General features: G+C 46.4%; 1 protein-coding gene across 1 annotated transcript; it reads right to left on the bottom strand.

Annotated features, from left to right (window-relative positions):
* Nucleotides 1-21,143: 21,143 nt before the first annotated feature.
* LOC141078117 (uncharacterized) lies at nt 21,144-24,190 on the bottom strand. Its single transcript, XM_073564959.1, has 2 exons — nt 21,960-24,190; nt 21,144-21,772 (listed from the first exon to the last, which is right to left on the bottom strand). The coding sequence occupies exons 1-2, from the start codon at nt 22,050-22,052 to the stop codon at nt 21,248-21,250; spliced, it is 618 nt and encodes a 205-aa protein (XP_073421060.1). The 5' UTR covers nt 22,053-24,190; the 3' UTR covers nt 21,144-21,247.
* Between the last annotated feature and the right edge of the window lie 47,899 nt (nt 24,191-72,089).

Below are 72,089 nucleotides of genomic sequence, written 5' to 3'. Positions count from 1 at the left end.
GCTATAATAGCTTTTTTTAGCCTTTCCATCTATGTTTTATATAAAATCATAACTCAATTTTTTAAATAATTATATGCTTTCACATAGTCAGCCATTATACTTTACCTGCCGCACCCACGCACCCCTTAAATCCTAACTGTATTCGACCTTTTGTTATGCACTTGTATGAAAATTGCGGGCTGTTTGGCTGTGAACCTAGGGTTTTTCATGGGTAGTCATTTTAGTTCTCCGACCGCGTCCGGCACCGCCATTGTTGGATTTTAGTTGTTAACATTACCACTCATTATAAATTGAGCTATCTGTTATATGTAATGTTATCTTTTAAACATGTCCAGTTTAAATAATTTTTGTTGTTGCTTTATCCACATTTATGACCATTACCGTTTATTTTGCAGTTTGCACAGCATGAATATGAACACCGCGGAGCGTGTTGTTGTTGTTGCAGCATTACTGATGGAGGGAGATCGGCAACAAGAGGCACGGATGCGATAGAGGCGATCCAAACGAAAGTGTCGCATGTGGACCCGAGAATGGCTGCAGCAGAGGGATAAATTCTCACATATGCAATTAGTACGAGAGTTGCAGGAGAAGAATCTGCATGACTTCCGGAACTATCTTCGTATGTCAGAGGAATCCTTCCAACTCTTACTGGAGAGTGTAAAGCTGTTTATTGAACGTCAGGTTACAGTGATGCGTGCAGCTGTCCCGACGAAAGAATGGCAGTGACGCTGCGATACCTTGCCACTGGACGTTCTCTGCAAGACTTGCAATTTTCGGCTGCAGTTTCGAGGTCTTTGCTCAGCAGTTTAATCCCAGAGACATGCAAGGCAATAGTACAAAGTCTATGGAGCTACATGCCGTTTCCGAAAACGGAGGCTGAATGGCAAAAAATATCTTCGGACTTTGAGCTCATTTGGCAGTTCCCGAATTGTGGTGGGGCTTTGGACGGGAAACATGTACGGATCACGCGACCACCTAACAGCGGATCGTATTATTACAACTACAAGGGCTATTTTAGCATAATCCTGATGGCCCTTGTAAATGCCAATTATGAGTTTATGAACGTTGATGTTGGCATGAACGGGAGAGTTTCGGAAGGTGGAGTTCTTGAGTACACAATTTTTGGTGACCACTTGACTAACGGTGACCTGCACTTGCCTCCCAATAGTGACACTGGAGGCAACCTAAATTTTGTTTTTGTGGGCGATGAAGCATTCCCCCTGCATACGAATCTTGTCAGACCATACCCACAAAAAAGTCTGACGCCGGAAAGAAGAATTTTTAACTACAGATTGTCACGGGCCCGACGTGTTGTAGAAAATGCCTTTGGCATCATGGCCAACTGCTTCAGAGTGTTCCACACACCCATAAACCTGAAGCTAGAATCCATAGACTCTGTGGTGTTGGCATGTTGCATTCTTCATAATTTCCTTAGACGGCGCGATGCAATTGCGTACAGTCCGCCAGGATTTGTGGACTCAGCAGACCAAACCAACGGTGAAGTGGGGCTCGGCGACTGACGGAAAAAGGATCCCGCAATTGCTGGACTACAACCTATAATCTACGGCAGATCAAGGGATGATGCCAAGGCCTGCAGAGACAAATACTGTGCATATTTTAATGGACCTGGTGCTGTACCTTGGCAGCATCAGATCTAGTGGCCTACACATCACTGTTATAGATGTTTTTAAGCTCATTTTATGTTATTCTGTAATTTTTTGTCATTTGTTGTGATTGTATTACATAAAATAAAAGCTATGCTTCACTTTTACAAAGCTTTATGGTTCTTTGACACATAAGGGCGTGATGGGAGTGATGCGGAAAAGGGGAGTGATGTCTATTGTTTAATATGCCAGGTGGTGTTTAACCCCTTCACTACCAAGGGTGGTTTGCACGTTAACTCCCAGGCCAATTTTTACAATTCTGACCACTGTCCCTTTATGAGGTAATAACTCTGAAACGCTTCATTGGATCCCGGTGATTCTGACATTGTTTTCTTTTGACATATTGTACTTCATGTTAGTGGTAAAATTTCATTCATATAACTTGTGTTTATTTGTGAAAAAAATGGAAATTTGGTGAAAATGTTGACAATTTCGCAATTTTCCAAATTTGAATTTTTATGCCCTTAAATCACAGAGATACGGCACCCAAAAAACTTAATAAGTAACATTTCCCACATGTTTACTTTACATCAGCACAATTTTGGAACCAAAATTTTTTTTTGTTAGGAAGTTATAAGGGTTAAAAGTTGACCAGTGATTTCTCATTTTTACAACACCATTTTATTTTTATGACCACATCACATTTGAAGCCACTTTGAGGGGTCTATATGATAGAAAATACTAAAAAGTGACACCATTCTAAAAACTGTACCCCTCAAGGTGCTCAAAACCACATTCAAGAAGTTTATTAACCCTTCAGGTGCTTCACAGGAATTTTTTGAATATGTAAAAAAAAATGAACATTTAACTTTTTTTCACAAAAAAAAATATTTCAGGTTCAATTTTTTCTATTTTACCCAGGGTAAAAGGAGAAATTGGACTGGAAAAGTTATTGTGCAATTTGTCCTGAGTACGCTGATTCCTGCTATGTGGGGGGGGAACCACTGTTTCGGCGCATGGCAGAGCTCAGAAGGGAAGGAGCGCCGTTTGACTTTTTCAATGCAAAATTGGCTGGAATTCTGATCGGACGCCATGTCACGTTTGGAGAGCCCCTGATGTACCTAAACAGTGGAAACCCCCCACAAGTGACCCAATTTTGGAAACTAGACACCCCAAGGAACTTATCTAGATATGTGGTGAGAACTTTGAACCCACAAGGGCTTCACAGAAGTTTATAACGTACAGCGGTACAATTAAAAAATCATATTATTTCCACAAAAATGATCTTTTCACCCCCAATTTTTATTTTCCCAAGGGTAACAGGGCCCTAAAAGATATTGCGCAATTTGTCCTGAGTATGCTGATACCCCATATGTGGGTGTAAACGACTATTTGGGAGCATGGCAGACCACAGAAGGGAAGCAGCTCCATTTGACTTTTTGGCTGGAATTGAGATCGGACACCATGTCGCGTTTGGAAAGCCCCTGATGTACCAAAACAGTGGAAACCCCCCATAAATGACACCATTTTGGAAACTAGACCCCCCAAGGAACTTATCTAGATGTTTGGTGAGAACTTTGAACCCCCAAGGGCTTCACAGAAGTTTATAACGTACAGCCGTACAATTATAAAATATTTTTTCCACAAAAATGATCTTTTCACCCTCAATTCTTACTTTTCCAAGGGTAACAGGACCCTAAAAGTTATTGTGTAATTTGTCCTGAGTACGCTGATACCCCACATGTGGGGGTAAACCACTATTTGTGCGCATGGCAGAGCTCGGAAGGGAAGCAGCGCTATTTGACTTTTTTGGCTGGAATTGAGATCGGACACCATGTCGCGTTTAGAAAGCCCCTGATGTACCTAAACAGTGGAATCCCCCCACAAGTGACCCCATTTTGGAAACTAGACCCCCTAAGGAACTTATCTAGATGTGTGGTGAGCACTTTGAACTTCCCCAGTGCTTCACAGAAGTTTATAACGCCCGGGCGTGAAAATAAAAAAATCGTTTTTTTTCCACAAACATGATCATTTAGTCCCCTTTTTTTTATTTTCCCAAGGGTACCAGGAGAAAATGGACCCCAAAAGTTGTTGTCCAATTTGTCCTGAGTACTCTGATACCCCATATGTGGGATAAAAGTACTGTATGGGCACACGTCGGGACTCGGAAGGGAAATAGTGACGTTTTGGAATGCAGAATTTGATGGAATGGTCTGCGGGTGTCATGTTGCTTTTGGAGAGCCCCTGATGTACCTAAACAGTGGAATCCCCCCACAAATGACACCATTTTGGAAACTAGACTCCCTAAGGAACTTATCTAGATGTGTGGTGAGCACTTTGAACCCCCAAGGGCTTCACAGAAGTTTATAATGCCTGGGCGTAAAAATAAAAAAAATCATATTTTTTCCACAAACATGATCATTTAGTCCCCTTTTTTTATTTTCTCAAGGGTACCAGGAGAAAATGGACTGCAAAAGTTGTTGTCCAATTTGTCCTGAATACCCCGATACCTCATATGTGGGAGAAAACTACTGTATGGGCCCACGTCGGGGCTCGGAAGGGAAGCAGTGACGTTTTGGAATGCAGACTTTGATGGAATGGTCTGCGGGTTTCATGTTGCCTTCGGAGAGCCCCTAATGTACCTAAACAATAGAAACCCTCCACAAATGACCCCATTTTGGAAACTAGACCCCCTAAGGAACTTATCTAGGTGTGTGGTGAGCACTTTGAACCCCCAAGGGCTTCACAGAAGCTTATAATGCCCGGGCGTAAAAATAAAAAAATCGTATTTTTTCCACAAACATGATCATTTAGTCCCCTTTTTTTTATTTTCTCAAGGGTACCAGGAGAAAATGGACCGCAAAAGTATTAAGTTACGTACCGGTAACGGTATTTTTCGGAAGCCCATGACAGCACCACGAGAGAGGGGATCCGCCCTTTAGGAACAGGAAACCTACAGATACAAAAAGGGCGGCACCTCTCCCACGCATCAGTTGGTTTACAGAGCTTGAGAGGCTACCATGGTTAGTACACAGCATATAATATATACAACCTATCTACCCTATATAGCAGAAATATATATATATTTTTTTTTTTTTTACACCATCTCCCACATACCGTAAATTGTGGACAATCTTCTAAAGGAGTGCACCCTTATATGTGAACAAGGGAGGGAACTAAGGGTGCTGTCATGGGCTTCCGAAAAATACCGTTACCGGTACGTAACTTAATACTTTATTCGGACTCCCATGACAGCACCACGAGAGAATTACAGAGATGTAAACTAATTTAGGGCGGGACTACAGCCTGCAGCACCCTTAGCCCGAAGGTGAGATCTGAAGAGGCACCCATATCTAATCGATAGTGGTTAAAAAAGGTGGAAGGAGATGACCAGGTGGCCGCCTTACATATCTGATCAATTGACACTCCAGATCTTTCTGCCCAAGATGATGCCATGGCACGAGTGGAATGCGCCCTCAGGTTCTGCGGAGCCGGACCTCCACCTGCTGTGTAGGCAAGAGAGATAGCCTCCCTAATCCACCTCGCTAATGTGCGTTTTGATACCCTACAACCTTTCCTGGGACCTTGGAAGGATAGGAATAATGCATTCTCCTTCTTCCAAGGATCCGTGGCTGCTAAATATTTAAGTAAGCATCTCCTAATATCTAATGCCTGAAGTTTTTGCTCCTTAGGGTTGGTCGGATTAGGGAGGAAGGAAGGCAGAACTATCTCTTGTGTCCTGTGAAATTGTGATGCTACCTTGGGAAGGTATGCTGGATCTGGCCTTAGGATTACTCTATCCTGTAAGAACTCTGTGTAAGGGGGCAATCTGGAAAGTGCCTGTATGTCGCTCACTCTACGTGCGGATGTTATCGCCACTAGAAAAGCTGCCTTAAGAGATATAATCTTTAATGAGGCCAAATCCAGAGGTTCAAATGGTCTTTCTGTCAAGGCCGTAAGGACTAAATTTAAGTCCCAAGGTACACATCTGTCTTTGTGTATGGGTCTCGATATAGCCGCTGCTTTGATGAACCTTGCTACCCAATAGTTATTGGCAATATCACATGCAAACAAGGCCCCTAAGGCTGAAACTTGTACTTTTAATGTACTTGTGGAGAGACCCAATTCGAGACCCTTCTGGAGAAATTCCAGAATATGTTTCGTGGGAATTCCGTCTCTGGCGTCAAACTGAAAGGTGGACAGGAATCGCTTCCAGGTCCTAGCATAAATGTTAGTGGTAGTCAATTTCCTGCTTTTTAGGAGGGTATCAATTAACTTCTTGGAGAACCCTCTATCCTCTAACAGTGACCTTTCAAAGACCACGCCGTCAAATGGAGTCTCGCTACTTGTGGGTGGCTGACTGGCCCCTGGTAGAGGAGATCCGGAAGGTTCGGCAGCACCCAGGGATCGCATACAGACATGGTCCTCAACCATGCAAACCAGGTCCTCCTGGGCCAAAAGGGGGCAATTAATATGACTCTTGCCCGATCTTCCCTGATCTTCCTTACTACCAGAGGTAGAAGATTTAATGGCGGGAAGGCGTATGCCAGAGAAAAGTTCCATCTTATCAGGAGGGCGTCCACTGCTAGTGGATTTTCCCTGGGATTCAGAGAGCAGAACGATTTTTCTTTTCTGTTTTCTCTGGTGGCAAAGAGGTCTACCTCTGGCCGACCCCATCTGCGGACAATCTGGTGGTAAATATCCCTGTTCAAAGCCCATTCTCCTTGCTTTAGAGCCTTGCGGCTTAGAAAGTCTGCCTTTACGTTGTCCTTTCCTCTGATGTGGAGCGCCGTCAAAGATAGAAAACTTCCCTCTGCTATTTGAAGGAGACGTTCTGTTGTCCGCATCAGGGCGTCGGAGCGGGTTCCACCTTGGTGGTTGATATATGCTACCGCTACCTGGTTGTCCGAGAGTATCCTCACGTGATGGCCCTGTAGGTACATAATGAGTTTTTTGACTGCCTGCTCTATCGCCAATAGCTCTCTTTGGTTGGATGAGATCTCCGTATCCGAATCCCACTGTCCCTGTACCACTATGTCCCCCATATGGGCCCCCCAACCGAAGGGACTAGCGTCTGTGGTTATAACACGGGTTATCTGCGTTATCCAGGGCACCCCTGAGGCTAGGTTCTCATCATCGAGCCACCATCTAAGCGATGTGACAGTCGAGGGGCTTAGCAACAGTTGACCTTGTAAGGAGTGTCTTAAGGCCCTGCTATTAAATAGGACATCCTTCTGAAGGGCTCTAGTATGGAATTGTGCCCACCTAACTGCTGGGATGCATGAGGTTAGAGATCCCAACAGGGACATGGCCTGTCTGAGGGTCATAGAAGGATTATCAACCGCCTGAAGAACCTGCTGCTGTATCTTTTGCATTTTATCCAATGGCAACAGACACTGCTGAGTTTCTGAATTTAATAGTAAGCCTAGAAACTTTTGTATTTTTGAGGGCTGGAGTCGGGATTTCTCGTAGTTTAATAGCCATCCGAGGTTTTCTAACCTGGACTTATCTCTTTCTATCTGGGATGTACAATGGCCCCCTGATTTTCCCACAATTAAAAAATCATCCAAATATGGAACAATCAGGATGTCCACCTCCCGTAAATGCGCCATCACTTCGGCCACTATCTTTGTAAATACCCGGGGCGCTGCAGAGAGACCAAAGGGAAGGGCTCTATATTGATAATGACGGACTGTGCCGTCTATTGAAACCGCCACCCTCAGGAACTGCTGGAAGTCTGCATGGATAGGTACATGATAGTACGCATCTTTCAAATCTATGACTGCCATAAAACACCCTTTAAACAATATTTTTATTGTCGTATTGATGGACTCCATCTTAAAAGTACGGTTCACCAAAAACTTATTAAGGAAACGTAAGTTAATGATCGTTCTAAATGTCTTATCAGGTTTTTGGATCAGGAATAAGGGAGAGTAGAACCCTCTTCCTCTCTCAGCTTCCGGAACCTCTATCAGGACGTTTTTCTGGCATAGGCTCAAGACCTCCGCTTCTAAAGCTGCTTGTTCAAGGGGTGAAGATCTTAAAGGAGTGGATTTAAAGGTATCCCGCGGGACCTGGGTAAACTCCAATCTAAGCCCGGTGGATATTACATTGCGCACCCAGTCACTATTTGTAATCTGTGACCATGCCGGAAGGAAGGATGATAGTCCACCTCCCACGGGAACTGCTAGTCATTGATTCTGTCTCTTCTGATCTCTAGACGAGCGTCTAAACATGTAGCCCGTACCTCTTCTCCTTCTATCTTCCCATCTGGGACGGTCTCTAGTAGGCGAAGAATTGGGCCTTCTCCCCAGACGGAATCTCCTTCTACCAAATGGGCGTCGGTAGGATGTAGGCCAGAGATTTGGGAATTTTTTCTTGTCGTCCCCAGCCTTCTCAAGCAGTTCGTCCAGGACTGCGCCGAACAAATATTCCCCCTCACACGGAATAGTACAAAGCTTTGCCCTGGTCTGAATGTCTCCCTGCCAGCACTTTAGCCACAGGGCTCTACGAGCCGCATTAGAGAGACCTGCTGCTCTGGCTGCCATTCTTACTGCATCCGCCGAGGCATCTGCTAGGAAGGCTGCTCCCTCTTGGATTGTTGGTAGGGCCCCAAGAATTGTTTGTCTTGACGTACCCTGTTTTAATTGTGACTCCAACTGGTCCAACCAGACCATCATGGACCTGGCTGTGCATGTTGACGCCACTGCTGGTCTTAAGGAACCGGCTGCCATCTCCCAAGTATTCTTAAGGAAGGTGTCTGCCTTCCTGTCTAGGGGATCTTTAAGGGATCCCATGTCCTCAAAGGGCAGCGAGGATCTTTTCGATGCCTTTGCAATGGCCGCATCTAATTTGGGGGCCTTGTCCCAAGTATTTACTGCCGGATCGTCGAAGGGATATCTGCGTTTGAGGGCTGGTGGTAGCGACCCTCTTTTATCCGTTTTTTTCCACTCTCTGTGGATTAGATCCTGGATCTTCTGATTTAACGGGAAGACTCTATGCTTCCTCTGCTCCAGCCCCCTGAACATGACATCCTGCATGGATAATTGGGGCTTAGGCTCCTCTACTTCCATTGTCCCTCTGACTGCTTTGACCAGCTTGTCTACCCGGTCAAGAGGCAGACAAAACCGCCCAGAGTCCTCTTCTCCTGAGGAGGACGAGGGAGATGAAGCCTGGGAGTCTCTACTTCTCCTCCATTCTGCCGAGGAATCGGACTCCACCGGGACCCCGCCCTTTATAGTTTCCGGCTGGGACAGTGACTTTAGGGTTTCCTTCATTTCTGCCCTAACAATGTCTCTCAAACTCGCTGCTACCACGGGCGACTCTTCCGCCACTGTCTGCTGAATACAGGGGGGGCACAATCTTTTGGGGCATGAGTCCGGTAATGGGCATGCACAGAGTGCGCATTCCCTGTGTTTAGTTTTACTTGAAGCCTTCTTCCCCTAGAATAAAGCACAGAAGGGGGGCCCTGTCACTGAGTGAACTTTCACGAAGATCACTTACCAGTGCCACTCTCAAGTACCGGAGGATGAGGGGGATTCTTCTCAGACGATGCTCCTGTCTGCTTAGAGGAGCTTTTATGGCTGGACTGGTCATTTCGTCCTGCACGTTCACTGTCACGTGACTCTTTCTTTTTCTGCTTGACCTGCCGAAGGTCATCCAGGGGCGGCAGAGATGTTTGTCGCTGCTGCCGTCGTTGCTGCTGCTGCTGCCGCCGCTGCCGCTGCTGCTGCTGCTCCTGCTCGCTCTCCATTACTGCTCGCAATAATGTGGCCAAGGCAAGGCACCCTGCCCGGGTCCTGCCTATATACCCCTCCTCCGGACAGCAGTATGCGTGCCGCGCCCCTCCCCCCCAATAGGGCTCCCTTCCCCAGCTGGCGCCGCACCTGGCCGGAGAGCCGACGCTCATCGGCGTTTGCGATGGGCACCGCCATCTTGTTTTTCTCGCGCATGCGCAGTGGCGCCGCCGACCCGGAAGCACCTCCTCCGGCCGCCCCCTGACGTCACCGCGACACCGCCCGACCGGAAGTCACGCGGGACGCCCGGGAGCTTCGGGATACCGCGCTCCCCGGTCGCAGCGTCCCCCGCAGCGCGCCGGCCACCGCACCAGCGCCGCCGGATCCGGGGGCCCCCGGGGGGAAACATACTCACCGGCGGCGGCCTTTATTCTGGAGTCGGACATCCTCCGGACGCCGCTCCCTGCTGACTACGCCACCGCCGTGCTACCCATCCTGGGCCACCGTGGTGTCTTCCAGGGATCCGCACCAGGCCGAGGTAGGAGACCCCCCCGCTACCTGTATCGGCCGGCCTGGGATCCTGGTCTTCTGTAGGATCCCGTCCCTTCAGGAACAGGAAACCAACTGATGCGTGGGAGAGGTGCCGCCCTTTTTGTATCTGTAGGTTTCCTGTTCCTAAAGGGCGGATCCCCTCTCTCGTGGTGCTGTCATGGGAGTCCGAATAAAGTTGTTGTCCAATTTGTCCTGAATACCCTGATACCTCATATGTGGGAGAAAACTACTGTATGGGCCCACGTCGGGGCTCGGAAGGGAAGCAGTGACGTTTTGGAATGCAGACTTTGATGGAATGGTCTGCGGGTGTCATGTTGCCTTCGGAGAGCCCCTAATGTACCTAAACAGTGGAAACCCCCCACAAATGACCCCATTTTGGAAACTAGACCCCCTAAAGAACTTATCTAGGTGTGTGGTGGGCACTTTGAACTCCCCCAGTGCTTCACAGAAGTTTATAACGCCCGTTTGTGAAAATAAAGAAATTGTATTTTTTCCACAAACATGATCATTTAGTCCCCATTTTTTTTTATTTTCTCAAGGGTACCAGGAGAAAATGGACCCCAAAAGTTGTTGACCAATTTGTCCTGAGTACACTGATACCCCATATGTGGCAGAAAAGTACTGTATGGGCACACGTCGGGACTCGGAAGGGAAGTAGTGACGTTTTGGAATGCAGACTTTGATGGAATGGTCTGCGTGTGTCATGTTGCCTTTGGAGAGCCCCTGATGTACCTAAACAGTGGAATCCCCCCACAAATGACACCATTTTGGAAACTAGACCCCCTAAGGAACTTATCTAGATGTGTGGTGAGCACTTTGAACCCCCAAAGGCTTCACAGACGTTTATAACGCCCGGGCGTGAAAATAGAAAAATCATATTTTTTTCCCACAAAAATGATATTTTTGCCCCCAGTTTTTTATTTTCCTAAGGGCAACAGGAGAAATTGGACCCCAAAAGTTGTTTTGCAATTTGTCCTGAGTAGGCTGATACCCTACATGTGGGGGTAAAACACTGTTTGGGCGCATGGCAGAGCTTGGAAGGGAAGGAGCGCCGTTTGACTTTTTCAACGCAGAATTGGCTGGAATTGAGATCAGACGCCATGTTGCGTTTGGAGAGCACCTGATGTGCCCAAACAGTGGAAACCCCCCAATTCTAACTCCAACCCTAACCCCAACACACCCCTAACCCTAATCTCAGCCCTAACCCTAGCCCTAACCCTAATGGGAAAATGGAAATAAATACATTTTTTTAATTTTATTATTTTTCCCTAACTAAGGGGGTGATAACGGGGGGTTTGATTTACTATTTATGGCGGTTTTTATGTTTGGCAGCTGTCGCACGCTAAAAGACGCTTTTTATTGTAAAAATAGTTTTTGCATCACCACATATTGAGAGCTATAATTTTTCCGTATTTTGACCCACTGAGTCATGTGAGGTCTTATTTTTTGTGGGACGAGTTTACGCTTTTATTGGTATCATGTTCGGGCACGTGACATTTTTTTATCGCTTTTTATTCCGATTTTTGAGACGCAGAATGAACAAAAAACAGCGTTTCATGAATTTCTTTTGGGGGGTGCGTTAACACCGTTCCGCGTGCGGTAAAATTGATAAAGCGGTTTTATTCTTCGGGTCAGTACGGTTACAGCAATACCTCATTTAGGTAATTTTTTTATGTTTTGGCGCTTTTATGCAATAAAAACTATTTTATATAAAAAATAATTATTTTTGCATCGCTTTATTCTGCAAGCTTTAACTTTTTTATTTTTGCTCTGATGATGCTGTGTGGCAGGTCGTTTCTTGCGGGACAAGATGACGTTTTCAGCGGTACCATGGATATTTATATGCGTCTTTTTGATCGCGCGTTATTGCACTTTTTGTTCGGCGGTATGATATTAAATCATTATTTTTTGCTTCGTTTTTTATTTTTAATTTTTAAGGGGTTCGCTAAAGGGGTAAACTAATGGGACAGTTTTATAGGGCAGGTCGGTACGGACGCGACGATACCAAATATGTGTACTTTTATTGTTTTTTTTTATTATTTAAAAAAAAATTATTTATTAAGGAATATATATATATATATATATATATATATATATATATATATATCTTTTTTAATTTATTTAGCGATTTTTTTTAAATTATTTTTACACTTTTTTTTTAATTTTTTTTAACTTTATTACATTGTCCCAGGGGGGACATCACTGTCCTGTGACAGATCGCTGATCTGTCACATCACAGATCACTGTGACAGATCAGCGATCTGTCACAGGCATAGACGCAGACTTCCTCATGCCTGCGCTTTGCAGGCACTGAGGAAGTCAGCTCCCTACAGGCCCCCGAAGGTCCCCGTCGCCATCTTGGATCCGGGGACCTGTAGGGAAAGAGACCCCCACAGCAACACTGCACATTGCGCTGCGGTGGGGGGCTCAGGGAAGCACGGAGGGAGCCCCCTCCCTGCCGATGCTTCCCTTTAACACAACGTGGGCGCCGCTGATCGCGCTAGACGTAATATTCCGTCCATGGTAGTTAGGGCCCAGGTCACATGGACGGAATATTACGTCCAATGAAGGAAAGGGGTTAACTTGGCAGCGTTAAAGTACACATATTTGTTATCGCAGCACCCGTAACGACCCGCCCAATTAAACTGTCTCATTAGTTAACCCGTTTTGAAAAATACCCTTCAAAAGATTTGTATATGTATAATGTGTATATGGGCACGGGCCTATGGGGTGGTGGATATGTATGATGTGTATATGGGTATGGGCACGGGTCTATGGGATGGTGGATATGTATGATGGGTTTATGGGCACGGGCCTATGGGATGGTGGATATGTTTGATGGGTATATGGGCACGGGCCTATGGGATGGTGAATATGTATAATGGGTATATGGGCACGGGCCTATGGGATGGTGAATATGTATAATGGGTATATGGGCACGCGCCTATGGGATGGTGGATATGTATGATGGGCATATGGGCACGGGCCTATGGGATGGTGGATATGTATGATGGGTATATGGGCACGGGACTATGGGATGGCGGATATGTATGATGGGTATATGGGCACAGGACTATGGGATGGAGGATATGTATGATGGGTATATGGGCACAGGCCTATGGGATGGTGGATATGTATGATGGGTATATGGGCACGTGCCTATGGGATGGTGGATATGTATGATGGGCATATGGGCACGGGCCTATGGGATGGTGGATATGTATGATGGGTATATGGGCATGGGACTATGGGATGGAGGATGGGTATATGGGCACGGGACGATGGGATGGCGGATATGTATGATGGGTATATGGGCACGGGACTATGGGATGGAGGATATGTATGATGGGTATATGGGCACAGGCCTATGGGATGGTGGATATGTATGATGGGTATATGGGCACGGGACGGAGGATGGGTATATGGGCACGGGACTATGGGAGGGAGGATGTGTGATGGGTATATAGGCACTGGATTCTGGGATGGCGGATATGTATGATGGGCATATGGGCACGGGACTATGGGATGGAGGATATGTGATGGGTATATGGGCACAGGCCTATGGGATGGCGGATATGTATGATGGGTATATGGGCACTGGACTATGGGATGGAGGATATGTATTATGGGTATATGGGCACGGACTATGGTATGGAGGAAAATTATAATTTGTTATAACTAACGACAGTTTGTTACTATGCCCGGGCAGCGGCGGGCTCTTCAGCTTGTTTCTATATTATAAATACAAAGGTAAACCTGTGGTGTTTTTAATTTGGTAAATTAAAAAAAGGGATAATTTTTTTTAAATTTTTTTTAGAGAATATATACAGTGAAGCACACGAATGGTTAATGAAGTGCTTGATTATGGTTTGGAAGACCTCTAGGGATGCTGATTTCAGAATGGTGTCATTTTCCTTATTATTTCTTGTCACATTAATATTGACACCTCAAAGTTGATTCACATGTGATGTTGTATAATCCTTGGGGAGTAAAGGGGTTAAGACAGCACACCTCCACATCCCTAACATGGTGCTCAACGCCTGGACGGCATGTTTTCACAGCTATGTGCACCACGCCGCTCAAACGACGCCCACTCGTGCGTCGTTACGTATAGATGCCTGTGTTTTGACGCATTAGCGACACCACTTTATGATTTGGACGCAGCTGCGTCCCCACCGGCACCAGCGCGGCTTGATGACGTCACGGCGCAAAGGTGGGTGTCGTTAATGCGGCGTCACGCACTTAGGACTGAAAACATGGCGTCCAGGCGTGCAACACCATGGGGGGATGTAGAGGTGCGCTACCTCATTAGCGAAATAGATGCACGCGACTATGCATGTGATCGACATACTGCCCATCCTATGCGCCACAAAGAAAAAGGTGCTGCGCAAAATCGGGAGGGGCCTATCCCGCCAATTTGGAATTGAAGTACTACAACGCAAATCTGCAAAAAAATAGTGGACCTGCGTTACTGTTCGAGTGACAGGATTGCCAGCATCCGCCAGCATAACGAACGGCGTTGTGGTGAGTGTTTTTTAGACAATATGTTATGTAGAATTTTTTTTTTGTTTTGTTTTTATTTTTTTTTCTCTTTTGGTACACTCTTCGATTATAATCACAGATTTTTGTATATTTTATTTTTTACATTCTGAAAATGTGGGTAAATAGACTGTGCACGGGCTGCCTGGGAACAGTCTCAGCGTGTAAATGCGCAACATGGTCTCAGCAGTTTTCTGCATATATATATCCAATGCAATGAAGGACCATTGATATTTCTGAAACAGAAAGTGAAAGTGAAAGCTGAATGCGCTAGATGTAATAATCCGTCCATGTGAATTAGGTCCCAGGTCACATGGACGGAATATTACGTCCTTTGTAGGAAAGGGGTTAAGATCATGTCACAGAAAATGGTAACAAAAAAAAATTGTCAGCTCGTCTTGCTAAAAAGAAGCCAACACCTGACTCAGTTGGACGGAAAACGGGAAAATTAAAGCTCTCAAAATGCATCAACAAGGCATGCAATTAAAAAAAAAAAATTATAGTATGTCTAAACCTATAGATATAAAAAGGCTATAAATCCCGTTGCGCCGTAATTGTGCCAACGCGAGGAATGAAGTTGAATAGAGTTGAATATTCAAAAACCTAGTACCAAAGTATATCTAAAACAATTTTGTACTATCACTAGGACCACTGCCACGTCTGCCACGTCTGCCACGTCTGCCACGTCTGCCACGACCACCAGCACCTCAACCAGCTTCACCCCCATCAACGCCAGCACCACCTGCAGCACCACCATCAGCATCACCATCTCCAGGTGGTACATCGAATGCTGTAACTCCATCTCCAGTTTTTACCCCGCCTCCAAATTTGCCCTTTTCCATTTCCTCCCCAGATGTTGGTTTCTCCCCAGCATCACTCCAGGACACTGCTGCTGGCTCGTCTTCCGGTAATTACAGTTAATAATTTTAGCTCGATACAAGTTTGAACTGATATTTTGGTCTTCAAAGGATGATTGCCTGTCGTGTAATGTTTATTTTTTTGTCCTTTAACCCCTTCACCCCCAAGGGTGGTTTGCACGTTCATGACCGGGCCAATTTTTACAATTCTGACCACTGTACCTTTATGAGGTCATAACTCTGGAACGCTTCACTTTTACAAAGCTTTATGGTTCTTTGACACATAAGGGCGTGATGGGAGTGATGCGGAAAAGGGGAGTGATGTCTATTGTTTAATATGCCAGGTGGTGTTTAACCCCTTCACTACCAAGGGTGGTTTGCACGTTAACTCCCAGGCCAATTTTTACAATTCTGACCACTGTCCCTTTATGAGGTAATAACTCTGAAACGCTTCATTGGATCCCGGTGATTCTGACATTGTTTTCTCGTGACATATTGTACTTCATGATAGTGGTAAAATTTCATTCAAATAACTTGCGTTTTTTTGTGAGAAAAATGGAAATTTGGCAAAAATTTTGAAAATTTCGCAATTTTCCAACTTTGAATTTTATGCCCTTAAATCACAGAGATACGGCACACAAAAAACTTGATAACTAACATTTCCCACATGTTTACTTTACATCAGCACAATTTTGGAACCAAAATTTTTTTTTGTTAGGAAGTTATAAGGGTTAAAAGTTGACCAGCGATTTCTCATTTTTACAACACCATTTTATTTTTACGGACCACATCACATTTGAAGCCACTTTGAGGGGTCTATATGATAGAAAATACCCAAAAGTGACACCATTCTAAAAACTGCACCCCTTAAGGTGCTCAAAACCACATTCAAGAAGTTTATTAACCCTTTAGGTGCATCACAGGAAATTTTTTAAATATTTAAAAAAAAATGAACATCTAACTTTTTTTCACAAACAAAATACTTCAGGTTCAATTTTTTTTATTTTATCAAGGGTAACAGGAGAAATTGGACTGCAAAAGTTATTGTGCAATTTGTCCTGAGTACGCTGATACCTGATATGTGGGGGGAACGACTGTTTCGGCGCATGGCAGAGCTCAGAATGGAAGGAGCGCCGCTTGACTTTTTCAATGCAAAATTGGCTGGAATTCAGATAGGACGCCATGTCACGTTTGGAGAGTCCCTGATGTACCTAAACAGTGGAAGCCCCCTAGAAGTGACCCCATTTTGGAAACTAGACCCCCCAAGGAACTTATCTAGATATGTGGTGAGAACTTTGAACCCACAAGGGCTTTACAGAAGTTTATAACGTACAGCGGTACAATTAAAAAATCATATTTTTTCCACAAAAATGATCTTTTCACCCCAATTTTTATTTTCCCAAGGGTAACAGGACAAGTTATTGTGCAATTTGTCCTGAGTACGCTGATACCCCACATGTGGGGGTAAACCACTATTTGGGCGCATGGCAGAGCTCGGAAGGGAAGCAGCGCCATTTGACGTTTTTGGCTGGAATTGAGATCGGACATCATGTCGCGATTGGAAAACCCCTGATGTACCAAAACAGTGGAAACCCCCCACAAATGACACCATTTTGGAAACTAGACCCCCTAGGGAACTTATCTAGATGTGTGGTGAGAACTTTGAACCCCCAAGGGCTTCACAGAAGTTTATAACATACAGCCGTACAATTAAAAAAATCATATTTTTTCCACAAAAATGATCTTTTCACCCTCAATTCTTATTTTTCCAAGGGTAACAGGACCCTAAAAGTTATTGTGCAATTTGTCCTGATTACGCTGATACCCCACATGTGGGGGTAAACCACTATTTGGGAGCATGGCAGAGCTCGGAAGGGAAGCAGCGCCATTTGACGTTTTTGGCTGGAATTGAGATCGGACACCATGTCACGATTGGAAAACCCCTGATGTACCTAAACAGCGGAAACCCCCCACAAATTACACCATTTTGTAAACTAGACCCCCCAAGGAACTTATCTAGATGTGTGGTGAGCACTTTGAACCCCCCAGTGCTTCACAGAAGTTTATAACGCCCGGGCGTGAAAGTAAAAAATTCGTATTTTTTCCACAAACATGATCTTTTAGTCACCATTTTTTTTATTTTCCCAAGGTTACCAGGAGAAATTGGACCCCAAAAGTTGTTGTCCAATTTGTCCCGAGTATGTTGACACCCCATATGTGGGACAAAACTACTGTATGGGCACACGTCGGGGCTCGGAAGGGAAGTAGTGACATTTTGGAATGCAGACTTTGATGGAATGGTCTGCGGGTGTCATGTTGCCTTTGGAGAGCCCCTAATGTACCTAAACAGTGGAAACACCCCACAAATGACCCCATTTTGAAAACTAGACCCCCTAAGGAACTTATCTAGATGTGAGGTGAGCACTTTGAACCCCCAAGGGCTTCACAGAAGTTTATAATGCCAGGGCATGAAAATAAAAAAATCGTATTTTTTCCACAAACATGATCAATTAGTCCCCAATTTTTTTATTTTCCCAAGGGTAACAGGAGAAATTGAACCCTAAAAGTTGTTGTCCAATTTGTCCTGAGTACGCTGACGCCCCATATGTGGGAGAAAAGTACTGTATGGACACACGTCGGGGCTCGGAAGGGAAGTAGTGACGTTTTGGAATGCAGACTTTGAGGGAATGTTCTGCGGGTGTCATGTTGCCTTTGGAGAGCCCCTAATGTACCTAAACAGTGGAAACCCCCCACAAATGACCCCATTTTGGAAACGAGACCCCCTAAGGAACTTATCTAGATGTGTGGTGAGCACTTTGAACCCCCAAGGACTTCACAGAAGTTTATAATGCCCGGGCATGAAAATAAAAAAATCTTATTTTTTCCACAAACATGATCAATTAGTCCCCAATTTTTTTATTTTTCCAAGGGTAACAGGAGAAATTGAACCCCAAAAGTTGTTGTCCAATTTGTCATGAGTACGCTGACACCCCACATGTGGGAGAAAACTACTGTATGGACACACGTCGGGGCTCGGAAGGGAAGTAGTGACGTTTTGGAATGCAGACTTTGATGGAATGGTCTGCGGGTGTCATGTGCGTTTGGAGAGCCCCTGATGTACCTAAACTATTGAAACTCCCCACAAGTGACCCCATTTTGGACACTAGACCCCCCACAGAACTTATCTAGATGTGTGGTGAGCACTTTGAACCCCCAAGTGCTTCACAGAAGTTTATAACGCTCGGACGTGAAAATAAAAAAATCATTATTTTCCACAAAAATGATATTTTTGCCCCCAATTTTTTATTTTCCTAAGGGTAACAGGAGAAATTGGACCCCAAAAATTGTTTTGAAATTTGTCCTGAGTAGGCTGATACCCTACATGTGGGGTAAAACACTGTTTGAGCGCATGGCAGAGCTTGGAAGGGAAGGAGCACCATTTGACTTTTTCAACTCAGAATTGGCTGGAATTGAGATCAGACGCCATGTTGCATTTGGAGAGCCCCTGATGTGCCCAAACAGTGGAAACCCCCAATTCTAACTCCAACCCGAACCCCAACACACCCCTAACCCTAATCTCAGCCCTAGCCCTAACCCTAGCCCTGGACCTAACCCTAGCCCTAACCCTTACGGGAAAATGGAAATACTTACTTTTTTTATTTTATTATTTTTCCCTAACTAAGGGGGTGATAACGGGGGGTTTGATTTACTATTTAAGGCGGTTTTTATGTTTGGCAGCTGTCGCACGCTAAAAGACGCTGTTTATTGTAAAAATAGTTTTTGCATCACCACATATTGAGAGCTATAATTTTTCCGTATTTTGACCCACTGAGTCATGTGAGGTCTTATTTTTTGCGGGATGAGTTGACGTTTTTATTGGTACTATTTTCGGGCACGTGACATTTTTTGATCGCTTTTTATTCCGATTTTTGGGACGCAGAATGAACAAAAACCAGCGTTTCCTGAATTTCTTTTGGGGGGGTGCGTTTACACCGTTCCGCGTGCGGTAAAATTCATAAAGTGATTTTATTCTTCAGGTCAGTACGGTTACAGCGATACCTCATTTAGGTTGTTTTTTTATGTTTTGTCGGTTTTATGCAATGAAAACTATTTTATATAAAAAATAATTATTTTTGCATCGCTTTATTCTGCGAGCTATAACTTTTTTATTTTTTTGCTGATGATGCTGTATGGTGGCTCGTTTTTTGTGGGACAAGATGACGTTTTCAGCGGTACCATGGATATTTATATGCATCTTTTTGATCGCGCGTTATTACACTTTTTGTTTGGCAGTATGATAATAAATCATTATTTTTTGCTTCGTTTTTTATTTTTATTTTTTAAGGGGTTCGCTAAAGGGGTTAACTAATGGGACAGTTTTATAGGGCGGGTCGTTACGGACGCAGCGATACCTAATATGTGCACTTTTATTGTTTTGTTTTTTTTATTTCCAAAAAATGGATTTATTGGGGGAATATTTTTTTTTTTTTCTAATTTATTTGGCGATTTTTTTAAAATTATTTTAACACTTTTTTTTATTTTTTTTAAACTTTATTACATAGTCCCAGGTGGGACATCACTGTCCTGTGACAGATCGCTGATCTGTCACATCACAGATCACTGTGACAGATCAGCGATCTGTCGCAGGCACTACTGCAGACTTCCTCATGCCTGCGCTTTGCAGGCACTGAGGAAGCCAGCTTCCTGCAGGCCCCCGAAGGCCCCCGTCGCCATCTTGGATTGCGCAAGGGGTTAACGTGTTGGGGGTCCGTGACCGCCCCTGACACATTGTGCCGGATGTCAGCTGTGATAATCAGCTGACACCCGGCCGCGATCAGCGGCGCTCACCACGTGGGCGCCGCTGATCGCGCTAGACGTACTATCCCGTCCATGGGCATAGGGGCCCGGGTCCCATGGACGGGATAGTACGTCGGATTTCAGGAAGGGGTTAATAGCCGCTGTAGCCTCAGGATCGGGGTGAGCTATAAGCTCCTGCTCTGAAGAAGCAAGGGAGCCCCAAAACCGTAAATGTTAAACAAGAAACATGTTCCTGTTGTTAGATATTGCAACAGAATAAAGCCAGGTTAACTTCTACTCTTATGTCTACAGAACTCAACACCCTATTACACGAACTTAGCAACACGTAGTGATGCTGGAAAGGTTGGTGGATTACCTCCAACAGGGCCGCGGGCAATAATTTCTCCTTTCTTGTTACAATTTGACAGTGTTGTTAATGTTTTTTGCCAAAAAAAAGTTAAAAATGCTTTATAAAAAATTTAGAGTTAAACTTTACACCCGCTGCAGTGTCTACTTTAAAAAAAAAACAAAAAAAATATCAAATAAAACCATACACAAACACCTTTAACACCGCTGGTCAACATGTAAATACGGTACCCACATCACGGATTACATTATTTTGTAAACTTTGCCCCACCAAGGCACTTATCTACATGTGTGGCTATAACGTTGTGAAGTTTATGGAATGCACACATTGATGGAAGTGTCTGCGGCTGTCATGTTGCATTTGGAGAGCGCCCAATGTGGCAAAACTATTGAAAATTCCACCAAGAAAGACCATTTTAGTCAAGTTAACCCCACAAAGGTAATTTGCATGATGTGCGGTGAGTACTTTGAACCGCCATCATATGTCAGGAAGGGATTAAAATCTACATCGCACCAACACATTAAGAGAAATAATAAACTTAACAATAACATACACCCATTATATCTTTGCATGTATTCCAAGATTACCGTCCTGATGGCGGTCCTCACCAGCCGTGAATCCATCCCATTACCCATGATTAGCAGCACACCCAAAAAAGTGTATGTAGAATTTTTTAAAGTAGACAACAATGAAAAATCAAAATAAATTTTTAATAACAGTAAGCAAAATGTTAAACATTTAATGTACACAATATTTATAGAAAGAAAATAATAAGTCAAGAAAACAACACAAGAATCACAACTGCTGGTAATATGGGTCAGAGTCATTAAACCGTTGCCTCGGTGGAGTGTAATAGAAATTTAGCGGGGGCCCAAGATTCTGATTTGGTGTACTGTCTATCCCCCTCCGCATTGCACTCTCCAGAGGTTCCTGATTGTGTGACGAGTAAAATGGTGTAGGCTGTCTGTCAACGAGGGCAGTCGTGTCACTTAGTTTCCCCATTGCTGCTTTGCTTAAAGCATCAAGAATGATCCTTTCTGCGTGTACACGCTGACTTTCTTCAAGTGTAGTAATTTTCTCATTGACATAATGGGCAATACCGGTGATTACCGGTTGTGCTTGCTGCATTGAAAGTACTTTTTTAGCTATTTGGATGAATTCCGGTGTATCAGAAGTGGGGGCCTTTCTTTTGCGCGCAGAAGATTGAAGTCGTCGAGGTAATGCAGAAGGGGCAGGTTCGATGTTATCCTCCTCAGCGACGATAGTCGTGCAGTCGATGTCCTGACTGGCTGCAGTCGTCGACAAGGCTTCATCAGGCACCTGCATTAACATAAAAAATGGAACATTAAAGATAAGAAATCAAGCTAATGTAAATCATACAAAAACATTACATGTTATAACCTCCCAAAGTAATCATGTTAAACCACAGGTACTATTATCTATTTGACCTAGCCTACTACATAACATTTTACAATGCTATTTTGAGGGAAGAAAAAAAGGTACTTACATCTCCTACAGGTGATTCTGACTGTATCTCGGGTTCTTCGGCCAACATGGATGACATCCTTCTTGGTACCTCCTGGTCTCTCGTAAACGACATTAAATCATAGTACCACAGCTTGGTACATACACCTCATCTGTGCCAGCACCAGATTTATTCGTTTTTTCGACCTTGTTAAGTTCTGTCTTATAGACGGTGCGGAGGCCTTGTATTTTTTTTTTCACAACAACCTCATCCACTGTCTCTGTAGGGTTGTGAATTCGGTACAACTCGATAAGCTGGTCTTATGCCTCCCTTTTTTTTTATCCTGTTGCTGTAGTCTGCAGATTTTATTTTCCACAGACATGGCAGGGAACGATACTTCTCAATTAATTCGCAAATTAACTTGTGCTTGTCGGAAGACATCTGAAAATGAAAAAAAAATTGGAAAAAAGGGTCATCGAATTATAGTTATATAAAATGAAAAGAAGGCCCATAAACGTAAACGCTGCCTAAAACCAAGAATGGCGGTGGCTGGCGCGGCAGGAAAAAAAAAAAAAAGTGGGTGACCATGGCAGTGCAAAGGCAGGTAAAAAGGAGAAGCAAATTATTATTATATTACAGGAAAAGAAGGCCCATAAATGTAAACGCTGCCAAGAACCTAAAATGGCGGTGGCGGGCGCGGCATGGAAAAAAAAGTGGGTGACCATGGCAGTGCAAAGGCAGGTAAAAAGGAGAAGCGAATTATTATTATATTACAGGAAAAGAAGGCCAATAAATGTAAATGCTGCCAAGAACCTAAAATGGCGGTGGCGGGCGCGGCATGGAAAAAAAAAAGTAGGTGACCATGGCAGTGCAAAGGCAGGTAAAAAGGAGAAGCGAATTATTATTATATTACAGGAAAAGAAGGCTCATAAATGTAAATGGGTCTCCCTCCCAGGGCTGTGGGGTACTCGGTACCGGGCCGGTGTCAGGGGGAATGTGTCACAGCAGCGGATTCTCCTCTCCAACACTCTGCCAACATGTACCTTTCCTGAACGACTCCTCTATTGCGCCTTTTAGTGTGAAGAGCTCCAGTACCGTGGTACTCTGAAGTTCCTCCTGTCAGATGTTCCTAACAACTCTACTCTTATGGCAGCCAGCTGTAGCCTCTCGGGGACTCCCTTTTCCGGAGTCCTGGCTCTCTATTCAGTTGCTGTTGTGCCCCAAGTCTTAGATGGGAGTAGTGCATTCACAGCCAACTACTCCACCGGTGTCTGCTGCAGAACCATAAGTGTCCATACAACCTCGGGGACCGGGCCCCGGCCTTGCGCTGAGAACCTATAGGCAGGGTTCCTCTTCCAACCCACAACTCCTCTCTGTTCTCCTACTCCTTCGTTCCGCACTGTTCCTTCTCTCTCTTATGGAAGCTTAGGTTGCAGTTCTACGTCTTTCTCCTTCTGTTCCTTCCCCGTGCCAGCTGGCTCAGGTCACTGAGGCAGCTGCAGCAGTCCTTCCTCTCTCCCTCTTCTAGGGATCTCCTTCTCGGACCCGTCCTCAGACTCTCCTGACTGACTGTCCAGACTCACTCCCAGGCTGACCACCTGTCAGACTGACCTGTAATTCTAAACCTTCCCAACCTTTTATATGGATCTCAACTCCACCCACCTCCCAGCACATCTCGTGTTACGAAGCAAGGACCCACGAAAGGTGCTCTGCTACCCTCTAAGCATGGAGCTGCAATGTGGTCCTGCTGAACTATCCTGTGTGTGGGGTGCAGGTGTTGGAGTGTGGAAAGGAGTTCCCAACTTACCTAGGTGGTGGGGCACTACACCTTAGAAGGTGCAGTACCTCTGTGGCGACTGAGCCTCAGGGGCGCCACATAAACGCTGCCAAGAACCTAAAATGGCGGTGGCAGGCGCGGCCTGAAAAATAAATTGGGTGACCATGCCAGTGCAAAGGCACGAAAAAAAAGGAGAAGCGATTTATTATTATTATATGAAATGAAAAGATGGCCCATAAATCTAAACGCTGCCAAGAACCTAAAATGGCGGTGGCGGGTGCGGCAGGAAACCTAGAATGGGTGACAAAACATAACAGAAAGGAGATTAAATTTATGATTAAATATGGTATATATACAGTGGGGCAAAAAAGTATTTAGTCAGTCAGCAATAGTACAAGTTCCACCACTTAAAAAGATGAGAGGCGTCTGTAATTCACATCATAGGTAGACCTCAACTATGGGAGACAAACTGAGAAAAAAAAATCCAGAAAATCACATTGTCTGTTTTTTTTTTTCATTTTATTTGCATATTATGGTGGAAAATAAGTATTTGGTCAGAAACAAGCAATCAAGATTTCTGGCTCTCACAGACCTGTAACTTCTTCTTTAAGAGTCTCCTCTTTCCTCCACTCATTACCTGTAGTAATGGCACCTGTTTAAACTTGTTATCAGTATAAAAAGACACCTGTGCACACCCTCAAACAGTCTGACTCCAAACTCCACTATGGTGAAGACCAAAGAACTGTCAAAGGACACCAGAAACAAAATTGTAGCCCTGCACCAGGCTGGGAAGACTGAATCTGCAATAGCCAACCAGCTTGGAGTGAAGAAATCAACTGTGGGAGCAATAATTAGAAAATGGAAGACATACAAGACCACTGATAATCTCCCTCGATCTGGTGCTCCACGCAAAATCCCACCCCGTGGGGTCAGAATGATCACAAGAACGGTGAGCAAAAATCCCAGAACCACGCGGGGGGACCTAGTGAATGAACTGCAGAGAGCTGGGACCAATGTAACAAGGCCCACCATAAGTAACACACTACGCCACCATGGACTCAGATCCTGCAGTGCCAGACGTGTCCCACTGCTTAAGCCTGTACATGTCCGGGCCCGTCTGAAGTTTGCTAGAGAGCATTTGGATGATCCAGAGGAGTTTTGGGAGAATGTCCTATGGTCTGATGAAACCAAACTGGAACTGTTTGGTAGAAACACAACTTGTCGTGTTTGGAGGAAAAAGAATACTGAGTTGCATCCATCAAACACCATACCTACTGTAAAGCATGGTGGTGGAAACATCATGCTTTGGGGCTGTTTCTCTGCAAAGGGGCCAGGACGACTGATCCGGGTACATGAAAGAATGAATGGGGCCATGTATCGTGAGATTTTGAGTGCAAACCTCCTTCCATCAGCAAGGGCATTGAAGATGAAACGTGGCTGGGTCTTTCAACATGACAATGATCCAAAGCACACCGCCAGGGCAACGAAGGAGTGGCTTCGTAAGAAGCATTTCAAGGTCCTGGAGTGGCCTAGCCAGTCTCCAGATCTCAACCCTATAGAAAACCTTTGGAGGGAGTTGAAAGTCCGTGTTGCCAAGCGAAATGCCAAAAACATCACTGCTCTAGAGGAGATCTGCATGGAGGAATGGGCCAACATACCAACAACAGTGTGTGGCAACCTTGTGAAGACTTACAGAAAACGTTTGACTTCTGTCATTGCCAACAAAGGATATATCACAAAGTATTGAGATGAAATTTTGTTTCTGACCAAATACTTATTTTCCACCATAATATGCAAATAAAATGAAAAAAAAAACAGACAATGTGATTTTCTGGATTTTTTTTTCTCAGTTTGTCTCCCATAGTTGAGGTCTACCTATGATGTAAATTACAGACGCCTCTCATCTTTTTAAGTGGTGGAACTTGCACTATTGCTGACTGACTAAATACTTTTTTGCCCCACTGTATGTCCATTAAATGTAAATGCAGCAAACAATGCTTACCTTGAAATACTGACAAATAATCCTTAAGAGCAAGGGGAAAAAAAACACAGTGGCGTCTCCAAAAGTGTCACTGAGGCAAGCAAATACAAAGTGAAGCCAAAGAGAACTCAATAGCGCTCAGTGCTCCGTAACAAATGATGGGAGCGCAAATAAGTTCGCTTTCATAATGTGGTCGCAGTTGTGACCGCCAATCTGAGCAGAGGGGTGTTGTAAAATACATCGCCCAATAAGATTAATGAGAGCGAAGCTGTGGCCACCAATCGGTGTGGAGGGGCATGGAAAAGATAGCGCTGAAGGACGGATATTCAAAGTCTGAATCGTTACAATAGACAGTGTGTGACATGGACCCAACGATCGCCGTGGTCGTTAGTAACATCGCTGATCGCTGATGCGTCGTTATGGAGATCGGCCTGTATGACAGCTTACTAGCGATGCGCAAACGATCTTAGACAGATCGTATCATTGTCGGTATCGTTGATGCGTCGCTATGTGTAACGGTACCCTAAGGGTACCGTTACACGACGCATCAGTGATCCCGACAACGATACGACCTGGTAAGGATCGCTGGTACGTCGCTAAATGGTCCCTAGTAAGCTGTCAAACAGACAGATCTACTCAGCGATGCAGCAACCTCGGTGGTCGTTGGGACCTTGTCACACAGCAGCTATTCTGACTACTCCCGCCTACATCCCTGAGTTCTGAGTCACCAACGAGGTCGCTTGTCTGCGTCAAACACAAAAATGCATGCTGGCCAGCGGGATACCAGCCATCAAAAAAAATGGCCCAGGAAATTCGAGCACGATCAGCGAGATCGCAGCGGGGGGGCCAGTCGCCGGTATATGTCACATGTAGCGAGATCGCTGGCGAGGTCGCTGTTGCGTAACAAAATCTTTGACGTTTCAGGGATCTCGCTAACGATCTCGCTATGTGAGACGGGGCCTTTACATAGGTCTGTGTGCAATTTGATAAAACACCTGATAGCAATGTTATACGCTTGTGTGAGCGAGGCCTAATAATAATACTAGTATTTATCAGTCCCCAGTAGTGAGGGGAAATGTGCTTGAAAAAAGGGGGTCATATTATATAAGGTCGGATCATAATAAATGGGTTAAGCTGTTAAATAAGTGTGCAAAAAGAGATTGTACTACTAAGTAAGTGTGCACAATATGACAGTGCTAGTAAGTTCATAAAGTGAGTATTAGCACTGCGCAACAAATATCAGGGAAGTTCTTGTCCCCTGGGAAAATGTTATTGTATCTTATAGATTTTGATATGCTGAACACGAATATGTGCTCCAAAAGTCTGTATCACGTAAGGTTTTTAAGAAACAACAGTTTATAGTTTACATTATGACGTCCGAGACACTACATACATGAGCATTGATGTCAGTAGCAAAAGCAATTGTTCAAAAGTGTTTTGCAGACGACTTTCGTTTATAATCCGTATCAGATGCTTCTCGAATAAGATTCCAGCAATAGTCAGCCAGCATTGACGTACTCCACTTTCCCTGGTACCTTTTCTCCATCAGCGCAATGTCTTGATGAAATCTCTCATGGTGTTCATCGCTAACGACACCAACATTGGCTCCAAGTGAGTATTTAGAAAATGCATTTTTAGTGACAAATTGCATTTCATCAAATGATATGCTGCAAGCATGTTGTCCACGAGTTGTTCAAAGCTCGGTGCCCTGCTATGGCCAAGGAAGTTGAAGGTCACATCTTTAAGGCTAAGTATCCACGTTGCAGAAATGCTGCGGAAATGTCCGCAGCATTTCCGCAACTCCCCGCCGCGGGTAAAACGCATGAGTGCTTGACAAGTGTGACCAACTTTTTACTATTGATGCTACCTATGCAGCATCAATAGTAAAAGATAGAATATTAAAAATAATTTAAAAAAATACAGATATAATACCCTCCATCGGCCCCCGGAGCCATCCCGCCCCTTATTGGCGCTGCCGGCAACTTCCGCTCCCAGGGTCGCATTGCGCGAATGACCTCTGATGACGTGATTATTTTTAACAGGAATACGGTGCCCAGGGCCTGGAGGAGAATCTCCTCTCCTCCAGACCCTGGGTACCATCCGCACATGAAGCGCTCATTTCACACATGGTGGGCATAGCCACATATGTAAAGTGAGGGTTTCAATGCAATCCCATGGTAGCGGAATCGCCGCGATTCCGCATAAATAATGAACATCGTGCGGATTTTACCGCTATGCGATTCTGCAGCGGAAAAATCCGCAGCATGGGCACAGCAACTGCGGAATCCCATAAGATTGCATGGAGATGCATTTTATTAGCATTTTTAAGCGTTTCCGCTTCAGAAAAAACGTGGCGGAAATGCATAAGAAACGCAACGTGGGCACACAGCCTAAAGGCTCTCCATGCCACTTGTTCAGCACCTTGCAAAAGACCATCAAAGCTACTGTCATTCATTATATCTCTGATCTGTGGGCCAATTAAAATACCTTCTTTAATCTTTGCATCACTTATTCTTGGAAATTTCTGTCACAAGTAAGAAAAGGCTTCCGATTCTTCGTTCATTGCTTTGACAAAATTCTCCATAAGCCCAAGTTTAATATGCAGAGGGAGAAATATCTTTGCTGGATCAACGAGAGGATTATGTTTAACATTCTTCTGTCCAGTAACCAGGTTTTTGTGGAGTGGTCAGTCCTTTCTGAAATCGTGCATTTCTCGTGCAGGACTGTCCCACTCACAAATAAAACAGCAATACTTGGTATATCCAAGCTGCAGTCCAAGAAGAAGTGCAACAACTTTTAGGTCACCACATATGTTCCAGTTATAATTTCTATAATTAAGGTGGGTCAACAGTAACGCCATATTCTCATACATTTCTTTCATGTGTACGGCATGTCCGATAGGTATAGAAGGATAGATATTTTCGTTGTGTAGTAAAACAGCCTTCAGACTTAAAACTGATGAGTCAATGAACAGTCGCCATTCCTTCGGGTCATGTTCGCATCCAAAAGCACCAAACAACCCCAATACGTCGTTGCAAAAGGTTAAACTGTCGACATGGTTGAAAAATTGATTAAGGTCTTCTTGACGCCTGCAAAAAAAAGAAACTCTTGTTCCTGGTAATAAGAGATTCAGTTCTTGTAGCCTTGATCCAATAATTCTTTCTGCCTCTTTGACAATTTCAAATCTCAGACCAAGTCACTCAGATCAGCTTGACTGAACAGATGTGGATTAGATGTAGAAGGCTCAAAGTCTGGGTCTGAAGCAGTTTCATTTTCCACTGACATTGTTAGTTCATCTTCATCATCCTCCATTGTCCATACTTTGGGCGGCTTTGGAACACGAAGACTTTCATCATGTGGCACTGGTCTTAATGGCCTGTCACACTAAGCGATATCGCTAGCAATATCGCTATAACGTCACTGTTTTTTGTGACGTAGCAGCGATATTGCTAGCGATATTGCTATGTCTTATACTTACCTCCGACCGGCTCCCTGGCTGATTATCGCTGATCGCGCGAGAACGTCCTGGACCGTTTCTCATCGTCAGCTTCCTGCTGGGCTTCCTGTGGCGCCGACGAGCGACATGTGGACGCGGGCGGGATGACGTCTTCATCGCCTTGTCTGACAGGTAAGTAACGACCCCCGACCGCTGCTATGTCGCTGGTGAGATCTGCCTGTGTGGCAGCTCGCTAGCGACCACTTAGCGATGCACCAGCGATCCTGACCACGTCATATCGCTGGTCGGGATCGCTGGTGCATCGCTAAGTGTGACAGTACCTTTATGGTTGAAGGAAGATTAGGATCTTCTATTGATTTCTTGTTCTTTGCAGAATATCCTGTTACATTTGTAAGGCAGAAGTAGCAATCTGTTACATGATATCTCTGCTCTCTCCATATCATTGGGACAGCGAACAGCATTGAAGGTCGTGATGCATTCAGCCATGCTCTAAGTATGTCAGTATTGTCTTTTGATTCCTCCCCTGCCCAGGAGATGTGGTATGCTCCATACACGGTCAGCCGAATGATTCACTGCCCCTGATCGGAATTCGCATAAGTGCTTGCATATGTGTAGATCAGCGATTTATGTTATTTCAGTGGAAATGTCAGAATATACTGTTTCAGAAAAAGTTCATATATGAGTTTTTAGATTACAGTATAACAGAATATTATAATGTTTCGTATCATTTCTCAAAAACCTTACGTGATAGATTTTTTCATGCTGATTTCAGAAATGACTTCAGATTTTTCCTATCAGGAACACTCAAAATTGTCCGAGGGACAAAACCTTGGTAACACAGTAAAGTGTGGATAAAATGAAAATGCTAGTAAGTGTGCATAAAGTAAAAGTAATAGTAAGTTCATAAAGTGGGAGTACTACTAAATAAGTGTACATACAGTAAAAGTAATAGTAAGTGTCACCAGCGAGATGACAGCATATTGGTCTGTCCTGGTCTTGCCGGTGGAGGTGTCAGAATCGTGGATTATGCAAATATATGATTTTTTTATTTTCATTAAAATTTGTAGGGGTATCATACAGTTACTGTCGGGGACCCTGAAACAGTGTGGGGGTACTCATACATTATAGGAACTACTGTGGGGGCCATTAAACAGCATGGAAGCCCATTATACAGTTTGGAGCCAACTTTAGGGGTAGTCATACAGTGTGGGACTACTGTGGGGGCCATTATACAGTGTGAAAGCTAATGTCATGGGCTATTATATAGTTTGGCTACTGTAGGGGCAGTCATACAGTGTGGGACTACTGTGGGGGCCATTACACAGTGTGAAAGCTAATATGGCGGGCTATTATATAGTTTGGGGCCTACTGTGGGGGCAGTCATACAGTGTGGAACTACTGTGGGGGCAATTATACAGTGTGGGAACTAATGTGGGGGCCATTATACAGTTTGAGGGCTACTGTGGTGGTCATTATAAAGTGTGGGAACTACTGTGGGTGTCAATATACTGTGTTTTTGGGGATCAGTGGGAACATCATACTGTGCATTGTGGAGCTGGTGGCCCATCATATAGTGCATAGGGGAGCTGTGTGTCCACTATTCTGTGTATTGTGGCGCTGTGGGCCCACAATCTTGAGTATAGGAGAGTTGTAGGCCCATCATAGTGTGTATAGGGTCGCTGTACTTTGGGGAACCCAGTGGACATTACTAAATATTAATTGGGCACTTAAAGAGCATTATTATTATAGGTACACTCAGAGTATTGTAGGCTTCAGAGGGGCAAAATTTGGACACTGTTTTGGGCACAGGGCATTAATATTTTCTAGGGGCAATTTTACCATCTAGGGGGCACAAAGTAGGTAATATTACTATGAAAGGGGCACAGTGGTTGGCATTACTGTGGGGCACTAAGAGGAGATCTTTTATTGTGCCAAACAGCAGGTGCAGTAATAGGGTCACATATGGCAGCAGCGGCTCAGTATTGGGTATCAGTAGGATGAGGAGCTTGTGCAGGTTGGGGATAGATGGAGACGGTGTTGGAAATGTGAGGAGTCAAATGTCTTTGTTGTAATCTCTGCAGATGAGTCCTGGTTGGAAGACGTCATGTCGGCATGGGTCAGATGGAAAAGATGGGAATAGTGAATGACTCCATCAGAAAGAACGTCAGCTGTATGTTACCATCTATAACTGCATTGTAATTACATGTATGGTCTGCAGTACTGGTATCTAGTTCTACCAATGTTGGTCACTGTATGGCGGGAATATCGGTGTTTCCTTGCTCCGCGTTAGCAGGTGATTTAAGAACACCACATCTATGTGCTTGTCTGAAAGCATAGACAGTTTAAAAAAATAGCAGAAATGGAGTTCATTGAATTCTGTCCATGTCATTTCAGTCTATGACCCATTAGGTTTTTGTCATTTTCTTGGGGGATTCAGGTGTAACCTCCGAAGGCACTGCAGAAACACGATATGAACAAGGCATCATCTTCTTCACCCTGCAACAACTTCTGTGTCTCCTTGTCAACACACACGGTGATGATCACAATCATTCTCCCTGTAGTCTTTGGTAGTAGGGATGGGACCCAGAAGGTTACCTCAGATTATCCCAAACTAGTTGTTAAAATACCAGTTGATGAGAGAACCAGGGAGAAGAGAAACCACAAACAGGTCCTCCCTCTATTTAACTGTGTCCACATACCTTGGAAGTGGAATCAATTGAATAATCAAGTGCTAATATGGAGCATGGAAGGATTACAGCGTGGGAACATCCTGCTACTCTAAGCGCTCCCCCTGTAACTTAGGTGAGAGATCCAACGGTTTTGGACCCGTTACAGATAAGACAAGTCTGGCTTGCTTCTTCTCCTTACACTAGACTGTGGGCACGGTCCAGGAAGCATGAAAAATTTTTCAAGTCAGCTTGCTGTGGCTCGTCGGGGCCACGAAGATTACAAGCTTATGGCAGTAACTCGGCGGGGTTACAAAGTTTGCTGTGGATCGGCGGGGCCATGAAGATTACAGGCTTCTGGCGGTAACTCGGTGGGGTTACAAAGTTTGATGTGGATTGGCGGGGCCACAAAGATTTTAAGCATTTGGCTGTAACTCGTCGTCCGGAGCCGGACAGTGACGAGTGGCGTCCGGAGCCGGGCAGAGCCTGGCAGAGCGGTGCGGAGAGGAGCTGCAGTTTCAGCGGTCGCAGCAAGAGGGTTTCAGCAGGAGCTGTGGCAATGCCAGTGGGAGCTGATGAGGTGTCATAATGACATTTAGTGTTCCAGGTCGTACAAACTCTTAAAGGGCCAGTGCAAACCCAGAGACATATTGGTGTACTGTGCCAACTGGGGCCTGAGAGTACCATGGGGGAGTTCACGGGGTGTACCCCAGAGAGGGGGTGGTGTCCCTAAAAGGGGTGGTGTCCCAAAAGGGAGCAGTGACCCAAACAGGGATGATTGCCTAAAAAGGGGTGGAGTCCCAAAAGGGGGCAATAACCCAAACAGGGGTGGTTGCCAAAAAAGGGGTGGAGTCCAAAAGGGGGCAGTATCCCAAAAGGGAGTAGTTTCCCCAAAAGGGGCGGAGTCCCAAAAGGGGGCAGTAACCCAAATAGGGGTGGTGGCAAAAAAAGAGGCAGCTGCGAATGCGCCATTGGAGTGTCCATGCTATGCTCTGGATTGCTCGGCCAACAAGGCGTCATGACAGTGTCCCTTCTGGCTAGATTGGGAAAGTGTGATGGGACTGATAGACCTGGGGAGTGGAGTGTCTGTACTGAGGACCCCTTCTGGACGTTCTGTGTCACCTGGAACGAGATCAAGAGTAAATGGCCCCGGTGGGGACGTTAAAGAACGTTTGACAGCCTACCTCTACATTAATGTGACTGAGGGGTCCACATACCACGAAGTGATGGTAGTCCCGGACTACTTACTGTATACTATGGTAATAGGGTGGGACTTGGAAGCCCTGTGTGACTGGTGGGTAAAAGGAAAAGTGTCTATAGAGATAATCTGTATAGGATGTAAAAATATGGAGAATGTGCCCCCTAGAGTTGCCAATCCTAAGTTATGCATGACCAAAGGAAATGGTGGACGGGCCCAGCTTAGTGACATGACGGTGGCCGCCATACCAGAAAGTATGGCCATTAGAAGGGGGGACTGCTGGTTCCAGGATGACCGATCGGGTGGTGGTGACTCCCATTCAGACGGTGACACAAGCGGAAAAGAGTGCGGTAGCGCTGACTCGGGTACAAATGGCAAGTCTTCCTCCCGTCACCAGAGACGAAAAGGGCGCAAAGGGGCTGAACAAGTTGCACCCTATGAGGTTATCAATAAAGAAAAAACAGAGACTTGTGCTTTTATACAGGATGTTAGTACTCTTCTAGACACTGAAGAGGTTGGGAAGGAAAGTGACATGTCATTGCCCGTAGCCACCGCTGGGGCTGAGTACAATGTTGAGCTGTCAGAAAAACAGACACAGTGGAACGACAGTGCTCCACAAGGTGAAGGCTTTAGAGAACATGAGGCTGAAGATCTTGAGAGGGTGGAGTTCTCTGAAGTTCCGGAGAGACGAGAGGTACCTAATGCTGGCCGGGCAGAGCCTCATGAGAGGTTGAAGGTGTCGAGCAGGAAAGTCGCCAACTCCGCACCGCTAGGTCAGGTGCATCGCCTGGAGTCTGAGCTCTTGGGAGTCAAAGCTCAGATTGGTGAGAAGGAAGTGCAAGAACAGAAGCGGTGGAAAATGCGGTTTTGGAATCTGGGAGTGAGAACAGTGATTCTGCAGAGAGCCCAGCAGAGACCCTAGAGGCAGTTGAAGGTGATAAACGGAAGACCCCAGAAAAAGTGGAACTTGTGGATGAAGAAACAGGTAGAACTCTGAAGCGGCAGAGTGTGGGTGGGCATGATGGTCCATCTGAAAATTTGATTAAAGAAGTTATGGTGCCACACATGCTGGCCAAAAGAGAACAGGATCACTAAATATCGATGCTTAAAGAGATTGTGAAAGAGCATGTCGAACGAGAAAGAGTCCTGAGACAGGCGGCTGAGAGCAGAGTAGATGAGATGGAGAAGGAAGTCTCTGAGTTCAGCGGTCACCTGTTAACGTGTCAAACCTAGAACAAGGCCATATTGGAAGATATGGAGGTGCTGAGAGAAGCATTCAGAGGTCTTCTGCAAGAGAAGAAGTTGGTGGTCGCAGACTTACAGCAGCAGTGCCAGTGTGGTAATGAGGAGGAGCTGAAAATGCCCATCTTGGCGAAGGGTCTTGCAGAAGATAAAGCTCAGGGAGAGTTTACGCTAAGAGCTGAACAAGACAGTCACCTGGTCGTGACAAAAGACATGATGGGAATATCCAAGGCAAAGCAGGTGCCATCCGTTCATGAAGAGAGTGAGACCTCGCTCTTCAAGTGTGTGATAGAAGTACCCGAAGACGTATGAGAGGCATGTGAGAGGGAGGCTGTGCATGAGGCTTTCAGAAAGGCAGTAGAAGCATGTAGTGTGAACTGGGCACCAGAGACGTGATACTGTCGACTAAGGAAGTTGTAGGAGGCAAGGCCTCCGCCGAGTACCCGGGCCGGAACCGAGGAGACCATCTTCCAGGTTCCTGGGGTATCTGTTTCCAGGGAGCAGAGCTAGGGGATGGACTGCTGAGACTGACAGGGCAGTTGGGGGAGGAGTCCAGAGAAGAGGGGCGGAGAAGGCCAGACTGTGTGAGTAAGCAGAACGAGGGAGAAGGAGGTGGAGACTTGGGGAGGGTCAGAGAGAGAGAGCCATGAGCAGCTTCCAGAGAGGAAAACAGTGACAGGAGAGAGACTCTCGGTGGACCGCAGGGAGACGGCGCCGAGCTTACCGACAAAAGAAGACTGCTGCCTCACTCCAGCTCTCGGCTGCGGCCTATTCACAGCCGTCCGTGTCCGACGCCGCCTCACTCCATCTCGCGGCTGCGGCCTACTCACAGCCGTCTGCGGCCGACGCCGCCTCACTCCAGCTCGCGGCTGTGGCCTCCTCGCTGCTGCCCGCAGCCATCGCCGCTTCACTCCTGACCACGGCGATGACTCCTCCTTTGCCACCCGCAGCTGCCACCGCCCCACACCAATCTGTGGTAGAGACTGGGCCTGTGCCCGCTGCGGATCTTCCAGTGCGGCCTCAGACTGCGCCTGTGGCCTATCAACAGGGCCGGCGTTAGGGGCAGGCAGACCAGGCAGCTGCCTAGGGCCCCCGCTCCCCCAGGGGCCCCCAGCTAGCAGCACATCACACAGCTGCTATAGGGCCCCTTGAAGCAGGGGGCCCGCTTCCCCCAGTGCCGACTCCCCCCGCCGCCGCATTGAACTATACCGGCGACTGCCAGTACAGTTCAAAGCAATAATGGAGGAGAGAGTGTCAGCCAACGCTCCCTCTCCCATCATTCCCCGCTCTGCCACTGACACAGCGGGTGCGCGATGACATCATCGCACTCTCACTGTGTGCCAGCAGAGCAGGAGACAGGAGCAGCCAGCAGCGCGGGCACAAGGAGAAGGTGAGAATATTTTTTTGTTTTTTTTTTAATATATCAGTGTGAGTACTGGACTGTGGGGCCATTCTGGGGGGGAGCGGCTATATGCTATGCTGGGCTATACTCTGTGCTGGGCTATATACTATGGTGGCATTGCTGGGCTTTATACCATGCTGGGCTGTATACTGTGCTGGGCTATATACTATTGTGGCATTGGTGGGCTGTATACTATGCTGGGCTATAAACCATGCTGGGCTGTATACCATGCTGGACTGTATACTATGGTGGGCTATATACCATGCTGGGCTGTATACTATGGTGGGCTATATACTATGCTGGGCTATATACTATGCTGGGCTATATACAATGCTGGGCTGTATACTGTGCTGGGCTATATACCATGCTGGGCTGTATACTGTGCTGGGCTATATACTATGCTGGGCTGTATACTGTGCTAGGCTGTATACTGTGCTGGGCTATATACAATGCTGGGCTGTATACTATGCTGGGCTGTATACTATGCTGGGCTGTATACTATGCTGGGCTATATACTGTGCTGGGCTATATACTGTGCTGGGCTCTATACTATGCTAGGCTGTATACTGTGCTGGGCTATATACTATGCTGGGCTGTATACTATGCTGGGCTCTATACTATGCTGGGCTCTATACTGTGCTGGGCTATATACTATGCTGGGCTATATACAATGCTGGGCTGTATACTGTGCTGGGCTATATACCATGCTGGGCTGTATACTGTGCTGGGCTATATACTATGCTGGGCTGTATACTGTGCTAGGCTGTATACTGTGCTGGGCTATATACTATGCTGGGCTGTATACTATGCTGGGCTGTATACTATGCTGGGCTATATACTGTGCTGGGCTATATACTGTGCTGGGCTATATACTGTGCTGGGCTCTATACTATGCTAGGCTGTATACTGTGCTGGGCTATATACTATGCTGGGCTCTATACTATGCTGGGCTCTATACTGTGCTGGGCTCTATACTGTGCTGGGCTATATACTATGCGGGGCTGTATACTGTGCTGGGCTGTATACTATGCTGGGCTGTATACTGTGCTGGGCTATATATCATGTGGTGCTTGGCTATATACCATGTGGTGCTGGGCTACATACCATGCTGGTCTATATACCATGGTGGGCTGTGCTATATACCATGTGGTACTGTGCTATATACCATGGTGGGCTGTTCTATATACCATGGTGGTGCTGTGCTTTATACTATGCAGCTGAGTTATATACCAAGGGGGTACATTTTACATTATATTCTATGGGGAGGTGGGCAGTATTTTATTCTATTTGGGGCTACATTATATTCTGTGGGGGGCTGTATTATATTTATTATATTCTATGGGCGGTGATTGCATCATACTCTATGAGGGGGCTACATTATACTATATGAGGAGGCTACATTGTATTCTATGGGGGGCGGCATTATCTGTGGGGGCTAGATTATATTGTATGGGGGCTTTATTATATTCTATGGGGGCTGCATTATACTATATGAGAAGGGCTACATTATACTATATAAGGGGCTGCATTATACTCTATGAGGGGGTTGCCATATATTCTATGGAGGGGCTGCATTATATTCTATGGGGGGTTACATTATATTCTGTGGAATAGCTTCATTATACTCTGAGGGGTAGCTGCATTATGCTCTAAGGGGTGGCTGCATTATACTATAAGAGGGGGGGCTGCATTATATTCTATGGGGAGTACATTATATTGTATGGCGGGGCTGCATTATACTCTGTGGGGTGGCTGCATTATGCTCTATGTGGGCTGCATTATACTGTATTGAGGACTATGGGGAATACATTATATGATGAACTATGGTGTGCATTATACTATGGGAAGTGAATTGTACTACATGGATGACTATGGCGGTGCATTATACTATATGGAGCACAATGAGGAGTGTATTATACTATATGGTGGACTGAGCAGTGTATTTTAATATATGGAGGACTATGGGGAGTGTATTATACTATATGGAGAACTAAGTGTATTTTAATGGAGGGCTATGAGGAGTGTATTATACTATATTGAGGACTATGGGGAGTGTATTATACTATATGGAGGACTGAGGAGTGTATTATACTATATGGAGGACTATGGAGTACATTATATTATATGGAGGACTATAGGGAGTGTATTATAAAATATGGAGGACTATGGGGAGTGAATTATGCAATATGGAGAACTGAGGAGTTTATTATACTATATGGAGGACTATGGGGCAGATTATATTATATGGAGGACTATGGGGTGTAAACTGTAGATGTGCTGCTGATAACATGATACTGTATGGTGATTTGTTAGTGATCCATTAGTGATTGTTCTGTCCCCATCATTCTTTCTCAGACGGTGGAAAGAGGCCGGGAAACAAGTGTTGAACGACTTCAATATTGTCGATCACACTCATTTAGCGGCCTGAACTCAGCGTATATAAATACAACCGAAATGCTTCTGGGTGATGTCCAATATGTTAGCTTTTGGGGCCCCATTTTAATCTTTGCCTAGGGCCCCACTTTGCCTAAAACCGGCCCTGCCTATCAAACGCCACTTATCACCGCCGCTGCCAGTCCCTGTCAGGGAGTTGCGGCCTCCCCTCTCCCACTCCCAGTCGGTATCCCGCTGCCTCCGCTGGGGGACATCCCGCCAAAGAACTCTCCGCGGGCCTGTTGTGCCCCTACTCCTCCTGGGCGTCGGAACGCCTGAAGACTACGCCAGATCTTCAGCGGCTGGGCCCAGTGGCTGCGACGCAGACACACCGTGGAACAGAACGCTGAGGGACGTCAGGACAGATAAGTGATACATAGTAACTAGTGTTGAGCGATACCGTTCGATACCCAAAAATATCGTATCGGATGGTATCGCCCGATACGAAAAAAATATCGGGTATCACCGATTCCGATACCGGAAGTCAATGGGACTTCCGGTATCGGAATTAAAAAAAGGCCTTTATTTCCTTGTTGGCTAATTCTACATAATTGAAAACAAATAAGAATCATGTAGAATGTATTGTGGGAGGTTTATTCAAATCACATGGCATAGCATTAATTCCAATTTTTTTTTTCAAGACGTTCGGAGTTAAAAAGATATTGACTATGTTAACTTTTTTATATTTAGTCAGATATGTATGTTTCGCAACTTCCATGCTCTTCACCTTCTTTTGTACTTCTCCCACACTTTCTCCTTCATGATCCGCAGCAGTAGCATTTTTTTCATCAACTTTTTCTTCACCTTATTCATCATCTTCTTCTTCTTCACCTTCTTCCCATTAATTTTTTTTTCCATTCTTCATATTCTTCTTATTCAGCTATTATTAATTTTCATATGCTATTTCTTCATCTTCTTCCTATTCTTCTTTTTCTTCATTTTCTTATGGTGACAGGCATTCCTGTAGTACTTATCTATAAAAGTTATAAGATTACACCTTACGTTCTGCCTGTCACAAAAGATTTACAACAGGATTTGTCCGCGTTCAGTTTGGCCTGCAGCAGCAGGCATTTTCCAGGGGCACCACGAGGAGGAACGGACTCACCCCCATTTACTGCTTAGTCTTCTTCTGCTTATAATTTTGATTTCTTCTATGCTGATTTTTTGTCTTATGCTTAATGTTCTTCTGCTTTCTGTTCTTCTGCTTTTGCTTCTTCTGCTTCTTGTTCTTCTGTCTTTTGTTCTGTATCTTGGTGGTTGTCTTCATGTTCTTTGTCCTCTTGGTCTTATTATTTAGGGTCATATTTCTGATCTTCTTTGGTGTGGTCTTCAGGGTCGTCATCATCAGGGTCATCGTCATGGAGATCAATAAGGATTACCAAAGACAATTTCAAAAAGCTTGATCTTGGAAATGTAGCAGAAGGTACAAGAAGGCTGAGAAACTGGCGAGAACCAGCAGACAGTGCTGGCACCCGGATGGATAGCAGAAGGAACAAGAGCCAATGGCACTACCGAGGACCAACTGACGGTGCTGGACCACGGTTACTAAGCAGAAGGTACCTGTGCTAAAAAGCACTACCAAGGACCAGCTGACGGTGCTGGACCTCGGATACCGAGATGGAGGCACCTAGGCCAAAGGCTGTGGCGAGAACCAGCAGAAAGTGCTGGCACCCGGATGGGTAGCAGAAGGAACAAGAGCCAATGGCACTACCGAGGACCAACTGACGGTGCTGGACCACGGTTACTAAGCAGAAGGTACCTGTGCTAAAAAGCACTACCAAGGACCAGCTGACGGTGCTGGACCTCGGATACCGAGATGGAGGCACCTAGGCCAAAGGCTCTGGCGAGAACCAGCAGACAGTGCTGGAACCCGGGTGGGTAGCAGAAGGTACCCATTGAAAGCAAAGTAGCCAGGCCGCAAGCCGGCCGCAGTTACCGAAACCCACAGTCCTACAGGGGGTCCATGTCCCATTGGCACTACGGATCCAGCCTTCAGTGCCAGTTCCCGCAGCCCACATAGGAGTCACCTAAACTGCAGGCACCGTAGAGTCGGCTAACCCGGCCGCAAGACGACAGGACAACGGATTGGTGGCATAGTGACCTTGACACTACCCGGAAACAGCAGGCGTGCTGGAACCAGGCTGGGCAACAGGGAGTCCCCGTGCCAAAGACACTGCCGAGAACCAGCTGACGGTGCTGGAACCCAGATGGGTAGCAAAAGCTACAAGAGCCAATGGCACTACCGAGGAACAGCTGACGGTGCTGGACCACGGTTACTAGGCAGGAGGTACCTGTGCTAGAAAGCACTACCAAGGACCAGCTGACGGTGCTGGACCTCGGATACCGAGATGGAGGCACCTAGGCCAAAGGCTCTGGCGAGAGCCAGCAGACAGTGCTGGAACCCGGGTGGGTAGCAGAAGGTACCCATTGAAAGCAAAGTAGCCAGGCCGCAAGCCGGCCGCAGTTACCGAAACCCACAGTCCTACAGGGGGTCCATGTCCCATTGGCACTACGGATCCAGCCTTCAGTGCCAGTTCCCGCAGCCCACATAGGAGTCACCTAAACTGCAGGCACCGTAGAGTCGGCTAACCCGGCCGCAAGACGACAGGACAACGGATTGGTGGCATAGTGACCTTGACACTACCCGGAAACAGCAGGCGTGCTGGAACCAGGCTGGGCAACAGGGAGTCCACGTGCCAAAGACACTGCCGAGAACCAGCTGACGGTGCTGGAACCCAGATGGGTAGCAAAAGCTACAAGAGCCAATGGCACTACCGAGGAACAGCTGACGGTGCTGGACCACGGTTACTAGGCAGGAGGTACCTGTGCTAGAAAGCACTACCAAGGACCAGCTGACGGTGCTGGACCTCGGATACCGAGATGGAGGCAACTAGGCCAAAGGCTCTGGCGAGAGCCAGCAGACAGTGCTGGAACCCGGGTGGGTAGCAGAAGGTACCCATTGAAAGCAAAGTAGCCAGGCCGCAAGCCGGCCGCAGTTACCGAAACCCACAGTCCTACAGGGGGTCCATGTCCCATTGGCACTACGGATCCAGCCTTCAGTGCCAGTTCCCGCAGCCCACATAGGAGTCACCTAAACTGCAGGCACCGTAGAGTCGGCTAACCCGGCCGCAAAACGACAGGACAACGGATTGGTGGCATAGTGACCTTGACACTACCCGGAAACAGCAGGCGTGCTGGAACCAGGCTGGGCAACAGGGAGTCCCCGTGCCAAAGACACTGCAGAGAACCAGCTGACGGTGCTGGAACCCAGATGGGTAGCAAAAGCTACAAGAGCCAATGGCACTACCGAGGAACAGCTGACGGTGCTGGACCACGGTTACTAGGCAGGAGGTACCTGTGCTAGAAAGCACTACCAAGGACCAACTGACGGTGCTGGACCACGGTTACTAAGCAGAAGGTACCTGTGCTAAAAAGCACTACCAAGGACGAGCTGACGGTGCTGGACCTCGGATACCGAGATGGAGGCACCTAGGCCAAAGGCTCTGGCGAGAACCAGCTGATGGTGCTGGCACCCGGGTGGGTAGCAGAAGGTACCCATCCAAAGCAAAGTAGCCAGGCCGCAAGCCGGCCGCAGTTACCGAAACCCACAGTCCTACAGGGGGTCCATGTCCCATTGGCACTACGGATCCAGCCTTCAGTGCCAGTTCCCGCAGCCCACATAGGAGTCACCTAAACTGCAGGCACCGTAGAGTCGGCTAACCCGGCCGCAAGACGACAGGACAACGGATTGGTGGCATAGTGACCTTGACACTACCCGGAAACAGCAGGCGTGCTGGAACCAGGCTGGGCAACAGGGAGTCCCCGTGCCAAAGACACTGCCGAGAACCAGCTGACGGTGCTGGAACCCAGATGGATAGCAAAAGCTACAAGAGCCAATGGCACTACCGAGGAACAGCTGACGGTGCTGGACCACGGTTACTAGGCAGGAGATACCTGTGCTAGAAAGCACTACCAAGGACCAGCTGACGGTGCTGGACCTCGGATACCGAGATGGAGGCACCTAGGCCAAAGGCTCTGGCGAGAACCAGCTGACAGTGCTGGCACCCGGGTGGGTAGCAGAAGGTACCCATCCAAAGCAAAGTAGCCAGGCCGCAGTTACCGAAACCCACAGTCCTACAGGGGGTCCGTGTCCCATTGGCACTACGGATCCAGCCTTCAGTGCCAGTTCCCGCAGCCCACATAGGAGTCACCTAAACTGCAGGCACCGTAGAGTCGGCTAACCCGGCCGCAAGACGACAGGACAATGGATTGGTGGCATAGTGACCTTGACACTACCCGGAAACAGCTGGCGTGCGGAAAACAGGCTGGGCAACAGGGAGTACCCGTGCCATAGACACTGCCGAGCACCAACTGGCGTTGTTGGAACCCAGGGACAATCATGGTGAAGGCCGAGGCCTACTTGGTGGTAGTTTTAGATTGTTTGTAGGCTACAACAGACTGTCAACGTGCTCCAATTAGGCATCTGTCTCCACTCTGTTTCCAGGATTTCACGTGACCACCAACACTGCCAGTTTATGCATACAGTAGCCGTCTGCCCAATCCACACGTGTTCCTGTGTTACTGGGGTTCTGTAATGTCAGCAGATCCCCTGATGTGTGTCTGCCAATGTCTCCTGCTCTGTCCACATTCCCACCACTTGCAGTGGGAAGGTGGACAGCGCAGGAGACAGTGGCGGACACACATTGGGGGATCAGCTCACATAACAGAACACCAGGAACACAGGAACAAGTGTGGAATGCGTGGACGGCAACTGTGAGCAGGAACTGGCGGTGTTGGAGGTCAGGGGAAATACTAGAGACAGAGTGGAGACAGAGGCCAAATCAGAGAATGTTTAAATCTGAAGTAGTTCCAATTTGGAGTAAGCAGCACTTTGCCCTCCACACAGCAGGGGATCAGCTGACGTTACCGACCCCCACTTTCACATGAACGAGTGTTTTTTTCTGTGTGGACAGCACTTCCGAGCACCAACTGGCGTTGTTGGAGCCCAGGGACAATCATGGAGCAGGCCGAGGCCTACTAGGAGCCAGGTGTAAATCGGAGGTATTTTGACTTTGGAGGCAGCAGGAGAGTTTGCCGTAAACACAGCAGGGGATCAGCAGACGTTACCGAACCCCACTTTCACATGAACAAGTGTGTTTTTCTGTGTGGACAGCACTTCCGAGCACCAACTGGCGTTGTTGGAGCCCAGGGACAATCATGGTTCAGGCCGAGGCCTACTAGGAGCCAGGTGTAAAGCGGAGGTATTTTGACTTTGGAGGGAGCAGGACACTTTGCCCTCCACACAGTAGGGGATCAGCAGACGTTACCAAACCCCACTTTGACATGAACAAGTGTGTTTTTCTGTGTGGACAGCACTTCCGAGCACCAACTGGCGTTGTTGGAGCCCAGGGACAATCAGGGTGCTGGCCGAGGCCTACTTGGTGGCAGTTTTACATTGTTTATAGGCTACAACAGACTGTCATAGAATCATAGAATCGTAGAGTTGGAAGGGACCTCCTGGGCTATCTGGTCCAACCCCCTGCTCAAAGCAGGATTCGCTAAATCATCCCAGTCAGATGTCTGTCCAGCCTCTGTTTGAAGACTTCCATTGGAGGAGAACTCACCACTTCTCGTGGCAGCCTGTTCCACTCATTGATCACTCTAACTGTCAAAAAGTTTTTTCTAATATCTAATCTGTGTCTCCTCCCATTCAGTTTCATCCCATTGCTTCTAGTCTTTCCTTGTGCAAATGAGAATAAAGTTGATCCTTCTACAATGTGACAGCCCTTTAGATATTTGTAGACAGCTATTAAGTCTCCTCTCAGTCTTCTCTTTTGCAAACTAAACATTCCCAAATCCTGCAACCTTTCCTCATAAGACAGGGTTTGCAGACCGGTCACCATTCTGGTCGCTCTTTTCTGAACTTGCTCCAGTTTGTTGATGTCTTTTTTAAAATGTGGTGCCCAAAACTGGACACAATATTCCAGATGAGGTCTGACCAAAGAGGAGTAGACTTCACGTGATCTAGACTGTATGCTTCTGTTAATACATCCTAGAATTGCATTTGCCTTTTTTGCTGCTGCATCACACTGTTGACTCATATTCAGTCTGTGATCTATTAGTATACCCAAGTCTTTTTCACATGTGCTGTCACTTAGCCCTATTCCTCCCATTCTATATATGCTTTTTTCATTTTTATTGCCCAGATGTAGTACTTTGCATTTCTCCCTGTTAAAAACCATTCTGTTAGTTGCTGCCCACTTCTCCAGTTTATTTAAATCTTTTTGAATCCTCTCTCTCTCTTCTCTAGTATTAGCTATCCCTCCTAGCTTTGTGTCATCAGCAAATTTAATCAGTTTACCCTCAATTCCTTCATCTAAATCGTTGATAAAGATGTTGAACAATACAGGGCCCAGGACAGAGCCCTGTGGTACCCCACTTGAGACATTCTTCCAACTGGAAGTGCAGCCATTTACGACCACTCTTTGGGTCCGATCACTAAGCCAGTTATGAATCCACCTAACAGTTGCCTTGTCCATTCCATACTTAGTCAGTTTTTCAATAAGGATTGTATGAGAGACTTTGTCAAATGCTTTGCTGAAGTCAAGATATACTATATCTACAGCATTTCCTTGATCCACCCAATCAGTGATACCATCATAGAAGGAAATTAAGTTAGTCTGACATGACTTATTAGTTACAAACCCATGCTGACTCTGTTTAATCACTTCATTCTTATCCAGGTATTTACATACATGTTGTTTAATAATTTGTTCAAAGATCTTTCCTGGTATAGAAGTCAGACTCACCGGCCTATAGTTGCCTGGGTCCACCTTCTTCCCCTTTTTGCAGATAGGAACAACATTTGCTCTTCTCCAGTCTTCTGGCACTTCTCCTGTTCTCCAAGAATTTTCAAAGATTATGGAGAGGGGTTCAAAAATTTCTTCTGCTATCTCCTTCAGTACTCTGGGGTGTAATTCATCTGGACCTGGAGACTTGAATTCATTTAGGTTAGCTAAGTGTTTCCTCACTATCTTTCTGTTTATAGATATCCTGGATTCTTCTATTCCCTTAATAGGACAGTGAAGAACAGTTGATGTTACATTTCCTTTCTGAGAGAAAACAGATGCAAAATAGGAATTTAAAAGTTCAGCCTTCTCAACATCCTGTCTTACCATTTCATAATTTTCATCCTGTAAAAATCCTATTGCATCTTTGACTTTTCTTTTACTTTTGACATATCCCCAAAATCCTTTATTATTGCTTTTGACATCTCTTGCAAGCCTCAATTCATTTTCAGCTTTAGCTAATCTGATTTGTGCCCTTCAGGTTCTGCAGAAAGCATTATATTCTTCTTTAGATATGCCTCCCTCTTTCCATTTTATAAACAATTTTTTCTTCCTTTTTAGCATGTGCTTAAGTTCTGTGTTCATCCATCCTGGTTTCCTTAAATGCTTCCTATTCTTCCCTCTTTTCGGAATTGTTAACAACTGTGCTTTGAGAATTTCATTTTTCAAGATTTCCCATCCTTCCTGGACATTTTTGTCTTTAAGGATATCCAGCCATTGGATCCCTCCAATTCTCTTTCTGAATCCCTTAAAATCTGCCTTTCTGAAATCTAACCTTGACGTCTGAGTCTTCACAGGTCTTCCGCCTCTAGTTATCCAAAATTCTAAAATAGCATGGTCGCTACCTCCTAGGGTCCCAGCCACTTTTACCTCCTCAACCATTTCCTCCCTGTTTATAAGGATTAGATCCAAGGTAGCAGTTCCCCTTGTTTTCTCCCTTACCTTTTGGAAGATAAAGTTGTCAGCAAGAGAGGATAAGAATTTCCTTGACCTGTTAGTTTTGCCTGAGAGAGATTCCCAACAAATGTCTGGATAGTTGAAATCTCCCATGACAACTATGTCATATTTTTTGGAGAACTTGGCCATTTGATGCATAAAGAGTTCATCCATATCCTCAGCTTGCACAGGCGGTCTGTAGTAAATGCCTACAATGGTGTCCTTTCCATTGTTCTGTCCTTGTATTCTTACCCAAACAGTTTCCACAGAACTCCCAGTCTCTGAAGCTTCAATCTCTGTGCAGGTATACGCGTTTCTAACATACAATGCGACACCCCCTCCTCGTTTATCAAGTCTGTTTCTTGCAAATAAGTTGTATCCTTCTAGTCTTGTATTCCAATCATGTGTATTGTCCCACCAAGTTTCAGTGATTCCAATGACATCATATTTCTTTTCCTGTGTTAGTAGTTCCAATTCTCCTTGTTTGTTGCCCATGCTTTGTGCATTAGTATAGAAACACTTTAGTTTGTGATTGGTTTCGCTTTCTCCAATATTTTTATTAATTAGATTCTTTCGTCTTTGTTCTTCCTTTCCACTTCTAATAGCAGAGTTCTCAATAGCATTTGTCAGGTGTATGGCTTTTTCTGGTCTTTTGCTTCCCTTCCCATGTTGTTCTAGTTTAAAGCTCTCCTTACAAGTGTAGCAAGGCGACTTCCAAATACATGCTTTCCAGTCTTCGTAAGGTGCACCCCATCTCTAGCAAGTAGTCCATCGTATAAGTAGTTCACTCCGTGATCCAGAAATCCAAATCGTTGCTGACGGCACCATCGACGTAGCCAGTTGTTCACCTGCAGAATCTTATTCCACCTCCTTGTTCCATGGCCATCCACTGGGAGGATGGAAGAGAAGACCACCTGCGCTCCCAGTTCTTTCACTTTCTTGCCTAAGTCTTCAAAGTCTCTGCAGATGGTTTCCAGGGCGTTTCTTGTGGTGTCATTTGTCCCCACATGTAGTAGCAGGAATGGGTAGTCATCTGTAGGTCTGAAGAGTCCTGATATCCTGTCAGACACATCTTTAATTTTTGCACCTGGAAGACAGCACATTTCTCTTGAAGTTATATCCGGTCTGCAGATAGCGGCCTCTGTTCCTCTCAACAGGGAATCCCCCATGACCACCACTCTCCGTTTCTTCTTCACAACATTTTTCTTTCTCCATCTAGGAGGACTCTGAAGGCGTACAAGGTTGCTGTTTGTTGGCAAAGTCTTAACCTGATGTATTTCTTCATCGTTTTCCTGCGTGAGAGCCTGGTACTGGTTTCTGAGCAGTATGGGTGCTGACTGCCTCCTGATCCTCCTGCTTCTCTGGGTCACATGTCTCCATTCCTCTATTTCTTCAGGTGCACTTCGAATTTCTTCTCTTTCTGTAACATGAAGAGATAATTCTGCTCTGTCCAAGAACTCTTCATCTTCCTTAATGATCCTCAACGTAGCTAACCTCTCTTCGAGATTTTGCAACTTTTCCTCCAACAGGGACACAAGCTTGCATTTGTGGCATGTGAAGTTTGGCTTTTCCACTGGTAAATGTGTGAACATGTAGCAAGAAATGCAGCTCACCAAATGACTCCTGGCCTCTTCCATCTTGAGATTTCTTAAAAACGATGAAAGATGTGCCAAAATTCGCGCGCCGACAGGCGCACGGTTTTCCCGATTTCCTCTTTTCAGCTGCAACAGCCAAAACCCAGTGATCGTTGAGCTCGCGGAGACTCTTCACTTATCCCAGAAGGCACTGGGAATATGCAAATGATCTCCTCAAGACTCTTCCCCTGGTTTTCCGATTTCCTCTTTTCAGCTGCAACGGCCAAAACCCAGTGATCGTTGAGCTCGCGGAGACTCTTCACTTATCCCAGAAGGCACTGGGAATATGCAAATGATCTCCTCAAGACTCTTCCCCTGGTTTTCCAATTTCCTCTTTTCAGCTGCAACGGCCAAAACCCAGTGATCGTTGAGCTCGCGGAGACTCTTCACTTATCCCAGAAGGCACTGGGAATATGCAAATGATCTCCTCAAGACTCTTCTGGTTTTGTCAACGTGCTCCAATTAGGCATCTGTCTCCACTCTGTTTCCAGGATTTCACGTGACCACCAACACCGCCAGTTTATGCGTACAGTAGCGGTCTGCCCAATCCACACGTGTTCCTGTGTTACTGGGGTTCTGTAATGTCAGCAGATCCCCTGATGTGTGTCTGCCACTGTCTCCTGCTCTGTCCACATTCCCACCGCTTGCAGTGGGAAGGTGGACAGCGCAGGAGACAGTGTCGGACACACATTGGGGGATCTGCTCACGTAACAGAACACCAGGAACACAGGAACAAGTGTGGAATGCGTGGATGGCAACTGTGAGCAGGAACTGGCGGTGTTGGAGGTCGGGGGAAATACTAGAGACAGAGTGGAGACAGAGGCCAAATCAGAGAATGTTTAAATCTGAAGTAGTTACAATTTGGAGGCAGCAGCAGTTTGCCCTCCGCACAGCAGGGGATCAGCTGGCGTTACTGAACCTCACTTTCACATGAACAAGTGTGTTTTTCTGTGTGGACAGCACTTCCGAGCACCAACTAGCGTTGTTGGAACCCAGGGACAATCATGGTGCAGGCCGAGGCCTACTAGGAGCCAGGTGTAAAGCTGAGGTATTTTGACTTTGGAGGGAGCAGGACCCTTTGCCCTCCACACAACAGGGGATCAGCTTACGTTACTGACCCCCACTTTCACATGAACGAGTGTGTTTTTCTGTGTGGACAGCACTTCTGAGCACCAACTAGCGTTGTTGGAGCCCGGGGAGAACCAGGGTGCAGGCCGAGGCCTACTTGGTGGCAGTTTTACAGTGTTTGTAGGCTACAACAGACTGTCAACGTGCTCCAATTAGGCATCTGTCTCCACTCTGTTTCCAGGATTTCACGTGACTACCAACACCGCCAGTTTATGCGTACAGTAGCCGTCTTCCCAATCCACACGTGTTGCTGTGTTACTGGGATTCTGTAATGTCAGCAGATCCCCTGATGTGTGTCTGCCACTGTCTCCTGCTCTGTCCACCTTCCCACTGCTTGCAGTGGGAAGGTGGACAGCGCAAGAGACAGTGGCGGACACATATTGGGGGATCTGCTGACGTTACAGAACCCCAGTAACACAGGAACACGTGTGGAATGCGTGGACGGCAACTGTGAGCAGGAACTGGCGGTGTTGGAGGTCAGGGGAAATACTAGAGACAGAGTGGAGACAGAGGCCAAATCAGAGAATGTTTAAATCTGAAGTAGTTACAATTTGGAGGCAGCAGCAGTTTGCCCGCCACACAGCAGGGGATCAGCTGACATTACCGAACCCCACTTTCACATGAACGAGTGTGTTTTTCTGTGTGGACAGCACTTCCGAGCACCAACTGGCGTTGTCGGAGCCCAGGGAAAATGAGGTAGTAGGCCGAGGCCTACTTGGAGCCAGGTGTAAATCTGAGGTTGTTTGACTGTGGAGGGAGCAGGACACTTTGCCATACACACAGCAGGGGATCAGCTGACGTTACCGAACCCCACTTACACATGAGCGAGTGTTTTGTCTGTGCGGACAGCACTTCTGAGCACCAACTGGCGGTGTCGGAGCCCAGGGAAAATCAGGTAGTAGGCCGAGGCCTACTTGGTGGCAGTTTGCGATTGTTTCTAGACTACTACTAACTGTCAACGTACTCCAATTAGGCCTCTGTCTTCACTCTGTTTCGAGTATTTCCGCTGGCTTCCAACCACGCCAGTTGCTGCTCTGAAATGCCGTCTGCACAACCCACACTTGTTCCTGTGTTACTGGGGTTCTGTAACAGCAGCTTCTCCCTAGAGGTGAGTCAGGCAATGTCTCCTGCTCTGTCCACATTTCCACTACAAGTAGTGGGAATGTAGACAAAGCAGGAGACATTGCCGTGCTCAACTCTGGAGATGAGCAGATGTTACAGGACCCAGGTACCACAGGATCAAGTGTGGATTGTGCAGACGGCACTTGAGAGCAGAAACAGGCGGTGTTGTAGGCCGGAGGAAATACTCAAAACAGAGTGGAGACAGAGGGCAAATCAGAGAACATATTAAATCAGAGGTTGTCAGAAGTTGTAAGCAGCAGGAGAGTTTGCCGTACACACAGCAGGGGATCAGCTGACGTTACCGAACCCCACTTACATATGAGCGAGTGTTTTGTCTGTGCGGACAGCACTTCCGAGCACCAACTGGCGTTGTCGGAGCCCAGGGAAAATGAGGTAGTAGGCCGAGGCCTACATGGAGCCAGGTGTAAATCTGAGGTTGTTTGACTGTGGAGGGAGCAGGAGAGTTTGCCGTACACACAGCAGGGGATCAGCTGACGTTACCGAACCCCACTTACACATGAGCGAGTGTTTTGTCTGTGCGGACAGCACTTCTGAGCAACAACGGGCGTTGCTGTAGCCCAGGAAATAAAGTTAAGGTCATAGAAACATGAACACAACAGGAGACCTGGATCCTGTTGCCAGCCAATTATTTATTCTGGAAGAGGACTGGCAAATTCAGGTGAGATCCAGGCCTTGTTCATTTTCACAAAAGTAAGCCGGTCAACATTATCGGCGGGTAGTCGCGTGCGACGGTCTGTTACCACACCACCTGCAGCACTAAAGACACGTTCCGATAATACACTGGCAGCAGGGCAAGCCAGCACCTCCAATGCATACTGGCTAAGCTCTGGCCATGTATCCAGCTTAGAGACCCAATACTTGAACGGGGAAGAGCCGTCTGGGAGAACACTAACAGGGCACGACAAGTAGTCTGTCACCATCTGACGGAAACGTTGCCTCCTGCTGACTGGAGCCGTCTGTGATGGTGTAGCCGTTTGTGGCGGTCCCACAAAACTTTTCCACATTTGGGCCATACTGGCCTTGCCTTGTCCTGCGGCACTGCCTCTGCTACCTCTTTGTGCAGAGCTTCCTCCACTGCCTCTACCCACATGGCTGCTTTGAAAAGCACTACCAGCAACACTTGTGGGGGGAATGGAGAACATGATGGCCTGCACAAGTGTTTCTTGGTACTCCCGCATTTTTCGCTCCCGGTTCAACTGTGGTATGAGGCTTTGTAAGTTGTCCCGGTAGCGAGGATCTAGGAGGGTGTACACCCAATAATCAGCCGTGTGGAGAATGTTGGCGATGCGGCGGTCATTTAACAAGCACTGCAGCATGAAATCAACCATGTGCTGCAGACTGCCAACTGGACCGGAAACGCTGTCCCCAGCTTGAGGCAGCATCTCTGCCTGCTCAGCATCACCCCACCCTCGCTGTACACACTGACTACTAGAGCCTTGTGTACCTCCCTCCTCTGGAGAGATGTGTTCCTCCTCCTCCATTGACTCCTCGTCATCCTCCTCACTAATTGTCCCCTGCCTGGGCCTTTGTGTGGAAGCACGTTGCGCAGACTTGCCAGAAGCAGATGGCATTTCTGACTGCTCATCCTCGACCTCTTCAAAAACCTCCTCACTTAGTGCTTGTAAGGTTTTTTGAAGCAGACAGTCATGCTGATTAGTGCATCATCTGCACTGGCCATCCGCGTGGAGTCATCGAAGGCACGCAAAACTTGGCAGATGTCCCTCATAGTGGCCCACTCAGTGGTGGTGAAGTGTGTCCGGCGCACAGTGCGACTTGTTTGCGCCTGATGCAGCTGGTACTCCATTACTGCTGCCTGCTGCTCACACAACCGCTCCAACATATGTAACGTTGAATTCCACCTGGTGGGGAGGTCACATATGATGCGATGTTCTGGCAGGCAGAATCGGCGTTGCAGAGATGCAATGCGCGATCTTGCCATGCTGGAACGCCGCAAGTGAGCACACTCTAGGCGAACCTTGTGCAGCAGTGCATCAAGATCCGGATAGTCCCTCAGAAAGCTCTGCACGACCAAATTGAGCACGTGTGCCAGACATGGTATGTGAGTGAGGCTGCCTAGGCCCAGAGCTGCCACTAGATTTCGGCCATTGTCACTCACTACCAAACCTGGCTGGAGATTCGCTGGCACAAACCACACATCGCTCTCCTGCTTGATGGCATTCCAGACCTCCTGTGCTGTGTGGCTCCGATTCCCCAAAGAAATTAATTTAAGGACGGCCTGTTGACGTTTGGCCACACCTGTGCTCATATCTGGCCTAACAGGCTCACGCAGTGCTGATTCCGAGGAACTAGAGTAGGAGGAGGACTCAATATGTACAGACTGCATTCCTGCAATCCTTGGAGTTGGCAGAATACGTACAGAGCCACTCTCCAGATCTGTACCCGGCTCCACAACATTGACCCAATGGGCAGTGAGGGAAAGGTATCGTCCCTGTCCATGGCTACTGGTCCACGCATCGGTGGTCAGGTGGACCTTGCTACTGACGGCATTTAGTAGCGCATTTTTAATTTTTCCCTCCACATGCTTTTGCAGGGCAGGGACAGCTTGCCTGCTGAAATAAAAGCGGCTGGGCACATTGTATTGTGGAACTGCCAATGACATAAAGTTCCGGAATGTGTCAGTCTCCACCAGCCTGAATGACAGCATCTCAAGGGCCAGTAGTTTGGCAATGCCGGCATTCAGAGCCAATGCTCGGGGATGGTTTACCGAGTATGGCCGCTTTTTCTCCCATGCCTGTGCTACCGATTGCTGGTGAGTGGCCTGGGAGGGTGCTGATGACTGCGAACGTGGTTCAGTGGGTGGAATTTCACTGGGTCTCTGGACAACAGTGGCAGTGGTTCTTCCATAGCGTTCCAGTGAGGAAGCCGAACCAGCTGTGTGTGAGCTGGAGGAAGAGGCCCCAACACGAGCTGAAGAGGTGGTAGGTGCTGCTGAAGGTTAGCCTACATCTTCAGTGTGTCTGTGTAACTCCACCTCGTGCTTGGTACGCACATGTTTCCACATATTTGTGGTATTGAGGTTGGTCACATTTTTGCCTCGTTTCACTTTCTGATGACACAGCTTGCATTTGACAAAGCAAATGTCATCTGCAACTGTGTCAAAAAAAGACCACGCACTGCAAGTCCTGGGAGCGCCCGTTTTGTGTTTTGGAAGAGGATTGCTCCTCACGGGTGCCAAAGTGGAGGCTACAGGCAACCAAGTCTGCCCCCGCCCTCTCCCTCCTCTTTTGGCCGTTCAGGGAATCTCTTCCTCAGAGCTGCTCCCACCACCTTCCTGTGGCTGACGCCATGATGGGTCAAGGACCTCATCATCTCCACTCCCCTCTTCAAGCACCGGCTGGTCCTGGGTTGTCTCGCCAGCACCGTACGCACCAGAAATTGGCAACTGAGTCTCATCATCATCTGATGCATACTGAGGTGTGCTGACCATAGGCACTGGCCCACCCGCCTCTTCAGATTCAGAGGGACAAAGCAGTTGCGCATCACTGCATACTCCCTCTTCTTCACGCTCTAGAATGCTGCTTGGCTGGCCACCTCTTTCCAAGCCAACAGATTCTGAGAACAGAAGTAAAGATTGAGATGGCTCCTGTCCAGGGCTCTCAGACTGCCTGGGCAATTTGGCAGGTGGTGAAGAGACAGATGGTTACTCTTCAGTGCTCTGGCCTTGGGAGGATGCGGAATTCATTGAAGTGGATGCGTTAGCTGCCATCCATCCGACAACGGCTTCAATTTGTTCGTCACGCAGCAGTGGGGTACGGCGAGGTCCTACAAAGCTGCGCATGAAGGACTGTTGCCTGGTAAAAGTGAGAGATGCCGGGTCACTGGTGGCCGCAGCAGATACCGAATCCCCACGTCCTCTCCCTGCTGAATCCCCCCGTCCTCTCCCTGCTGAAACTCCACGGCCACGACCACGTGCCTTACTCCCTGCCTTCTTGATCTTGGTAGACTGATAAAGATAGGCAGAAAAGTAAAAAAGGGGTGGCTTAGTGTTCTTATTCCTGAACACCTGCTAACCAGTATAAGAAACACTAATTTGGCTAAGAGTGTGTGTACTACACTTTAATATGATCTAATGTGGCCTAGACAACTGTAAAGTGGAGTGTTTGGTGAACTTTATTTCCTTTTTTTTTTGGGTGGGGGGAAAGGAAAGGATGTGACCAAAGTTTGAAAGCTATAGTATCACAAACTTTTTGGAGCGATTACAATGCAGGAAGCTAACCTACAATGCAATTGATGAGGCTCCAAAAAATAGGGTGATACTAGCCTGGCTGGCCCTGAAGGGCACAAGCCAGCAGAAAGGCTCCTCTATCTAATCCTATATAGTGTTTGCAACCAACCAATGACAATGGATGCGGTTGGAAGCACACTAATATAGGAGCAAAAATCTGGCTAAATTTGCTGCAAAAAAAAGGACTATGTATGAGGCAGTGACGCACGCTGAGTGGACTACAGCTAGCGGTGGCTGTAGAACACACTGCAACGTGAGCTGCACTCACACACAGAGAGACCTATCAGACAGCCAAAAACAGTGCAGAGAAATGGGCTATAGCACTGAAAGGCTGCTGAAAGGCTCCGCTGTCCACTCCTTTAGTGTTTGCAACCAACGTATATGGATACGTATGGAAGCACACTATACAGGAGAAAAAAAAAGCAGCAATAAAAGAAAAATGTGTATGAGGCAGAGACACACGCTGGCCGGCCTACAAGCAGACGTGCCTGCAGGACACACTACACAGCGTGGGTCTGCACTCACACAGCCCTTGCAGACAGCTGTGAAAACAGCGCTGCTAGGGAAAAGCAAGCTACAGTGGTGGTTTATGTAGCAGAGTGACCAGAAATGGCGGCTGCAGCGCTTTTTATAGTGCATCATGACATCATTTCAGCAGCCAATCACAGCCATGCCAGTAGTTAACATGCCTACATGCCTAACAGGATATGCCCACACTTCTGAGGATCCCCTTTGGCTGAATCAAATCGAGCGGGCTCCTAGCATTATGGGAACTTCTGATTCCGGTATTCGATATGAAAAAAGTATCGGAACTAAGTAGCGGAATTCCGATACAGCTAATATCGGCCGATACCCGATACTTGCGGTATCGGAATGCTCAACACTAATAGTAACTAAGGACCCATAGTCGCCATTCCGTGGCCATATAGTGACCGGTCTTTGCCGGATTAGTCTTATTCTCCAAATCCTTGTTTATGTGTATTGGCTCCCTGCGAGGACAACTACTGTTATTCTGTTGGTTGCGTAACAATAGCCCTAATGGCATTTATCTATAAAAGTTAATGTTTAAAGTCATTTCTGTCTCGCGTCTCGTCACTGCATCCTGCGTACCTGCTATTACCACAAAGTCTCAGTGAAGTGGGTGGCTATCCAGAAGGATTTGCACCTACAATGCCTCCACACGAAACAGATGATCCTGTTGAGGAACAAGGAAGCCGCTCGATGTCTGGAGCTTGCGAGGGAAGATCATAATCGGTGGGTGTAAGGGGAAGGAACTAACTAGGCATGTCTCCTCTGTGAAGGGTCCGGAACCATCGGGGCTGTCACCTATATTGCGGGGTAGAAAGTGTGAGACTCAAGACCGTACTCTGTGTTTGAGAAATGGGGGCGTGGCTAAGCAGACAGAGCTGCAGAGCGCATGTGATCAGTTTGGGCAGGACGCCTGTGAGGTAAAATCAGCTGAGAGGCGTCTGGGCAGAGTAGAGCCTGGGATGACAGAGGGCTTTGGCACGAGACCGTCAACTTAGTATTGTTCAGACACCGCTGTTCCAGCCGACATCACTGCCCTCGCTGAGACCACTGACACAGCCGACAACGCTTCGACAGCCGCCCCCGCTGACAGTACTGACCGTGAGAGACAAGGTCTGTGAACTCAACTTAGGCTTGTGTTGATTTGGCACAGCGAACCGGGCTGCCCATTGTAAACTGTGTTTTGGCAGTGCTGCAAATCTCCGTAGTGTTGGGATACTGAGGATAAGGACGTATCCCTCTTCATCACCTCATCTGCTGGACCCAAGACCCGCATCAGGATCCCAAGGATTCGCCGCCATCATCAGGACCACGGGAGGACACTGTCAATGTCAAAAGATACTACATAATTTACCTCAGGATTGTGACAGACCCCCACTGCAATGCAATCTAGGCAGCACCAGTCACAGACAGAAGTTCAACCATGACTGGCGCCTGAGTGATAAGTTATATTTTATTGTATTGTCGTCTTTACTTGTCCCTGTTGCTTAAGTTATCCTCATTAGCCTTTTGCGGTATTAGAGAATATTATGCCTCCGTTTTCTCCCTTCGTGGAGTTTCTACTGTATAATAAACCCCTTTCACCCTTGGTCTGTGTACAGTCCGTTACTGCACCCTATGTGCCTGCAGTCTCCTCACATGGGATTTGTGGAAGACATTGTTCAAGTACCCAGAAATCTAGTGGGGAAAGTCATTGGGAGACGTGGAAAGGTGATGCAAGAGCTCGTGAATAGATCTGGTGTAGTGAGAGTGAGGATTCCAGCTGATGGCGAAGTCCAGGTAACTGGTAAAGATGAGATGGTACCATTCGTAATTTTGGGCTCAGTGGAGAGCCTTAAAAATATCTGAATGCTCCTGGAATATCGGGTGACATACCTAAGGGAGATAGAGCATCTAAAACTGGACAGGCTGCAGATTGATAAACAGCTACAGGATATAAGATGGCGGCCGCCTACAACCAAAGGTAAAGGGAACAGAAGGGGCTCTCCAAATAATGGAATGGCTGACAGCCAAAGACGTTCAGCAAGAAGACGCCTGGGTTGCAGAGAATCTGAAAGTGGCAGTTCTATCAGTACAAAGCTAAGGGACATGGACTGTAGACCCGGTAGCGGACATGGTGACAAAGGGTTAGATTCAGATCAGCCAGTAGGCTCGACTGGATGGGTTCTCATGACCGCAACAACCGTGGGAGGCGGCCATGGAGAGAAAGGTCTCGTGAAGGGGCATACTTGGAAAGAGTGGTGACTAGAGTTGAGCGAAACGAGTCGAAAAAATTCAAAAGTCGCCGACTTTTGGCAAAGTCGGGTTTCATGAAACGAAACCCGACCCTAGGATGAGGTCGGCCACGAGGTCGGCGACTTACGCGCCAAAGTCGCGTTTCAAAAGTTTGTTTTGCGCTCTTTTTCAGCCAATCAGGATCCACGGACACTGTGGGCAACGTGATGACATAGGCACGGGTCACCACCATCTTTCAGAAGGGCATGCAAGTGATTGGCTTGCTTTGGTGGGCGTCACAGGGGGTATAAAAGGGCGTGCACGCCGACCGCCATCTTACTTCTGCCGATCTTAGTATAGGGAGAGGTTGCTGCTGATTCTGTAGGGAGAGCGTTAGGCAGGGAAGAAGACAAAAAAACTGCTTCTGCTGCTAGCGATTTGGCCTGCACAACACACCAGTCACTGTGTGTGCAGTGCAAGGGGAGGCTATATAGTGGTGTATCAGTGGTGTTGGTTGTTGGGCTGCCTTCTAAGGCTTCCTGACATTCCTGCATTGCTGTTTACCCACTGCTCCGCAAACTGCTTTTTTAAAAGCAATCCCAATTTTTTTTTTTGTCCTGCTGAGAAGACAAAAAAACTGCTTCTGCTGCTAGCAATTTGGCCTGCACAACACACCAGTCACTGTGTGTGCAGTGCAAGGGGAGGCTATATAGTGGTGTATCAGTGGTGTTGGTTGTTGGGCTGCCTTCTAAGGCTTCCTGACATTCCTGCATTGCTGTTTACCCACTGCTCCGCAAACTGCTTTTTTAAAAGCAATCCAATCTCCCTTATCCTCTAGTCACTTTTGTCACAGCTGTGCCATCGAGCCTGTCACATAGCGCTCAGATATTCATTGGGCCTCACACAATCCAAAAGTGTCCAGTGTCCAAAAGTGTGTGCAGAGATTCAAAATCTCCCTTATCCTCTAGTCACTTTGGTCACAGCTGTGCCATCGAGCCTGTCACATAGCGCTCAGATATTCATTGGGCCTCACACAATCCAAAAGTGTCCAGTGTCCAAAAGTGTGTGCAGAGATTCAAAATCTCCCTTATCCTCTAGTCACTTTGGTCACAGCAACTGTGCCATCGAGCCTGTCACATAGCGCTCAGATATTCATTGGGCCTCACACAATCCAAAAGTGTCCAGTGTCCAAAAGTGTGTGCAGAGATTCAAAATCTCCCTTATCCTCTAGTCACTTTGGTCACAGCTTTGCCATCGAGCCTGTCACATAGCGCTCAGATATCAGTGGGCCTCACACAATCCAAAAGTGTCCATCCAGTGTCCAAAAGTGTGTGCAGAGATTCAAAATCTCCCTTATCCTCTAGTCACTTTGGTCACAGCTGTGCCATCGAGCCTGTCACATAGCGCTCAGATATCAGTGGGCCTCACACAATCCAAAAGTGTCCATCCAGTGTCCAAAAGTGTGTGCAGAGATTCAAAATCTCCCTTATCCTCTAGTCACTTTGGTCACAGCTGTGCCATCGAGCCTGTCACATAGCGCTCAGATATCAGTGGGCCTCACACAATCCAAAAGTGTCCATCCAGTGTCCAAAAGTGTGTGCAGAGATTCAAAATCTCCCTTATCCTCTAGTCACTTTGGTCACAGCTGTGCCATCGAGCCTGTCACATAGCGCTCAGATATCAGTGGGCCTCACACAATCCAAAAGTGTCCAGTGTCCAAAAGTGTGTGCAGAGATTCAAAATCTCCCTTATCCTCTAGTCACTTTGGTCACAGCTGTGCCATCGAGCCTGTCACATAGCGCTCAGATATCAGTGGGCCTCACACAATCCAAAAGTGTCCATCCAGTGTCCAAAAGTGTGTGCAGAGATTCAAAATCTCCCTTATCCTCTAGTCACTTTGGTCACAGCTGTGCCATCGAGCCTGTCACATAGCGCTCAGATATCAGTGGGCCTCACACAATCCAAAAGTGTCCATCCAGTGTCCAAAAGTGTGTGCAGAGATTCAAAATCTCCCTTATCCTCTAGTCACTTTGGTCACAGCTGTGCCATCGAGCCTGTCACATAGCGCTCAGATATCAGTGGGCCTCACACAATCCAAAAGTGTCCAGTGTCCAAAAGTGTGTGCAGAGATTCGAAATCTCCCTTATCCTCTAGTCACTTTGGTCACAGCTGTGCCATCGAGCCTGTCACATAGCGCTCAGATATCAGTGGGCCTCACACAATCCAAAAGTGTCCATCCAGTGTCCAAAAGTGTGTGCAGAGATTCAAAATCTCCCTTATCCTCTAGTCACTTTGGTCACAGCTGTGCCATCGAGCCTGTCACATAGCGCTCAGATATCAGTGGGCCTCACACAATCCAAAAGTGTCCAGTGTCCACAAGTGTCTGCAGAAATTCAAAATCTCCCCTGTCCTATAGACACCTTGTACCTTGTTTTACATTACTATATAGTTTGTTGGATTTTGTCTACATTTCTACCAAAAATGAGGAAGGCTGGTGGAAGAGGCCGTGGAATTGGGCGGGGGTTGGCAGCTGGTAATGATGGTGTTGGTGGTGGATCTGATGGTAGTGGCAAGAGCAAAATAGGACCGAATGCAGGAGGTGCTGAGCCTGCGTCATCGTCTGGCTACATAAGGCCTCGAACGCTTAGTTTTCTAGGAGTTGGCAAACCGCTTTTAAAGCCAGAGCATCAGGAAAAAGTTTTGTCTTACATTGCTGACTCAGCCTCCAGCTCTATCGCCTCCTCTTCTTCAGTTGTAAAAAGTAAAAGCACTGAGTCGTCATTGGAGGCTCATGTTCATGAACCACACCTTTCCTTGTGTCCTTCACCCCAACCAAGATTGAAGGATGACGCAGGCCATACTACTGATTACTCCATGGAGCTGTTTTCACATACCATGCCTGGATTATCAAGTGAAATGGTGAATTACCCAGGCCAAGATGAATCTGACATGGAGTGCACTGATGCACAGCCACTGATGGATGATTCTGCTGGTACATTCACTCAGAGCACTACATTGTCCTCGCAGTGTACAGAGCCAGATTCTGACCCTGATGAGACTCAGGTGCCACTTCCCGCACACTATACCACCATACACGGTGACACAGAGGAAGGTGCACATGACATAGAAGAGGAGGTGATGGATGACCCAGTTGTTGACCCAGATTGGCATCCATTGGGGGAAGAGGGTGCTGCTTCCAATAGCTCAGATGAGGAGCATCCACAGCAGACATCGACATCGCAACAGCTGTTATCTGGCAGGCCCGGAGCACTCCAAAGACAGGTTCCAAACATCAAAAGAGTTGCTGGACAGCTTGTCCAGAGGGTCAAAAGATCACAGCGTGCTAGGCCGCAAAATGTCTGCCAAAGTAGGAAGAGTGCAGTGTGGCACCTTTTTGACCAAAATCCTCATGATCAGGCCAAGGTTATCTGTAAGAAGTGCGCAAAGACCTCTAGCCGAGGGAAAAATCTGAAAAATTTGAATACCAGTTGCATGCTTAGACATTTAACCAGCATGCACTTGCAAGCGTGGACACAACACCAAACCTCAAGTGCCACATGTGCAACTGATCACAACGAAGGTAGTCAGCAACGCTACATTGTTTCCCCCACTGTAAGCCCACCGGTTAGCACAGCAGCAAATGTTGAGGTGTCGTTGCAAGACCACAGCAGTCAGGGAATCCCACTGTTATATCAACGAAAGACTGATTCTAGGCCATCAGAAAGAACACCAACTCCATCACCATCATCAACCCTCTCTCAGTCCGCCCTGTCCACTGCTACTTCCACCATATGCAGCTCTCAAGTCCAGCTCACCCTCCCAGACACTATGAGTAGGTCAAGAAAGTACTCAGTCTCTCATCCGCGTACACTGGGTTTGAACGCCCACATTGCCAAACTAATCTCGTTTGAGATGATGCCCTTTCGGTTGGTGGAAAGCACAGCTTTCCGCGAACTCATGGCCTATGCAGTACCACGCTATGACCTACCCAGTCGCCACTTCTTCTCTCGCAAAGCCATCCCAGCCCTCCACCATCATGTGAAAGACCGCATTGTCCATGCACTCAAGCAGTCAGTGAGCGGAAAGGTAAACCTCACAACTGATGCATGGTCCAGTCGGCATGGCCAGGGCCGTTACGTGTCCATCACTGCGCACTGGGTTAATGTGGTGGATGCAGGGTCCACAGTGGACAGCGGTGGTGGGACAGTGCTGCCTAGCCCACGGTATAGGAAACAGTTGGCTGTAGGCATTCGACCCTCCTCCTCCTCCTCCTCCTCCAGAAGCGAAAGCTCGTCCACAGAGCGCAGTCGTACGAGCACTCCATCTGCAGCTGCCACTGTTGCACATGAGGTGTCCCCCTATCGAGCAGCTAGTGGAAAGCGTCAGCAGGCTGTGTTGCAGATGATGTGTTTGGGCGACAGACACACCGCCGAGGTGCTGGCCGAGTACTTGAAGCGACAAACTGAGTCATGGCTGGGCAGTGTACATCTTGAGGCAGGCAAGGTAGTTAGTGATAACGGCCGTAATCTTGTGGCAGCCATAGCCCTTTCAAAACTCAGCCACATACCTTGCTTGGCTCACACCTTGAACCTGGTGGTGCAGTGCTTCCTCAAAAGTTATCCGGAGTTAACAGCCCTGCTCCAGAAGGTGCGAAGACTGTGCGCGCACATCCGCCGGTCGCCTGTACACTCCGTTCGTATGCAGAAGCTGCAGCGATTGCTCCACCTTCCCAACCACCGCCTCATTATCGACATTGCAACAAGGTGGAACTCCACCCTGCACATGGTGGAGCGGCTGTGCGAGCAGAGGCAGGCCATAATGCATTTGTGGGAGGATACACGGCCAGGCACTTTGAGAGCAGACATGGAGTTGACAGGTGTGCAGTGGTCGAAGCTGAAAGACCTTTGTAAAGTCCTTCAGTGTTTTGAGGAATGCACACGGCTGGTAAGCGCAGACGACGCCATCCTAAGCATGAGCATCCCACTTATGTGTCTGCTCATGCAAACTTTGACGCACCTTAAGGAGCAGGCGTCTGCAGCCAATGTTGATGAGGAGGAAGAGGAGGAGGGAATCCTTGATGACATTCAGCCATTGTCTGCTCAGGGACCTCTCCTGGACGAGGTGGAAGAAGAAGAGGAGGAGGAGGATGATGATGGGGATGATTACTTAGGGGAGGAGGATGCATCTCGTGGGGCAAGTGAAAATGTTGGCGTGGCAAGGTCTGGTACAGGGTTTGTGCGTGACTGGAGGGATGTGGATTTGCCAGAAAGTGCTCCTCCACCCAGCACTCGCAGTGCATCATTGACACCGGGAACATTGGCCCACATGTCAGATTATGCCTTGCGGATCCTAAAAAGGGACCCCCGCATTGCCAAAATGATGAACGATGACGACTACTGGTTGGCCAGCATCCTGGATCCACGCTATAAAGGCAAATTACAAAACATCATGCCACAGGAGAACCTTGACCTAATATTGGCTAATAAACAAGCAGCTCTGGTAAATCGGTTGCTTGAGGCATTCCCAGCACACAGCAGCGGTGATGGTTCTCACACGAGCCGTACGGGCCGGGGGCAGCTTGGCAGAGGTGTTCGTGGTGCACACAGCAGAAGTGGCGTTGGAGACAGGGGTTTCATGACAATGTTGTGGACTGATTTTTCAAATACCGCTCACACAACTGGTAATACTGCATCGATGGAAAGTGACAGGAGACAGCAGTTGTCAACTATGGTTACAAACTACTTTTCCTCCCATATCGATGTTCTCCCACACAGGTCATTCCCCTTTGACTATTGGGCCGCTAAACTGGACACCTGGCCTGAATTGGCCCAATATGCCTTACAGGAGCTCGCTTGCCCAGCTGCAAGTGTGCTATCGGAAAGAGTCTTCAGTGCAGCTGGATCAATCCTGACAGAAAAAAGGACCCGTCTGTCAACCCAAAATGTGGATGATCTAACCTTCATTAAAATGAACCACGCATGGGTTTCCAAGGATTTTGTCCCACCTTCCCCTGATGACACATAGGGTGACAGAAAAATGGCTTGCTTTGGTCCACCTCTTCCTGGTACTTCCCCTATTTCGCCTTTTGCATCAGCTGAATGTCCAACATCAACATATGCCACTTTCTAAAACTCCCTAACTGTGCTGCCTCCCCCCCCATGGCCGGGGTCACCACCTAGCGCACGACACCGTGCGAGTGCCGTTGCCCTGGACAGGTGGGTAGGCCGACTCTTGGGCGCGGGCACTGGCACAGGGTCCCTCATAGTGCAATCAAGTGTCTCTGACGGTGGTGGTGCACACCCGCCGTCAGACACACCGCTGTACTATGAGGGGCCCAGTGCCAGTACCGACGCCCACGAGTGGGCCCCCCTTGCTTGGGCAGGGCCCCAGCATTTGCAATCTTTACCTCTCCCTGCTCCTCCGCTGTGTAATCTGGGCCGTCAAATCCATACTGTGCCTGACACCGTCTGAGCCTGCCTCCTGATGTATAGACATATATTTTGAATGTGTACGCTATCCATACATGTTATCCGGGGATACGGTACCCTTTCTAACCTTTGTGCAATCACGTGCAATCCATACTGGGCCTAACACCGTCTGAGCCTGCCTCCTGAGACATATATTTTGAATGTGTACGCTATCCATACATGTTATCCGGGGATACGGTACCCTTTCTAACCTTTGTGCAATCACGTGCAATCCATACTGGGCCTAACACCGTCTGAGCCTGCCCCCTGAGACATATATTTTGAATGTGTACGCTATCCATACATGTTATCCGGGGATACGGTACCCTTTCTAACCTTTGTGCAATCACGTGCAATCCATACTGGGCCTAACACCGTCTGAGTCTGCCTCCTGAGACATATATTTTGAATGTGTACGCTATCCATACATGTTATCCGGGGATACGGTACCCTTTCTAACCTTTGTGCAATCACGTGCAATCCATACTGGGCCTAACACCGTCTAAGCCTGCCTCCTGAGACATATATTTTGAATGTGTACGCTATCCATACATGTTATCCGGGGATACGGTACCCTTTCTAACCTTTGTGCAATCACGTGCAATCCATACTGGGCCTAACACCGTCTGAGCCTGCCTCCTGAGACATATATTTTGAATGTGTACGCTATCCATACATGTTATTCGGGGATACGGTACCCTTTCTAACCTTTGTGCAATCACATGCAATCCATACTGGGCCTAACACCGTCTGAGCCTGCCTCCTGAGACATATATTTTGAATGTGTATGCTATCCATACATGTTATCCGGGGATACGGTACCCTTTCTAACCTTTGTGCAATCCATACTGGGCCTAACACCGTCTGAGCCTGCCTCCTGAGACATATATTTTGAATGTGTACGCTATCCATACATGTTATCCGGGGATACGGTACCCTTTCTAACCTTTGTGCAATCACGTGCAATCCATACTGGGCCTAACACCATCTGAGCCTGCCTCCTGAGACATATATTTTGAATGTGTACGCTATCCATACATGTTATCTGGGGATACGGTACCCTTTCTAACCTTTGTGCAATCACGTGCAATCCATACTGGGCCTAACACCGTCTGAGCCTGCCTCCTGAGACATATATTTTGAATGTGTACGCTATCCATACATGTTATCCGGGGATACGGTACCCTTTCTAACCTTTGTGCAATCACGTGCAATCCATACTGGGCCTAACACCGTCTGAGCCTGCCTCCTGAGACATATATTTTGAATGTGTACGCTATCCATACATGTTATCTGGGGATACGGTACCCTTTCTAACCTTTGTGCAATCACGTGCAATCCATACTGGGCCTAACACCGTCTGAGCCTGCCTCCTGAGACATATATTTTGAATGTGTACGCTATCCATACATGTTATCTGGGGATACGGTACCCTTTCTAACCTTTGTGCAATCACGTGCAATCCATACTGGGCCTAACACCGTCTGAGAATGATAGATGGGGCCCACCATACACTGGAACATTCCAAAGGTGGACATCAGACACTGGAGCAGCATTTACAGGGCCCATTATACACTAGAGCATTAGAAATGGGGCCCATTATGTTTGGAGCATTATTTGGGCCCATAAGACAGTAGAGCTTCATCCATGGGGACCAACATATACTGTAGCATTATGTGGAGCTCATCATATACTGTTTCAAACATTATATGGGACCAATGATTCTGTATGGAGAAATAGATGGGCCTCGTCATGAGATGTAAAAAGTGAGGTATTTTTCATTGTACTATACCGCTATTTCTCTGCCGTATCGGAGCATGATGAGTTGTGGTATGTGTTAAAGGGGCGCTCTTTCGCCCAGGGCACATGAAAACCTGGAGCCAGCCCTCCCCCCCCACAGTCTGTAGCCAAATAACCCCCATTTTTCAGTGCGTAACTTGTATTATGAAGTTAATTAAGGTTGACAAGCTTAAGTAAGAAGAATTGATGCTTTTGGCATTCAAATGGGCACTGTTGGTGTGTTTCCTGTCCTCCTCTCACTGCCGACTTTTATTCCCCATTGACTTACATTGGGTTTCGTGTTTCGGGACGACCCCGACTTTTCCCTATAATCGGACGATCTTGCTTGACCCGACTTTTGGAAAAGTCGGGTTTCACGAAACGAAACGCGACCCTAAAAAACCAAAAGTCGCTCAACTCTAGTGGTGACTAAAAAGGGTCTGGTGACACAGACAGATGGTGACTCAAGGGCTGAAGCCCAAGGCTGACCTACCGACCGCTGGGGGTGGGGAAGGCCTAACAAGGGTATGACACTGAATTATGCCCAAAACCAACTGAGATGGTTCTATCGACTGTCAGGGCTAGGTAACATGCGTGACCTGTTTCGAGACCCCTGGTGTGTGACAAGTGTTCAACCCCACAAGTTTGAACAGAGGGGGGGTATGTAAGGCAGTGACCCCTGTTACAGCTAGGGGGCACTGTATGTGCTCCTTAGGAGACGCATGAAGGCATATCTGTGAATATGATGGTGAGACAGTGACCGGCATGATTGTAAATGGCCGGTATGTTTCACAGTGGTCCTCTGCGCTGTAAGCTCGAAAAAAAATGTTGTTGTGCTGAGACTTATAGTTCCATGAGTTTTGCTTAGTCTAAGGGGGGCTTATAGGGTTAGTCAGAAAGCTGGGCGGGAATGACTAATCACACATACACCGCCCACCTATGGGGTCGTTTCAGCTATACTGTATAATACGACTGAGGTCTGGTCACATGGTCCGAGTGTATGCACCTGAATGGTGAGAGTGTGTAAGGTCCTCAAAGGTCTATGTGTTGGAAGGTCCCAGGTGGGGACGGCCTTCCTGAAGAGCACATGGTGAGGCCTTGGACCTGGAGGCCTGTGTGTTGGATGGTCCCGGGGGGTACGTCCTGAATAGCGCATGGAGAGACCATGTGTGCCGTCACAGACTTTGCATTGCATTGGGGGAGCTACCATCCATCTGAGGATCTGGAACTGTCAGGTGGCCTGGTGAGGAAGGCATTGCCCGGGACGGTGATCCCAGTTCGGCAGCTTCCCTGGGAGAGAGAATATTGACAGGAGTCAGCGTGTGGAGCAGGAGCTCCTGGAAGGTAACCCAGAGTATGGGCAACTGTGTGCACTGACAGGGGGTCAATGAACTGTGCAGTCACCCATGGTAACTGGAAAGAGTAAGGTCCAGCATGTTTAGAGACTGCAACCTAATGTCGTGTGTTGGTGCCTGTTGTGTTCCATGGACATTAATGAACTGTTCGGCGTGGTTAGTGACTGTGTTTCAAATCCATATACTATGAAGTACTAAGGACTATGTGAGGTCTGTGATGGTTAACATGGCCTACAGCGGTTTATGATGCTTGAATAAACCAAAATAGACTGTTTATGTGAAAAAAAGTGCCTGTCTACGTTTATCCTGTTGCCAAGCAAGTGCCCCCCAACACAAGCAGTAAGCGCTGTCTTACACCTCGTTAGCACTGACATCTGAATCCCATTTTGCAGGTTTGGCTGTAAGACCCGACAGGGCCTCTGAATGGGTGCTGAACACAATGTGATAGTGCCCTTAGGCTATGTTCCCACGTTGCAGAAATGCTGTGGAAATGTCCGCAGCATTTCCGCAACTCCCCGCCGTGGGTAAAACGCATGCGGAATTCGCATGCATTTTCTCGCAAAACACAAGCGTTTTGCAAGCGTTTTCAGCTTGCAGAATGCTTGCACTTTTCCAAATGATTTGAAGCATCGCTTAGAAAAGTGATTGACAGGTTGGTCACACTTGTCAAGCATAGTGCTTGACAAGTGTGACCAACTTTTTACTATTGAGGCTGCCTATGCAGCATCAATAGTAACAGATAGAATGTTAAAAATAATAAAAAAAATAACAAACAGAGATATACTTGCCCTCTGTCGTCCCCCGGAGTCGTCCCGCCTCTCATCGACGCTGCCGGCAACTTCCGTTCCCAGGGATGCCTTGCGACAATGACCTCTGATGACGTAGCATCACGAGAGACCGCTATGTCATCAGAGGTCATTCGCGCAATGCATCCCTGGGTACGGTAGTTACTGGCAACGTGGCTGAAAGGAGGGAGGCTTCCGGGGGCCGTCAGAAGGTGAGTATATCCCTATTTTTTATTTTAGTTCTATTTTTTACAGGACTATGGTACCCAGGGCATGGTGGACAGTCTCCTCTCCTCCTGACCCTGGGTACCATCCGCACATGAAGCGCTCACTTTACGCATGGTGGGCATAGCCACATGCGTAAAGAGATGGTTTCAATGCAATCCTATGGCGGCGGAATCACCGCGATTCCGCAGAAAGAATGGACATGCTGCGGATTTTACCGCTATGCGATTCCGCAGCGGAAATATCCGCAGCATGGGCACAGCAACTGCAAAATCCCACAGGATTGCATGGGGATGCGTATTATTAGCATTTTTTAAGTGTTTCCACTGCGGCAAAATCGCGGGGGAAACACATAAAAATCGCAACGTGGGAACACAGCTTTAGTGTTACCATTTCAATGCTGAGGAGTTTATATGATTTAAATGGATAGTTACGAGTTACTAAAACAGACTTGGTTTATAGAGAAATACAGTGCTTTGCGAAAGTTTTCGGCCCCCTGGAACTTTTCAATCTTTTCCCACATATCATGCTTCAAACATAAAGATACCAAATGTAAATTTTTTGGTGAAGAATCAACAACAAGTGGAACACAATTATGAAGTTGAGCGAAATTTATTGGTTATTTTAAATTTTTGTGGAAATTTCAAGAACTGAAAAGTGGGGCGTGCAATATTATTCGTCCCCTTTAACTTAATACATTGTTGCGCCACCTTTTTGCTGCGATTACAGCTGCAAGTCGCTTGGGGTATGTCTCTATCAGTTTTGTACATCGAGAGACTGAAATTCTTGCCCATTCTTCCTTGGCAAACATCTCGAACTCAGTGAGGTTTGATGGAGATCGTTTGTGAACAGCAGTTTTCAGGTCTTTCCACAGATTCTCGATTGGATTCAGGTCTGGACTTTGACTTGGCCATTCTAACACCTGGATACGTTTATTTGTAAACCATTCCATTGTAGATTTTGCTTTATGTTTGGGATCCTTGTCTTGTTGGAAGACAAATCTCCGTCCCAGTCTCAGGTCTTTTGCAGACTCCAACAGGTTTTCTTCAAGAATGGTCCTGTGTTTGGCTCCATCCATCTTCCCATCAATTTTAACCATCTTCTCTGTCCCTGCTGAAGAAAAGCAGCCCCACACCATGATGCTTCAAACAGAACCCTGAGACTATCACAGAGCAGGTGCATTTATACGGAGACTTGATTACACACAGGTGGATTATATTTATCATCATTAGTCATTTAGGACAACATTGGATCATTCAGAGATCCATAATGAACTTCTGGAGAGAGTTTGCTGCACTGAAAGTAAAGGGGCCAAATAATGTTGCACGCCCCACTTTTCAGTTTTTGAATTTCCACAAAAATTTAAAATAACCAATAAATTTTGTTGAACTTCACAATTGTGTCCCACTTGTTGTTGATTCTTCACCAAAAATTTACATTTGGTATCTTTATGTTTGAAGCATGATATGTGGGAAAATGTTGAAAAGTTCCAGGGGGCCGAATACTTTCGCAATGCGATGTATTACATAAGACATAAACATAGATATAGAGATACAGAGAGAAGGAAAGAGCAAAGCTTATAGCTACTGTATCTGGCAAAGACAACACAGGTGAGAGGAAGATTAATAGATATTAGACCCTGCATATCTACAGTTTAGATACTATAAATAGATGTATGATAGAATTTAGATAGAGAGGGGGTCGTATATTTTTGCTTTTACTGGGTTTGTTGGCGAGCACCAAAATTATTATAGTCTTGTGGCAAAGTTACATTTTTGCATACACCTGGCCCGTTTCTTCTATTTTAGACGAAATGAACATGATTTAGCAACACAGATGGTTTTAGACGGATCTGTTTATTTTATTGGCTTATATAGCACCATTCATTTCCACAGCTCTTTACAGACATCATCATCATCATCATCATGGTCCTTGCTGGGGCTCATTTAACAATTGTGACTATTAGATGACAGATAGATAGATAGATAGATAGATAGATAGACAGACTTGTTAAATCAAGGTGTGTCCACTAATTAGCATCACAGGTGTCTACAATCTTGGAATCAGTGAGTGGCCTGTATAGAGGGCTGCAGATACTCACTGTCCTGTTTGGTGACACGGTGTGTATCACATTCAACCTGGACCAGAGGAAGCGAAGGAAAGAGTTGTCTCAGGAGATTAGAAAGAAAATTACAGACAAACATATTAAAGGTAAAAGTTATAATATCATTTCCAAGCAGCTTGATGTTCCTGTGACTACAGTTGCACATATTATTCAGAAATTTAAGCTCCATGGGATTGTATCGAACCGACGTGGCTGCAGGAGGAAAATTGATGACAAATCAAACAGACAGATAATACGAATGGTAACAAAAGAGCCCAGAAAAATGTCTAAACAGATTAAAGGTGAACTTCAAGCTCAAGGAACATCAGTGTCAGATTGTACCATCCATCGTTGTATGAGCCAAAGTGGACTTCATGGGAGAGGACCAAGGAGGACCCTATTGTTGAAAAATAATCATAAAAATGCCAGACTGGAATTTGCCAAACTACATGTTGACAAGCCACAAAGCTTCTGGTAGAATGTCCTATGGATAGATGAGACAAATGGAACTTTTTGGCAAGACACATCAGCTCTATGTTCACAGATGGAAAAATGAAGCATATCAAGAAAAGAACACTGTCCCTACTGTGAAACATGGAGGAGGCTCTGTTATGTTCTAGGGCTGCTTTGCTGCATCTGGCACAGGGTGTCTAGAATTTGTGCAGGGTACAATTAAATCTCAAGATTATCAAGAGATTCTAGAGAGAAATGTGCTGCCCAGTGTAAGAAAGCTTGGTCTCAGTCACAGGTCATGGGTCTTGCAACAGAATAATGACTCAAAACACTCAGCTAAAAACACCCAAGAATGGATAATAGGAAAACATTGGACTATTCTGAAGTGGCCTTCTGTGAGCCCTGACCTAAATCCTATTGAGCATCTTTGGAAAGAGCTGAAACATGCCGTCTGGAAAAGGCAACCTTCAAACACGAGACAACTGGAGCAGTTTGCTCTGGAGGAGTGGGCCAAAATACCTGTCGAGAGGTGCAGAAGTCTCATTGACAATTACAAGAATCTGATTGCAGTGATTGCCTCAACAGGTTGTGCAACAAAATATTAAGTTGAGGGGACCATCATTTCTGTCCAGGTCTATTTCATGAGTTTTATTTCTTTTAATTCTGTGGAAGCATGGTTGAAAAGCAATGTCTGACCTTCATTTGTTCATTTTCATAGATTTTATATTTGTTATTACTTTTGTCAGATTCAAGTTATTTCTGTGACTATTGTGAGTTTTTCTGTCATTAATTGAGGGGTACCAACAATTTTGACCGCGTGTGTACACAGATGATCAAATTTAGATAGATAGATATGTGATGGATAGATAGCTAGATAATAGATGGAAGGACTGTCCATCCATCCATGCATCCATCCATATATTGATAGATACTATAGATAGCTAGATATGTGATAGATAGATAGATAGATAGATAGATAGATAGATGTGTGATGGATACAGAGATAGATGTGATGGATAGATAGATAGATAATGTGATGAATAGATAGATAGATAATTTGATGAATAGATAGATAATGTGATGAATAGATAGAAGATAGATATGTGATGGATGGATAGATAGATAGATAGATAGATAATGTGATGAATAGATAGATAGAAGATAGATATGTGATGAATAGATAGATAGGTAGATATGTGCTGAATAGATAGAAGATAGATAGAGAGATATGTGATGGATACAGAGATAGATAGATAGATAGATAGATAGATATGTGATGAATAGATAGAAGATAGATATGTAATGAATAGATATGTGATAGATAGATAGATAATTTGATGAATAGATAGATAGATAATTTGATGAATAGATAGATAATGTGATGAATAGATAGAAGATAGATATGTGATGGATGGATAGATAGATAGATAGATAGATAATGTGATGAATAGATAGATAGAAGATAGATATGTGATGAATAGATAGATAGGTAGATATGTGCTGAATAGATAGATAGAAGATAGATAGAGATATGTGATGGATACAGAGATAGATAGATAGATAGATATGTGATGAATAGATAGAAGATAGATATGTAATGAATAGATATGTGATAGATAGATAATTTGATGAATAGATAGATAGATAATTTGATGAATAGATAATGTGATGAATAGATAGAAGATAGATATGTGATGGATGGATAGATAGATAGATAGATAGATAATGTGATGAATAGATAGATAGAAGATAGATATGTGATGAATAGATAGATAGGTAGATATGTGCTGAATAGATAGATAGAAGATAGATAGAGAGATATGTGATGAATAGATAGAAGATAGATATGTAATGAATAGATATGTGATAGATAGATAGATAATTTGATGAATAGATAGAAGATACTGTAGACAGATATGTGATGAATAGATAGATAATTTGATGAATACAGAGATAGATATGTGATATATAGATAGATATGTAATGAATAGATAGATAGAGATATGTGATTGATAGATAGATGGATGGATAGATATGTGATGAATAGATAGATAATTTGATGAATAGATAGATAATGTGATGAATAGATAGATATGTGATGAATACAGAGATAGATATGTGATATATAGATAGATATGTAATGAATAGATAGATAGAGATATGTGATGGAT

The sequence above is a fragment of the Dendrobates tinctorius genome, unplaced genomic scaffold (genome assembly GCF_039654945.1).
Source record: "Dendrobates tinctorius isolate UK_male_01 unplaced genomic scaffold, ASM3965494v1 ptg000016l, whole genome shotgun sequence".
Taxonomy (NCBI): Eukaryota; Metazoa; Chordata; class Amphibia; order Anura; family Dendrobatidae; genus Dendrobates; species Dendrobates tinctorius.
This window is presented reverse-complemented; position numbering and strand designations above follow the sequence as displayed.

What these genes read in the sequence shown, in the direction of transcription:
- LOC141078117 (XM_073564959.1), bottom strand. Translation starts at nt 22,052, where the DNA reads ATGTCGTTTACGAGAGACCAGGAGGTACCAAGAAGGATGTCATCCATG. An exon ending in CAGAATCACCTGTAGGAGAT is followed by an intron (nt 21,773 to 21,959) that starts GTAAGTACCTTT and finishes ATGTTAATGCAG; the next exon opens with GTGCCTGATGAAGCCTTGTC.